The sequence below is a fragment of the Ascaphus truei genome, chromosome 4 (genome assembly GCF_040206685.1).
Source record: "Ascaphus truei isolate aAscTru1 chromosome 4, aAscTru1.hap1, whole genome shotgun sequence".
In the NCBI taxonomy this organism is placed as follows: Eukaryota; Metazoa; Chordata; class Amphibia; order Anura; family Ascaphidae; genus Ascaphus; species Ascaphus truei.
Window position 1 is genome coordinate 342,987,647 of NC_134486.1, and position 72,089 is coordinate 343,059,735.

Here is a 72,089-nt window from a genome sequence, read left to right on the forward strand (position 1 = left end):
CTTGCAGGCTCCAGGTGTGCTGGAGGCAATCCCTGCAGGAGAACTCACTTCTGCTACCCCCCCCCCACCCCCCTGATTAATTGCACTCTCAGGTAGGGTATATAAAAGAACTGGAATAGCGTTATTCTTTACACACAGAATACAGACTTTAACTGATTTGATTATATTCCTTCCTCCGGATGGTTCCTGGAATCAACCCAGGACACTTGAGGCCTCCAGAGCCTATCCTCTGCTCTTCCCTCACCCCCTGGTGGGATGACGGGTAGCTGTCCCACTCCCCTAAGGGAGGGGATGGAATGTAGTCAGAGCCCTGACTCCACACTCCCAGCAACCACTCTCTCTCATGGGAGAGAACCCTCTAAATTTGGCTGTTTAGCCCTTTAATTACCTTAGAGGAGGGTCCAAGGTCTGAGCCCTTGATTGGACAGTACACAGGCCTTAGCCCGCCTCCCTTGTCACTCAACGGAGCTGCTTACTGCAGGTGAAAGCCCGGATTGATCCTAACACTGCCTGTGTTGGTACCAGGGCTTATGTGTTAGGAAGGGCAGATTAGTAGCCAAAGAGAATACATGGCAACACAAGCTTTTATTATTATTGTGTATAGCTTTGCAGGATACCAATTGGTGCAAGTTTCTGCTTCAGTTAGTGCCACTTCCCCTACTGTATCTTGGGCATTGACATTTCCCCCAGGAAGAAAGGCACTGCAGACCATACCTTTTACTTCCTCCTTATCATCGCTCTGAGACATCTCAAGAAGGGGAAGATTCCCCTGCAACAAATTTGTATGACCCGTTGTGGCACACGCCTTGGGATCCATCTAAGGAAGGGTGTAGGCTAACTTTAAAGCCAAGCTGTAATTCAACAATTTACAATTGATCAAGAAAGAATCTCTCTGAACAAGGTTGATCCAGGGAGTATGAAGCGTTTCATAAAGCAAACAGCCTGTATAAGTGTTATTTGATCTCGAGGCAATGCACCTGCTTTGTACTAAACAGGGTACCTTAGCAACCAGCTTTTACAGTTTCACTTTATTTATAAACATAAACAAAAATGCAAAAATCAGTGTTTTGTATTGTTATGTAAAATGCTCAGAATACACTATTACTGTATATTACAGTTATAATCACCCTTGCAAACATCTGCTAAGATCAGTGTGATACTGTAGGTTTACCGTTGCTTTCTATTTTACAGCTATACCCTAATCCTTCACGTTTAAACAGGGGAGAGGAATGATTTAGAGGTATGAACATTATCTTTGAAGTGGGACAACTTGTTTGCGACCCAAGTTGCTGCTGCCTGTGAGCCGGGGCCAACTCATGTGCCTCCATGCACTTTTAGAACAATTATAGGGTGAGCTATTTAGGGCAGGAGTTATTTCTGTACATTATACATACAGACACCAGCGAAATAGAGGCCGGGCGGCTTATCTCTATATACGCCGAAGCACCCGATTGGGCCTTGAGTTCCAGTCGGGATTGCCTTCAATGAGGACATTTGGGTGAAAACAGCCTGATCGTCCGTTTCGGCAGATAAACAATAAGACCCCTCGGCGTAATCGCATGCTTTCGGGAGGTTTTTGAATAACAAAAGGTTCGAGTGAACGTTAGCAGATTTTGTAAAGATATAGAAATGTTCGCGGGCCGAACTTTGACACATTTGCCCATCACTACACACTTGTCCAGGGTTAGGAGTAAATATAAGGAGCTCTGTTTTCGACATATTAAGTGCAGGGCGGTGTGGTGGAACACCATCTACTTGGATATAGCCAGAGGCAATCCTAGATTTGGGATTAGACTACAGGTGTGAGGTTAGGAATGGATGGATATAGCTGAGTATTATCTGTGTGGACGTCATACCTGAAGTCAAGGGACTTGAGACAAAGATTTTCAGCGAGTCTCACTGATTTTGTTTAGCATCAGCGGTCTCACAAACTACAGAGGCGTTCCACACAATGCAGATTATAGTACTGTAACACCTTTCCCCCCCCCCCAATCGCAGATAGGGACCATGTGGGGAAATCTACACTTGTGTTACCGGGTGTGGTGCATCACCTGATAGGCTCACAGAAGGCCTGAACCTCCGCCACTGGGAGCCTAGGGTTACCTGATCCGTTGTCGAACACAGCGCCTCCACCTCTAAGGGTTCCCACCTGAGTGGGATGGTCCTCTTACAGGAACCACAATAATAAAACACGCACACAGTGTATGCTAATAACTGTTTACTATTGTAACTACTAATAATAACTCCGGTACCTGTACCACACAGAATAATGTGTATACAGCGCTATCCCTGGAAGTGTTGGTGCACTCTTTATAGATACCTGCCCGGGCTCCAGCCACGGGTGCCGCTATACACTGAAGTGTATCCGCCTGATCTGACGTGATGTCCTCCTACGCGTGGGGTGACTTACAGCGTGGATAATATCACCGCAGCTCCGCACCGTCTGTACTTTGACGGGGATCCGTCTGCAACCGGCCGGCCGCAGTCACTGCTTGGCAGGGCCTCCGAGAAGATAGTCTCTATATAACTCTGGGGGGTCTGAACCCAGACCCAATAATCAGGCTGCGCACTACTGAGTGGCTTCTAACTTAACCAAATAGCTAAAGGGGCAGAACTCCTCAAGTAGGGCCTGTCCCTGAAGCAACCACAAACTGGGGCAATGGTAACTTATCTGGGGCCTCTGGGGGTAACTAGGCCTAGTGCCAGGGGCTACTGCTCCCTGCACACACACCCTAACTCACCCAGCTCCCAGCTCCAACTGACACTCTTTTTAAAAGCTGTCTAAACTGTCATCTCTCACAGCTTCACTGGTTGCCTAGCAACATGTAACTGCAGCCTGTCTTAACTGTCTCTATTCAGAACTGCCAGCGCAGGCTCCCTTGCACTGAAAAGGCCTTAATTGCAAATGCAGCCGCCCTATTGACTAAGCCGCAGCATGTGACAATCCCCTGAGGGATACGGGGGCTATAGTACTTTTCCATTATAATGCCATTTTGGGTTCTTGCTATTGAGATAGAAATGAATACTGTAGATATGAATGCTTATCCAGCCTCTAATGCAAGTAATAGTAATTGTTTAGCCTATGATACAGTATATTTTATTGTGCTTTTTCACAGTTGGTCTTTGGGCCTACATTTATAAAGCTATGAAATTTAGCTGAAATTATGAAACCACAAAAAAATGGCACAGAAGCTTGTGTCTCCAATATGTATCTTGCTAAATTAGTGGCTTTAAAAGGTGCCACACATTAGTGCAGGGATGGGCAACTCCTGTCCTCAAGGGCCACCATCAGGTTAGGTTTTAAGGATATCCCTGTTTCAGCACAGCACTGTTTCAGTGGCTCAATCTTCTGTGCTGAAGCAGGGACATCCTTAAAACCTGACCTGTTGGTGGCCCTTGAGGACTGGAGTTGCCCACCCCTGCGTGTCTATGTATAATGTTCAGAAATAACTCCTGCCCTAAAAAGCTCACCCTATAATTGTTCTAAAAGTGCAAGGAGGCACATGAGTTGGCCCCGGCTCACAGGCAGCAGCAACTTGGGTCGCAAACAAGTTGTCCCACTTCAAAGATAATGCTCATATCTCTAAATCATTCCTCTCCCCTGTTTAAACGTGAAGGATTCGGGTATAGCTGTAAAATGGAAAGCCACGGTAAACCTACAGTATCACACTGATCTTAGCAGGTGTTTGCAAGGGTGATTATAACTGTAATATACTGTAACTTTTATTGTTTGGGCTAGACAAGGATTAGGAAGGATGTGACTGTGCTCCGTAAATATAAATACAGGGAGTATTCGGGAAAAATAAAAGGAAGCAGTGCAAAGCTAGAGGAAAGATTCGGATTGAATACAAGCACTGTCTGCTGTAGCTGCAGTAACCAGACTTTGTGATGTTGGGGACTGCACTTCAGCAAGAGAATTTGCATGAAAATGTAACACATTGTGTGTTCTAAAGGGCTGTGGGGTCTACTTACTGACGCCTTCCAATGTCAAAATTGGTGTGCAGAACCAGTGCGAAAAAATAAAAAATACCACCAGATTTATCTAAGGAAAGAATTCCCCCATTGAAAGCAATTTGAGTTTTTCATTTGATAAATCTGAAGCAATCATTTTGCAGCTACTGTAGGAAACCTTGGTAAATAACCCCCGAGATACCTGCTATTCTGCGGTCTACGGCTGCTTGCCTGGTAACAACCGCTGGGAAAATAATTGCGCGGTGTCAGCGCCGGACCTTGACCTACTGAAGCCCTAAGCAGGGGTTCTCAACTCCAGTCCTCAAGATCCCCCAACATGTCAGGTTTTAAGGATATCCCAGCTTCAGCACAGGTGGTTCAATTAGTGGCTCAGTCGAAGAGCCTGCTTCAAAGACTGAGCCTCTGATTGAGCCACCTGTGCTGAAGCAGGGATATCCTGAAAACCTGACCTGTTGGGGGGGGGTCTTGAGGACTGGAGTTGAGCACCCCTGCCCTAAGCTATGTCAAGTTTAAAAGGCCTGCAAAAAATAATAAATAGATTTATTATTCTGACTGAAGGGACCATTGAAAATATAAACATGAAACTGAAATGAATGAAAGCATTATACTAGCATTGTTATATATATATATATATATATATATATATATATATATATATATATAGATGACGACGTAATGCTAAAATGAACAGTGTTTGCACATCACATTCATTTTAATACTAAAACCTTTTCTTTCGTGGTTTTTAGAGAGCTACAAAGTTTGCCACTTTCGATGCACATGGTGCTTAGTGTCATACTGTACGTGAATGAAAATGTCCATAGAGAATCTTCTTTATCGACCGATTTTAGAACTTGAAATGCGTACGTTTTTTTCTATTTTTGAGGCTGCTCATATTGTGAGGCCCTAAACCAGGGGTGCACAAAGTTTTTTCCCTGCGCCCCCCCCCCCCCTGCTCGGCTCCAGTGTCAAATGACGCCGCAGGGTCATGTGATATCACATTGTCACGTGACCCCGCCGCATCATTTGCCGCCGGGTTACCATGATGACGCGTCGCCGAAAACCAGGTAGAAGTTATAGAGGCGTCGCGCGGTCCCCCGGCATTTAATTTTTTAATTTAAATGCCTTGGGGGAAAGTGCTAGACCTCTGTAACCGCCGTGCACCCCCTGTTAAATTTTTGGGGCGTGCCCCTGCCCTGAGCTATATCTTAGTTAGCTTATGCAGAAGTCCGGCAGTGCACGGTGTACAGCCTTACCCCAAATTACAAATAAAGCTTAACCACCTTACCCCCTTCATAAACCAAACCCTACAACTCTGGTTCTCTCCAAATTGAGAGAAGAGCATCAATTGTACTTTTCTTTTTGGGATCCTGGTTCTCGCTTTATTGATGAGTAATGCTTTCACTCTTGGGCCTTATTTAATATGCTGTAAAGCGCTTCTCCATGCTAGGGAATATTTTAGCCCCATTCCTTCGAATGAACGAATGAACCTGATCTCTTCTCCAGCACAGGGGCCCAAGAGAAAAAAACATTACTAAGGGTAAAAAACGTATCCATTGGTTGTTACCAGACACCACCAGGCAGCAGTAAAAAGCAGCACAGCTGTCCCACTAAGGGAGATGAAGTGGGATAAGTAACTGAAAATAACGGAGAGACGCAACAATATTTGGATATGACTTCCTGACTCCCTTTGTCTGCCCTCTTTATTCCATCAAGTTCTCCCTTTCTATTCCTTTCCCTCTATTTTTGATTCACTCTCCATTTCTGCTTCTCATTTCCCCCCTATTTTATTTGTATTACTCTTGTCTCTCTGACCTTCTGCTGGCTTGGTCCCTTTTTTCATCTTTTCCCTCCATTCCACCTCTTTCTTGCCTTGTCTAACGCCCATCTTCCGCGCCCCCCCCCCTCCTCTTCTTTTTGGGCTACCACCTCCCCCCCAGTACAGTACCTTTTGTCCCAATCAATTCTTTAACTACAAACCTCTTCCATCAATTTTATTAGATTTTCCTCAATCTCTTCATTCCTTCTCCTCCGCTCTCCCATCATTTTGTCCTGCATTCATTCCCTCCACTTCTCTTTCTCTCCCCCTTATCCTCACTTCTCTCCCCTGTCCCTTTCTCTCTAATTAATTACTCCACTTCTCTAACTCTCTCTCTACCTGAGCTGAGTTAATTCTCTCCTTCATTATTCACCCTTCTCTATTTCTCCCTCATTCCCTCTCTAGTCTCCTGTTTCTCTTGTTATATCTCCCTCTAATTATCATTCTCTACTCACCTTTCTTATTTTCTCCCTCTCTATAATTTCAAGTTCCCCATCGGTCTCATTCATTCTCTTCTTTATTTCTCTACCCCCAATCTCTCCTCCCCTTGTCTCTCTATACATCTCTCTCCTCTTCCCACATCACTCCTCTCACCCTCTCTACACACATCTCCCCCCTCAACACATCTCTGTCCCACTCTCTGTACACACCTCCCCCCCTCTCGTTACACATCTTTCTCTCCCCCCCCCCTTCACACAACTCTACCCTCTTTCTCTCTCCTCTCTAAACATATCTCCCCTGCCCCACGCTTCAAAAAACTCTCTCCTCCCCGTCTCTCCACACAACTCTCACCCCCCCTTTCTCTAGACCTCTCTTTCCCTCTTTTCACGTCTCTCTCCTCTCTCCCTCTACACACATCTCTCCTTCTGTCTACCTCTCCTTCTGTCTCTAGTACCACCCATATTTCTCCCCTCCCCTTACACAACTCCCCCCCTCTCCTTACACATCCCCCCCCTCTCCTTACACATCCCCCCTCTCCTTACACATCTCCCCCCCCTCTCCTTACACACAACCCCCTCTCCTTACAACCCCCCCTCTCCTTACACATCCCCCCCCTCTCCTTACACATCCCCCCCCTCTCCTTACACATCCCCCCCTCCTTATACATCTCCCCCCCTCTCCTTACACATCCCCCCCTCCTTACACATCCCCCCTCTCCTTACACCCCCCCTCTCCTTACACCCCCCCTCTCTCTCTTTACACATCTCCCCCCTCTCCTTACACATCTCCCCCCTCTCCTTACACATCTCCCCCCCCTCTCCTTACACATCTCCCCCCCCCCTCTCCTTACACATCTCCCCCCCCCTCTCCTTACACATCTCCCCCCCTCTCCTTACACATCTCCCCCCCTCCTCCCTCCCTCTCATCAGGCGAGCCTCCTCACGCGTCCCCTGTCCCCGGCTGTGTGTGGCTGGGAGCGGCCGGGGCTCCTCCCCTGGGCGGGGGGGACACACACAGACACCCTGACACTCCGGGCTGGAGAGGACAAGAGGAAGGACCCTGCTCACAGGAAGCTCCACCTGCCGCTGCTGCTGCCGCCGCCACTGCGAGACCTAACGGAGCCCGGCTACTGCACTGTAACTGCCCCTTATACCGCTTGTACCGGGGGAGGGGTTGCACGGGACAGGCATATATACATCTCCATCTCTTTCTCTTTTTCTCTTTCCTTCGTGGTGTTGTGTCGGGCATCATCCACTTGGAAAACCACTAGTTGCGAAGGAGGGGAGGAGGAGGGGGGGTGTAGTGTTGCCATGTGCTGGGCATCACTCGGAGATGATGTTACCCATCACAGTGTGCCCAGGAAAGACTACATCTCGGTGTCAGAGTGCTGCTGATCAGGAGAGAGAGGGGGGGTGGGGTCACTGTAGGATTATGTCACCGGGACACATGCAAGGTGATGTAACCTAAAGGGTCACCCAACTCCCCAGTGCCTGTTGCCTGTGCACTAGTAGAGCCGTGCTGCGTGCAGTGGAGTTGTGTCAGGGAGTTGCGTGGAAGGGAGTGTGTCAGGAGGACACACTGAGGGGTGCTGTAGGTGCGGGAGTGAGGCGGGTTGCTGGGTGGGATGTGTGCGGTGATGTCAGTAACATGGTCTCATCTCTATATATGGCCAGCAGCACTCTGTCATTTCCTTTGTATTTTTTTTTGTTACGGGGAGAGCTCCCCCCTTTCTTGTCCCTCCCTCTCATTTCTTCTCTTCTCCTTTCATTCAGATGTCCGCTCTGTTTCATACAGGTTGTTTGTCTCTTTTCTCTGTTCCTCTTTTACCTTCTCTCCTCTCACATGTCCTGTATTCATATCACTTGTAGGTACCTCTCCCCAGGAGTGCAGGGATTGTTTTATTGGGTGGAGGTTATGAACATACAAATTCAGTTATATGTCTACATTACCATAATGTATAAACCCGGGGGGGGAATGGGGGAGAACACTACAACACCCCTAATTCCTGTCTGTCTCCACTCCCCCCGCACCCCTAATTCCTCTGTCTTCATCCCCCACACCCCTAATTCCTGTCTGTCTTCACCCCCCCCCGCACCCCTAATTCATGTCTGTCTCCACCCCGCACCCCTAATTCATGTCTGTCTTCACCCCCCGCACCCCTAATTCCTGTCTGTCTCACCCTGCTGCACCCCTAATTCCTGTCTGTCTTCACCCCCCCCCCCCCGCACCCCTAATTCCTGTCTGTCTCCACCCCCGCACCCCTAATTCATGTCTGTCTTCACCCCCCCGCACCCGTAATTCCTGTCTGTCTCACCCTGCTGCACCCCTATTTCCTGTCTGTCCACCCCCAGTCCTAGTTCCTCCCCCACCCCCTCCCAAGTTTCTCTCCCTGTTATATTTCTAACCTGTCAGTGAGTTTAACCTCTCCCTCCTCCCTCCTTTTTCTTTCCCTCTCAGCAGGGATGTCACCTCTCTCTTTCTATATCAGTGTCACATGAGGCAACGTGTCTTGCACCTCTATTCATCTGAGCGCACTCCTTCCTCCTATTTTTTGCTCTCTTGTCGAATACTCCCACATTATTGTATTTCTTTCACAAAGCTGTCCTATAATCCTTTTCTCCTTCCTTCTTCCTTTCTCCCCCTATATTGCTCTTCAAACTTTCTAATTCACCACAAACCAGCCATCTCTCTCCCTCCACTGTGTCCATCCACACTGCCGAGGGGTCCAGGCGTGCTCAATAAATTGCATTTTCGAAGTGGTTCAGTGTGATCAAAGCAACAATTTGCTAACACTAAGGGGCCTACAGAATGTACTAAGATCATTAATATCTTAATTTTTATTGTGCATCAACATTTTAGTCCAAAAAGTACTACGAAGACATATAACGCATCATTCGTGGTTTGAAATGATTTTTGACACATTCCATCATGTTGCGGACATGAAATGAAACAAAATGATGTCGTTTTTGTTTATATCAAGTGTTGGTAAATGTAAATTATTTGTAATATTATTTATTTATAAAAATGTTTTACCAGGAAGTAATACATTGAGATTTACCTCTCGTTTTCAAGTATGTCCTGGGCACAGAGTTATGTTGATATTTATTTATAATACTACATACAGCTCAACCCCGTTATAACGCGATCCGACACAACGCGAATCCGCTTATAACGCGATGCAAGTGTGGCTCCCAGTTTTTGTATTGATGAATACTTTACAACACGATTATTGGTGTCTTAAATACTTTATTGTACAATGCATACAATTGTACATTATTTCTAACGCGACCCGCTTATAACGCCATGTGATTCTTTGGCACGGAACAGCGTTATAAGAGGGTTGAGCTGTACTTCAAACTGAAAATATTAAATCTTGTTTATCTGTATAATGAAACATCCGTGCTGCGCTAAATACATTTTGCTTGATGCATAGCAACTTAATTCTGCCCCGACACTATTATGAGACTTTTAGTGTTTACGCCAAAATGAACGTTGCAGGTGATTTTGATGCACTTCTTCCTTCTTTTTTTTTTTAGCGCACTGAAACATTATTTTAGTATGTCTTCTGGGTGCTTAAGCCCCCCTCCCAACAGGTCAGGTTTTCAGGATATCCCGGCTTCATCACAGGTGGCTCAATCAGAGGCTCTTGAGCCACGTGTGCTGAGGCTGGGATATCCTGAAAACCTGATCTGTTGTTGGGTGGGGGGGGGGGGTTACTGGAGTTGAGCACCCTGCCTTCTTATTACACCCATTTCTGTGTGACCAAAAAAAAAAACGTAATTGTTGACGCTGTTGGTGCAGATTGGAAGATTTCAAGTTAATATATAGGCTCACACAAGCACAATTTCAAATGAGTTTTCCGTGAGCCAATTTTGCTCCAAAAGAACGGTATACAGTAGGCCCCTAAGCTTTTGATGCTGTGACATCATTTTCCTTCTAATTTGCTTGAGTCCAGACGGCTCCTACTTTCCCCTTCCTTTCCCCCTATTACTTTCCTTTTATTTTCTCCATATTTCTTTTCTCTCATTCTTTCCCTTCGCCTCCAAAGCTCTGAAACACCCGCTGACAGATTTACATGGAAACACCTTCTGCTTCCCCGTGTTCCAGTCACTGCAATGAGACACTCGGGAGTAATATTGGCATCATGTAATGTAATCCTATGGGAGGGGACACTAAATGATAACCTAGCTCCTGAGTACAACAGTGCATTGCATTGTAGGCGTGGAAGCATTAGGATAGAAGTATTTTTTTATTAACAACGAGTTTAACATTGCATATAGTTGTTAACAAGCGTATTTATTTCTATATTCTAATTCATATAATCAAAAGGTAAAGTCAGTAATATTTCTTGTGTTTAAATTTGACATTTGTATACCATAAAATGTTATACGTTGGATATATGTTAAGATTGTCCAAAATCTTATTGTTTTCCTTGATATGTAGTATTCTCGTGTACTTTTTGTAGCACTTAATTTTTAAGTGTGCACAAAAAAAATATGACGGTAAATTATAAAGTAGTCTGGGGTAAACGTGGACTTCTTTTTGTAGACAAATCTCTATAGCAGGAGAATTACATCACGAGAACAAGAAATTCAATTCCATATTCAGATTACAATGAGCGTATATAGTATTATTATAGTATTATTTTGGGGAAAAGGTCATGAATGAACTGCAGAGACAGAAACACTGATTGAGCCACCTGTGCTGAAGCAGGGATATCCTGAAAACCTGTCCTGTTGGTGGCCCTGAGGACTGGAGTTTGCCACCCCTTCCCTAAAACATAGCTATGATCAACGAAAAGATTCTGCTTCATATACATTTTCATACCGTAGCCAGGGGTGCGCAAACTTTTCCCCCTGCGCCCCCCTATCTGCACTCCCCCTTTGCTCGCGCCCACTCCAAGATAAGGGAAGTCACAGAGGCCTCACGATCGCGGGGCCTCTGTAACCACCGTGCCCCCCTGCCGTAGGCTATGCAGATTAGTGTATTTGTTTTGAAGTTGATGGAACTGTTTAGGCTAAATAAATATTTTTGTCATTTCTCTTTTAGGATTTAAAAATGGAGGCTTTGGATAAAGCAGTAAATGGATATTTAGATGATCTGCTTGGACCAAGAGGTGAGTTACAGTAAATATTTGGTGGGTGTGTTTAAAAAAAAAAAAATATATATATATTTATATATATATACATATACACACATTGTGTGTGTAATTAGATATTTTATAAAACAATTCAAATATACTGTATAATGGAATGGAAATCCAGTTATTCAAATAAGATGCATTGAAATGAGGTGAAAGGGACGCATACTGTATCATATGCCTGTGTAATTCTTGTGCTCTTTAACTATGACAACCCCATCTGCCAAACAAACCTTTACATACAAAGCTGCAAACTGTTGCGTTAATATCCACGATGAATGCATATTCAAATATTTATATTTATGTACTCTCAGAGAAGATGACTGTTTTAAAAGTGCAATCTTTCCCAAAAAGTGTTATTACCCTCCTATGGGCTCATTTTATGTGCACTTACAGTACTAATTGGGCAGCAAAGCTGCTATTTCCTGTAGAAAATGGCAGATGTGTTATTTCCTGTAGAAAATGGCAGATGTGTTGCATGCTTTCTATTTTCATAAATCTGTGACTTACAAGTAGGTATCTGTATAGGGCTGCAGGGAAAAAAATGTTTCAATTAGTGGACAGAGTTTAAAGGAGCAGTGATCCCAAGAATCATATAATCTCCATTGTTTTACCACCAGAAGACCTAAGATCAACAACTCATGTCAATTACAGTACACTGCAATGCAGAATTGTCATAGAAAATGGGAAGCTTTGGGTCAACGTAGTTAATAATAGACACGAATGTTGTACATGACATTTAAAGATCTGAAGAAGAAACTTGATTTGAAGATCTTTCCGAAATCTTGCGCACAATATAATGAATGTATTCTACCTAACGAGGCTGTGCATGAGATGACCACCAATCACATAAGAATGGCTGTGCCATACATGACTACAGCATGCAGTGTTTCACTCACTTCTGAATATCAGAATATCTTCTAAATCGGAGTAGGGGGTTCCGGAATAGTGATGGGTACAATGTTCGCACGCCTAAGCAAAATGTGATCGTTTTTTGTTGCGCTAAAAAGTTTGCTTCAATCCAAATGTTTGCATAATGCTAAAAAGCACGGCATGTTCGATTTTAATTTAGCTTTTGAATAAATTCAGTCAAACATATATTTAAAAAAAAAAAACAACTATATCCGTGGGTTACTATGTTGCAACTTTTAAAGCACATTTTGAACAATTTTGGCCATTTCACTAGAACTTTTGGCTTCAAAATATTTGCACGTTCTGCTCCGAACTGAGTAGAATTGAATCTGGGGAGACTTGCAAATCTCTACTGATGATAAAATATATGTGCTGCTGCAGCACTGGTTTACGTAATATAGTTAAAAAAAACGCGGTGGCCAAATTATTAGCAGTGCCATGCTGTAGGAAGTTACATCTTTAGGGATTCATCTAAAATAAATTTTCACCTAGCATTTCTATTTTTAATGTGGATATTCTCAAACAAATGGAAATCAAGCTTCAGAACAAGACACCGCACTGGGACCAGTATACCTGGAAAGTTCCTGGTTAAATGTCAATACATTCATACATTTACGTGAATATCATTCATAACCCCATGTGTATATTCCTATTCTGGTAAATACATATTCCCTGCAGGCACAGTTAGAAGTGTGTGGTCCTGCTCAGGGTGACATTACTTCACAGTGAGACCAGGATTGTATTAGTTCAGTGTTATAAGGGAACTGCTAAGCATACACATTCTATCCCCAAACATTCATTTTTCCAAGGCCTGCTTGCTTAGTAATATTATGACGTTCCATTTTTTGTATGCCTTTATTTCTTTTTTAAATCTGACCCATCATGAGGAATTGGGGCATGCATTATTTATTTATTACTACATCATTACCAATAAATACCTAATTTATTCTCTCTGCTTACATTTTATTTATTTATATAAAAATAAAAAATAATATATATCTTTCTTATCAGGAAACATATATATATATATATTTGCGTTTGAAATCTAGTTTTTATTTTGAAGTATAAAAAAAAATATGACCTTCAAATGTGAAACATTGACCTGTACACGAAATGGTCTATATGAAGATATGCTTATTTATTTTCTCCTGTGGAGCACAGAGACGGACATCTTTGATTTGTGATGTCACTTGCACAGAAAATATCAGTGTGATTCAAATCTTGTGGAGCAACACAAACCAGTCCACTTGCTGATGTTGGGTTAAACATTGGGTGAAGAAGAGTGGTATTGACAGGTTTGTGCTGTTCCAAAGCAAGTAGGACAAGAGATGAAGGAAAGTATTTGCAGACATGCGTCTGCGCATGAATGTGGCATTTCTTCACGTGGATATTTGTGGCTCAGTCTCCGATCGGTACATTTGTCGCCTTTCTTTTAAAATGATTGTGTGCGCATGGCCCGAAACTCCCCCCCCCCATTAACGTCTGCACATTTGCAAATAAATTGAATATTTCTTTAGTTTTGGCATTCGCTTTCGGGAGGAGTATAAATAGGGGTGCAGTCTCCGGTCTAAGTGTTCCTGGGTTTGGCTCGGTGTGGGTGGCGAATATATAAACATTCGCAGGAAGGGAGGGGGAAGGGGAAATGACGGGCGGTTTAGGTGCAGCCGTCCACATTTCTAACTGACAAATTTGAGGGTGAAGATTAAAACCGCAAATCGAGTTGTGTTGTAAACACCACAAAGAATTTGGGGTGGCAAATTTTCACACCATCTCTAAGTAGGACTCCGAGAGAAGTTTAAAAAAAACACAAAAAAAAAACGTAATTTGGCCTCTCCAGTAAAATACATGATATCAGAAAAATAAAGTTACTCATTCCTGATGAGAAAGTAAGAATATTGCAGTAATTGTGTTTTGAAAATGTTTATAGCATTTATAGTACACCCGTGCAAATTATTTAAAAGGTGCAGTCTGCCTTAAAGTATAACATTCATGTCTTGTTTATCTTCGGTCCTTAAATCACTGTTATTCGCAACTCACATCGTTTCCCAATGTTTGAAAATGTACATTCTTAACCCATTGAATGCCAAAGGGCGTAGTGATTACATCACGCTCAAAGGTCGTGTGTTTTCTGGGTTAGATCGCGTCCTATGTTCCCATAGAGCGCAGGACACGATCTAACCAGGAGGAAACGGAGAACGACGATCCCTCCTCTTCCAGTTCCTCAAAAATGGCCACCACAGTCACATGATTGCACTGTGCCAGAGGGGCCGTGGCACTGAGAGCCCATGACTCCAGAAGCACTGAAAGGGATAAGATGTAAGTGATTTGGCAGTTTTTAAAGATGGCTGCCCTCCTATTCAACATTGTGCAATAGACGTTGTCATGATATTGTTATTAGTAGTTGTTTTGAACCTTCATTTACGTGTGTATTTTTAAAGTCAAAAATAATAGATCACTAATAAATTGGTCTGTAAAGAATACTAAGGAGCACTGGTTTTGGGGCAGTCTGTGGACATGTGAGTTTCTGCACTTGGCGTTGTGTGGTAATGCAGAGTATCTGTATGCTTCGGACCCCCAGGTCTCCTCCTTAAGCCCATATTCCATTAGGTGCGAAGCCGCTTTCCAGTGTTGGGGAAAAGTTCAGCTCTACTCAAATTAATGGGACTATAATCTTCTCTAGCATGGGGGAGCAGCTTTAAACTGTAGGAAGCTGTGTCACTTAGGCCTTAGGCTAGGGGTGCGCAAACTTGCCCCCTGTTTGCACTCTCCCACCTGCTGCTCACGGCCCCCTCCTTACCATGTCTCTGACGTCAAATGACGCCGCGGGGTAAGGTGACGTCACGTTGCCATGGCGTTGTGTTGCCGGAGATAAGGCAAGTGAAGTTGCAGAGGCCTTGCGGTCCCCCAGCATTTCATTTAAATGCCTTGGGGAAGAGCGCGGGGCCTCTGCAGCCGCTATGCCCCCTCTGAAAAAACTTGTGTCCCCCAGTTTGCACACCCCCCTGCCTTCTTCGGGGCGTATAGTCTAAGGCTTAATTTATAGTTTGCACGTGACGTCACGCACCCCTATCGCTCCCGCGATTTCTGGGTATAGTGGTTGCGGCGAGGCGTGGCACGAGACGTCACGTCCGCGGTTGGCCCTCATTGGCAGAACCGCGCACGTGACCCGGCCGTCATGCGGCAAATAGAAAATTGAAAGTCTGATGAAGAGTCGCTCAGTCGGCTTCAGCGCGCAAGCTCTGTGGCCTGCCTCATAGAGGTAATGCCTGTAGTTCGCGGCGCACGTGCACCAACTATAAACGTGGCCCAAGGTTCTTAGCCTGTGGATACCCAGGTTCTTAACCTGCTGTGCTTGCAGACTGTTGTAGGAATCCAATCTTTTCAGTAAAGTCATGTTTTCCCTGAGCCTACAACACTGCAGCTACAGCACATGGCTGCTCTAGAACATTATTTTTGTGTGGTGCCTGCTTCTTTGCACTTTGGTTATAAGGGATTACAAGCAATGGGGAGCAGAGTAATTGGAAAAAAGAGAGAGAGATGTAGGACAGGGCACACAGATTTGTAAATAGAAAATATTTGTTTAAGCTAACACTTAGCTTAAATAAAGATTTTCTATTTTAAAATCCGTGTGCCCTGTCCTCCATCTCTTTGTGTACCGTGGATTGGATGCAGCCTTTCGTTCATGGATGGCAGCACCGGTAACTGTATCATCTCTTATTACGTTACTTGGTGTGCAGCATTTATCCTCTTTCGCATTGAACAGCGTAATTGGTCATAATTCTTGGATAGATCCAGTGACGTGGTCTGTCTGTATGATGTGTTGGGAGAAAAATCACACTCTATGTACTTGAAGTAGGTGGTGTTAAGGTGAAAAATTATTAATTAAGATAAGTAAAGGGTACCATGAAAATGTTTGACATTAGTGGTACAATAAATGGTTAAGTGTTTTCTATTATGTAGAAGTACTGCTGCTCATAAGTGTTCTTGTGGTGACGTGGCGTTTTTCTTCCTAGAAGATAACAGCGCAAAATGCTTATATGGTGCAATAAGAGATTTATTCAGTACAAGTATAAAGGGATAAAAAAAATGCCAACTCACAATCTTCTGTATTGTAAAATGTATAAAGGTCCTTTCAGCCTGGTCCAAATGTAAACGAAAAGCAAACAATCACTCCTGCCGCGGAAGGCGGTGCTTGGTGTTCCGCGTCCCCGCTGTTAGGGTAAACTCCCCCGTCCATCCCTGGGAGTCGCAAGGTGCTGGCGTCACGGCTCCGTCGTCCTCTCATTCAAACTTGCTTGCTAGTGGCACACCCTTGGCATTTTGTGAGCGCTCTGCCCACTTCAGGGTTTAGTAGATGGAGGTACTACTACAGATACTAACACCTGAAGAAGTGTGCGGGAGCGCCCACGAAACTCGTAGGGTGCATCGCAAGCAAGCTTGAGAGAACGACGGCGCTGCGACGCCAGCACCTTGTGACTTACGGGACCGGATGGAGGGTGTGTCCCCCAACAGCGACAGCGCTGAACGCCAAGCGCTGCCTTCCATGGTATGAGTGATTGACGCTCTTGAATGCGTTTACATTTGGACCAGGCTGAAAGGACCTTTTTTTACCTCTTACAATACAGAAGATTGTGAGTTTGAATCCTTTAACCCTTTTTACTTGTACTGTTTAAATCTCTTCTTGTGCCATGGAAGTGTGTGTGTGTGTGTGTGTCTCACAGTTTCGCCTGCCACCAGCTTTTGTTTTTTGATCTTCCAAATTTAAATCTTAAATATTTCTCCTACCGTAATTGTGCTCGGGTATTTAATTTGCCTACTAAAGCATAATGACCAGGCATCAGTACTAGGCTAAGTGAGTCAGCTTAGCCTGCAAGTGACTGCAGCTGGTTTGCCATTGGCAGACGCTGTGGTAACATTTAGGATCTCTGTTCTGTAAGTAAGAGCAGGCTGGTTGGAAGTCTGTGTGCTACTTCTTCAGTATTGCAGCTGCACATTTTCTGGGATAGAGAGGTTCCAAAGTGCACCTTACATTTGAGGGTCCATATTTAATAAGCAGTGATCTGGCATAAGACACCTTGCAGCCCCTTCTGACATAGCGCCACTTAGTCAGTATGGGCCTTCATTTCTGTTTCAGGTGAAATAAAAAATAAAACAAAACCGGGTTCAGAGTCACTGAGCAATGAAGCTGCAAAATAGGATTGATAACATACTATTTTACTCCATATGGCAATCTTTAGATCAGGTGTGGCCAACTCCAGTCCTCATAGCTACCAGCAGGTCAGGTTTTACTGATTTCCCTGCGTCAGCACAGGTGGCTCAGTGGAAGACTGTGCGACCTGTGCTTAAGCAGAGAGATCCTGAAAACCTGACCTGTTGGTAGCTCTTGAGGACTGGAGTTGGCTACCTCTGCTTTAGATAGTCCTTGTTTCCTGGCTTTATTACACCTTAGAATTCTACTCTTCTGCCAGCAAAACACCTTGTTCCTTGCTTGCTGTAATCCGTTTTCTAATCTCATTGTATGTGTTTGCATTATGTTTCAGATCCCAGGGTAAAAGGATGGCTCTTTATGGATAACTATGTGCCCACGTTTCTCTTCACTGTCCTGTATTTATTTATCGTATGGATAGGACCGAAGTACATGCAGGACAGAAAACCTGTTTCATCCAGGGGCATTCTAGTGGTTTATAACCTGGGGCTGACATTGCTCTCACTTTACATGTTCTACGAGGTAAGACTTCAAGCCTGTTTTACCCCGTGGAGTGAAAGGGACCCATGATATCCCATGTGTCATAAAATATACACAGCCCTGCTGCAGAGAAGAGCAGATTTCGGAGGAAGTGGGTTACTTCTTGTGAGGAAACGCTCTCAATGTGTCATTATAACTGCATTGCTAGGTCTATTTTTTTTTCTTTTTTCAACACAGCTAATTGGCAGGTGGAACAACCACTTCACCTTATTACATATTTTTCTATTGTGTAGGGAAACCCCCAGGATATCTTCTAACCGTAAAAAGGGAACCACTCTAGAAGGTGGGTTACCCGGGCAGGGGAGAGTACGTGGCTCTCTGGCGTGTCTCCTTAAAAGGTCACGCTCATTATTGTAATGATGCTGGTTATCCTTAAAGGCTCCATAATGCTTACCTGCTCATGTTGGGGTCTGGTAGTCTCTATCCTGGGTCACTGGAGCTCCGCACAGTGCTTATAGGGAGCCCACAGGCATTAAGGATGGAGCTTATGTGGAAGGGGGTGTGGGAGGTGGGCTTAGGGTAGTCTGCAATGGCGGTGGATGAGTTGCCTTATGCGGTCACACGTTGCTCTCGGCCAAGCAAAAGTAGCGTTCGTTGGAGTGAATTTGGCATTTTAAAGTGTACAACAGGAGTGGCCAGCTAGAGTCCTCAAGTGCCCCCAATGGGTCAGGTTTTAAGGATATCCCTGCTTCAGCACAAATTTTACCCTGTCAGAATGTCAGTCAGAATGACCGAGCCACCTGTGCTGAAGCAGGGATATCCATAATACAGGTAAACCCCGTTATAGCGCGACCCGGTATAACGCGAATTCGGTTATAACACGGTTTTCACGTGGCTCCCGTTTTAAAAAAAAAAATTTTTTTTGGGGTGGTCGGGCAAAATTGGGACAAAACATCCCCCCCCTGCTCACAGCCCCCCCCTTGCTCAAAGTACACCCTGCTCACACAGTACCCCCCCCTGCTTACAGTACCCCCCCCCTCTCTCACAGTATCCCCCCCCCCCCGCTCACAGTACCCTCCTGCTAAAAATATCCCCCCTGCTCAAACAGTAACCCCCTCCCTACTCACAGTAACCACCTTCTCAAACACGGTGTTCACACAGTGTTCTGTGGGCGCTCTGTGCACTCGCTGCACTCGGTGCGGCTTGTGAGATGTGGGCTGCCTGCTCCTCTGCAGTTCCGTTCCAGCGGGGTCATGTGACGTCACGGCACATGGCTCATGTAAACAAAGCAGGGACGCCACAGTCTCTTATTTGAAAGCCGATCCCATGCGCAGTGCGATCGTAACACAGCAGTGATATGCTGGGCATTCCTAACACTAACAGAGACGGGGAGCAGAGCTGCCAGATGCCAGGTAAGAGCTGTGTGTGGTTGCCGCTGCCCCACCGGGTCTGGGAACGCTTGGAGAGTTCTCAGCTTTCCTTCCGGCAGACGCAGTAGCAGTGATGCAGCGGCCATTTTTTTTTGCGGCGACCATTTTGTTTTTCGCGACCCCGTTACTAACGCGGTTGTCTCGGGTGGACCCCGAGGACCGCGCTATAACGGGGTTCACCTGTACCTGGCTTGTTGGTGGCACTTTAGATCTCGAGCTGCCCACCCTTGGTGTATAATGTCGTACCGCATTTAAGGGTTGTCAGTTTGTAGATTAAAGCAGAAATTTGGATTAGCTTTAAAAAAAAAAATTATATATATATATATATATATATATATATACGCTATTATTGTTATTAATAATATAAATATATTTTATTTAAAGCTAATCCAAATTTTTATGTATGTGTGTGTGTGTGTGTGTGTGTGTGTTCCTCACAGCAGTTGTGCAGCCTCAGCAACGCAGTAGGAACGAGACAGCACTCAGAGGTAATTTTGAAAAAGATTGAATCTTTTTGAAAATTACCTCTGAGTGTGTTCCCTTAGTATAGCAGACCTAAATATGTGCCTTTATAGCTCTAGTTCTACACTTTCTGCAAGGTTTTCTTAAAGAATTAAACCCAACATCCTCAAAGTTCAGACAACCGCTCAGGGCCCACCCAATTGCAGAATATCTGCTTATTAGATTTGTAAAAGCAATACAAAATACAGTATAGGGCCAAGAATCAGTATGAAACCTGAACCTAGTGTTGAAGGCTCTCTATCATAAACCATTTGAAAGAAACAGAAATTGAGACACTTCATCTTAAAAAATAAATAAGTGTGTGTGTGTGTGCTGAGCACGCACATTTTAAGTGAAACTTCTTTGTCTTTTGTCACTGTTTTGTCACAGAAATTGTATTTGTGATGGTGATGTTTTTCATTACAAATCAAAACACAATTTCAGTGCCAAAATGCAAAAAAGTTTGACCTGGAACACGTGTTTTTAGATATTTGCACTTCTATATTTATAATAACTGACTTCCTTGTGTGTCAGTCTGTGTGCCAGTCAGTGTGTGTGTCTCTGTGGGTGGGTGGTCTCTGTGTCCTACTGCTGGTGTCTGAGTGTAGGAGGCCTCTGCGCATGCGCGCCGAAGGCCGAGATCCGAAAATATTGTTTTTTTTGTACACGACGGCGCGCGCCTATTTCTACCGTGACATCACTCGCGTTGCGGTTTTTCGTTACAACGCAAGGATTTTTTCCCATGAAAACCCTGTAGGCGCCAGCAAAGAAGTTTCACTTCAAAAACATTCCTAGTTGCAATTACGTTTACTGAACATGTGAGTGAATTGCAACTCTCTTAATTAAAGACGAGCAGACGAGAGCACCTCGTAAATGCTGCACACTAATTGATGGAATTAAATTGCATGATAAATAAATTGATCATAAAAATGAACTTTAAATTATGTTATAATAAAATAGGGGAACATGACACTTGTACATATACAGCACACGTGTGTTTTTGCCATCTCGTATTGATATGGAAACTCACTATATACAGTATATGCCAAAAATTGAACATTTTTAATGTAATCCCGACAATTGTTGGCAAAGTGGCTAAATAGCACGATGAATATGAGCATGGTTTAGACACACCAAGGACATAATTAAAAATAGCAATAGGTGTTATAGAAGAGAAAACCCCAGTCCAGAGCCAGAAGTTAAAGGGCTCTCCTAGGGGCACTTATTATTTTGTTTCACTAAAAGATAGTTTTTCTTGAGGACAAAGTAGTTCTTAGGATGATTCTGTCCCATAGTTTCATCGTTCCTATAAGTGAATCAAGAAACTGTTCTACATATGTAATGTCTTCATCCAAGCTGTGCGAAAGATAATTACCGTCATTGATGTTACGAGATGCTTGAAATGGTATCTGAAACAGATGGAGGAATTCGGAAGATCAGACAGACTGCTAGCTCTGTTTGCAGGAAAAAAGAAGGGATTCTTTGCTCAAGTAGATCAGTTGTGAGATAGACAAAAGGAAGCAATTTCCATAGCAGATCACCTGTCCAAGCATCCACTTCCTCAGGGACTAAACATGAATTCAACAAGGGCGGTAGCTACATCCTGGGGGCCCGTAAGGTGCAGGCATAGCAGAACAGCTCTGTAACGCAGTTACATGGAATAAGATCCATGCATTTACAGAGCATTACAAACCTCTCATGATACATCATTTGGCAGGAAAGTCCTACAAGCTTCTGTTCTGTGTCTTTCTCTCCCTTTTGGTAATTGCTGTAACAATTCCCTATGTGCTGCCTGATGGATCGGGAAGAAAGAAAACATTTGGCTAAGCAAAAATGTATTTTCTTTCATTACATCATGGCAGCACACATCACTTCCCTCCTTTCATTTAATAAATACTTCTGTAGTGGTCATTTTTTTTTATCATTGTTAACAACAATTCTGATCTGAAATGGGGAATAGATACCTTTATGTACTCACCCTCTCACCCCCCCCCCCCATTTTTTTTCTCTTCCCTACCTCAGTAGGCCGAGTATAACTACCCGTTGTAATTAGGACTGAAGGAAAAACCTTTTCTGTAAGCCAAATTTTCCATTTTCTTAATGTTTTTGATGTGGGAATAATGTACCTTGTATGACACAGGCCTTGGCACGGCAGTGGCCAGTGGCTGTTTAAAGTGGTAAGTCCGATCAAAATAGAAGTGGAGGCCTCGCCGCTTCTGTTTACGTCACCCCGGTGACGGTTTTTCAACATTATAATAGACATCGGACTTGCGCACGTCAAAAAGTTATGTTGTTGGCATGACAACAATTGTTAGTGTTTTTGTGTTGCCAATTTATTTGTAAACATTACACTTGTTTTACTAATTTCAAGGCTTTTGAACTGGCGACCCACGGATGGCCTCAATATGGTCCTTGGACTATCTGCCCATGCTAATTTCAAACTGCAGTTTTTAACACTGAAACACACTTCTAAGTTAAATGTTTAACTACTAATTACATTACAATAAGCTTGTGGTTCTTCTGTTTTTAAATGTTTTCTTATCTGGCCCTTGTGGAGAGTGTAAGAGTCCTGAAATACACCGTTAATATTTCGAAGAGCAGTAGTTAAATAAAATAAAAAATGCCCCCACAAACGTAACACTGGAAGAGTTAATAATTCTGACCCTAAATACCATTGGTATGCACACCCTCCACAACGGCAAATATATTTGAAATTCTTCTCTCAGATACATAATGTACGGTACTTTGTTTCTGAAAGCCTGAGGATCACAACACTTAATCTTCTTAGCGGGTTCAGTGTGGATTCTTGCACTCTGGTTCACAAAGGCATTACAACATTTCAGCACTCACACATTTTCTAAAAATTCACAGGTAACAACAGAACAGCTTGGTATCTTATTACAGCGTGGAATTAGGCAAGGAAATGTTTTGCGGGCAGTGATACGTCTCAGTGTAAGGCAGTAGGGTTAGTATCTCCAGTATAATATAAGACGCCCCCTTGTCCTATATAGATTCTAATTTTAATACTAATACTTGCTAATTGCATGAAGACCATCAGTGGTTTTAAATAAAATAAAAATGTCAGTTGAACTTAGAACAGAGATACCCAGTAAGCTCCTATTAAACCCCCAAAGTAACCACAATTTATATGTATATAGGTGTCAAAGCGGAGTGCTACTGGGCATGGCAATATATACTTAAATAAAGGACAAAACATAGAACACAGACAGAGCCCAGTGCTACATCCAATGACACAAATACACAGTAAAGTACCTTAATATATATATATATATATATCTAAAATAAAAACATTTGGTCATTTAGTTTGATTCTTTGGCCAACTTGCACAGACTTGGTCTACCTTGACGTTTGGTGTGCAAGCTTATGATGCTTTGGCCAAAGAATCAAACTAAATGACCAAATGTTTTTATTTTAGATATATATATATATAAAAGGTACTTTACTGTGTATTTGTGTCATTGGATGTAGCACTGGGCTCTGTCTGTGTTCTATGTTTTGTCCTTATTTTAAATCAGTTGAACTTATCCACAAATTGTGTCTCTTGAAAAGTGAGGAAGGAAGGGGAAAATGTATCATCTTAATGGCCGCTGACCGTACCGAACACCTTGTTCAGTGTATGAGAGCCGTGCAGAAGCCACGTCTTGTACTGAGACGGCAATGTCTCTGGACATAGAAGAATGGGAAATTTTGACTGGTTAGAGTTACAATCCTGATGTGTAACGCACCAATGTCTTGACAATGATTCAGCCCTTAACTGTATTACATAGCAATTACTTGCCCATTTTGGGTGCAAAGGGGTTAAAATACACATTTGCAGAACATTACTAGTTAATTTTAACATTAAAAGGTAACATTAATCAATAATGATGTACTGCTGCTAAGAGATTCTGTTTTTTATATGTTGTTGAGCTACTTTTTATTACTGTGAATGTGGGTGCAGTCCCATAAATATGGACAAAAGTGCATTTGGCTGAGCTTATATCATGGTGTGATTTCAGACTAAAGTACACTTGATCCGCATGAGTAAATATGAACGGGGTCAGTTAGTTAGTCTGGCCTTTCCAGCAAATGCACCAGGCCACATTAGTCCATGAATAACACAAGATAGAGTAAATTGACAAAAGGATTATGTAGCCACAATTCTAAGCGGTGATCCTGAAATAATAAGATACACTGTGCCCTAAAGAGACTGAACTCATACTGTAAAGATTTTTGAAGTGAAAGTTTTTTGCTGGCACCTACAGAGTTTTGATAGGAAAAATCCCTTGTGTTGTAACAAAATTCCATGATGGAAGTGACGTCACTGCTCGCAGAAGAGGCCATCAGTGACGTCAGGGGAGGGAGAGGAAAGACACTGACTGAAAGACACACATACACTGACTGACAGACACACACTGACACACACTGACTGACTGACTCACACACACATTGACTGATTCACACATACACTGACTGACTCACAAACACCGACTGACTGACACACACACGCACTGACTTGACACACACACACACACACACACACTGACTGACACACACACTGACTGACACACACACTGACTGACTGACTGACACACACGGAATTCACACTCACTATAAATATAGACGTGAAAATAGCTAAAACACGCATTCTAAGTCAAACTTCTTTGTGTTTTGGCACTAAAATTGTGCTTTTGATTTGTAATTAAAAACATCACCATCACAAATACGATTTCTGTGACAAAACAGTGACAAAAGACAAAGAAGTTTCACTTAAAATGAAGTGTGCTCGGCACACACCATTTTATTTTCTTCTCTGTGGTATTTAACTAAATAAGTTTCACAATGAAGTGTGCTTCGTATACTGGTTAGTGTAGTATGTATGTATGTATATATATAAATAATGTATACACACACACGCCAAACTAACCAGCATGCAAAGTGCACACATACCAACCTAACCAGCCATCAAAACACACGCTCCAAATTAACTGGTATGCGAAACGCACACACGCCAAACTAACCAGTATACGAAGCACTCACACCAAATTAACCAGTATACAAAGCACACACCAAACCAGTATACGAAGCACACACACAATTATCAGTCTTAAATTACTTACTGTAGCCTACATGCGGTGTTTGAAGGTTAAAGGCATGTTTTCATTATTCATTATGTTTACCATTGTTGCTATTGTCTGTTCAGTATAGAAGATGGAAACATACTCTTTAAATCAAATTGCATCTATTGTGGGATTACTATGATTTACACGGAGTGACAAGATTGTAATTATGACCCTGCAATTAAGTGTATGGCTGCACCTGGTGGTTTTCTGCTAAATACAGCTTTGCAGCATTGCTTTTTTCATGCATCAGCCTGTTTCCACGCTGGGTTTCTCTGTTAGAAACATGAACTGTGTGTTATGTATGTAGCCTTTTTGCAAGGATTTTCATGCTCTATACCAGGGCTCTTTAGCTATTTCTTTTTCTTTTCAAAGGGGCCGGGAGAGAAAATAATTAGAAGGCGGTTCAGAACAGCATTGTCATATAATTTGGGATATATTTAAAAACACGTAAAAAATATTATACTTTAATAAAAAAAGATAACCGCGTCAACATGTTACAAACGTTCACATCACACACTTTTTGGCTCAAACATGAGTTTGACTGTAAATAAGTTCACTTGGCTGCTTGAGCATCTGTAATGAAACTGTCAGAGGCAGACAGGCCAGGGGTCATTCACATGCCCTTTGCGGTTGGATTATAGTTGTCAGAAGTTTTTAACCAGATTGGAAATGAGAAACGTGTAATGATATGAACGTGTGACTCTTTATGCAATATGCCCTGAATCCGTCTTTGAATGAAGCTTCTTTTGGAAGGGTAGGGCCGGCTGCACAGCATATTGAAAGGGGCCTACTAGTGAATAACTACAATAGGAGACCCTGTACGTCAGAACTAGAGATGTGGGAAACTGGCAAATATTGGACATTCGTAAAAAAGGGGTTATTTAGGTAGCAGTTTCTTTTGCTCTTTGCAAATCCATGTGAGACGCATATTTAGTATATAAGCGATTAGAATAAGTAAACTCATATTGATGTTCAACAAAGCCCCTAAATATCCTTTCACCCCTCCCATCCCTCGATCAGGAGAGATACCCCGACCTGCTCAACAAATCCCTTAACCCTTTGGGCGCCCAAGGGCATAGCTACAACGTCATGAGGTCTGACACCCCATGAGTACAATGACGTAGCAGCTACGTCCAAAGATCCCTGGCTGTTTGGCACTGATCAGGAACGGAAGGGGATGACTTCTTCCGTTCCATGATCGGAGGGGCCTCCCGCGTTCTCAAATGTTTAAACGACCCCTAAACACCCACTCTCTGCTCAACAGCAAAAGATGCCGCATTGTTGCTTGATGATGTTACTCACCGAGCAGATTATTTACAGTCTTTCACAGCCAGGTGACTAGCTCTTCTCCTGTCACAGGTTGGCAAAGAATATATATATTACCCGGCTGGCTGATGTTACATTAGTTAATTGACACACTCCAGTTCCCTGTGGGCACATGTTTGCAAATGATAACTGACTGGTGCCAATTGGCAGTCTCAGGCCCAGAACCACCAAGCACCAGTACAGGAAGTCACTTAACATGACTTTAACTTAACGTGACCGTAAGGCACAGTAACTGTATCTTTAAAGCACACTGTACCATAAAGTCCATGTTTTGCTCAGTTGAAGAGCATAGTGTTAAGTGTAACAGCTGGTAGTGTTAATGACATGCTAATTAGGTGTTCTAACATATCCACTAAAGTTCATTAAGGTGCCAGGGACTTCATGCTATACTAGTTAGGTCATACCTAAACTTGCGTTACTCACATCCAGGCCCTGAGTACTGTTACAGGGCCGGATGAGTTGAACACCACAGTTAAGTATAAGTTCCCTAATATTGCATTATTTCCCTCTCTTTAGACCTGTTTCAGAGACTGTATATGAGTAATGCAAGATATGCATAATGTTGCGTTAATGGAAGACAATGCAATGTTATGCTACAATTATGTGACTTTAAGCCTATGCAAATGTGATGTAAGCTATTGTTTTTGCATGTACTTACTTTGAGGATACGCGTTAACCTCAGGCAATGTAACATTTATTCCTGTTTTAGGTAATGTTATGAGCCCTGATTTAACGCAGCTCTGTTCAGAGAATTGAGACAGACCTTGGCCCTTATTCTGTAAGGCGTGAAGCGCGCAGATGACGTTCTATCTCTGGAAAAGCCCCATTAAAGTCAATGGGGCTTTCCATGCGATCACACGTCATCGGCACTTATCTCAGCCTTACAGAATAAGGGACAAGGTTTCTTAGCCAACTGCCCAACATCATATTCATATGTAAATTAGGTTTGTTCACCTCCCTAGCTGGGGTTCCCTGAGGAGCGGTTTGGGAAATCGTTATCCTAAGTCTTCTCGATTTAAAGCAGAGAATGCAGATTGCTCATTTTATTGAATGTACAGTATCTGCATATATAACACATATTTACAGAACATCAATGCTCTTTTTGTGTCTGTGAGGAAATAGAATGTTCTGCCTTAACCCCAACTAGGTGGTGCATGAAAGTGGAGCATCCAAAAGAATTGGTTAAAATCACTGTCGAATTAAACATGTGTTTGACAGAGGTATTGGGGATTTGCACTATTATAGTTTCATAAAAATAAAACACCATTGTACAGTTCCTAGAAATATTTTATAGGCCTAATTAAATCCACAACCCTGTGTGTGATTTATAAACCTTCTTTTACAATCTTCAAACTGGGGTATTAACAGGATAGTGATCGGTTTAGTTGCGGGTGTTTCAGCAAACTTTTAAGGAAATCAAAATAGCTGCCAGATCTTGCGGGTTCCACGGGCCAGTAGCAAGTCACAAGCTTCCTATTGGATAACTGCGGCTGTCTTTTAATGACCAGAAAAGGACACCGGTATGGATCTCGGGGCCTAGGGGTCACTGGAGCTAAAAATAGTGAGTTTCAGCTCCAACCAAGACCCCTGATTCAAATGCTGAAAAAATAAATAGTTAAAATGGGCAGGATGTCACCAAGTTACACTGGCGACACACTTTATTCGAGCTCGGCTAGTCCCACGAATTCGGGTATACCCGGGTGTATTGAGGTTTGTGACTGTTTTCTGCCCGAGTGCATTGAGGTATTTTCCAAGCAGGGATTGAAGCATTTTATTCCCGCTGGCTGCAATACTGCACAGTATATATATATATACTGCATTACAATTCATGAATTTATGCCATCTGGTAGACACGCGAAGCATTGCAGCCTATTAAATCCTAATCATTATCATTTAACAGATTAGCCGCCCGTCAGCCAGGCATGAACCCAGGCTGGGAAGGCAAACGCAACGGGGCTTGTTAGAGGTGAGCAGCGGCGCATTCCAGGTATCTGCCAGGTACATACTGGGTATTTGCTCGAATAAAGTGTGTCGGTGCAGTAGGTGCATTTTCATGGGGGCTATCGCGATCTGGCCATGATCTGCACGTAAGTTGAGGACCTTCCCCTCCAGCTGCGTCACCAGAAGGATGCTGCGATGTAGATCAAGGGTGCACAAACTTTTTGCCAAACTTTCTGCCCCTGTCTACTCTCCCCCACTACTCCCCCCCCCCCCATTACCTTGTCTCAAGCGTCAAATCCCGCTGGGGGGGGGGGAGAGTCACGTGACCCCGGGGCATCATTCAATGCCGCGTTGCTATGGCGTCGCCCCAAGCCGCCTGAGTCAAGGTAAGGGAATTTACAAAGGTCATGTGCGGTTCCCCAATGTCTTGGGGAAGAGCAAAGGGCCTCTATAAGCATCCCCCCCCAAAAAAAACAAATCCAGCCCCCAAGTTTGCGCACCCATGATTTAGATGATTGCAACTTTCTGGAGATGCAATGTCCTTCCGCCTAGAAAACCGCATGGCGCTTAAGGGGCAAATCACTGCAATATTCTTACTTCGTTTACAGCAAATAAAAGTACCACTTGTGAGCACATTCACATGTCTCAACCAGGTCTGCAACCCTGCCCTTCCCCATTATCTCCTAGCATACAATGCTTCCACTGCAGCCAGGGATTCTGGGAAATTGCATTCAAATGAGCACACGTGTCACTTTTTGCTTCAAATCCCTTTTAACATCGACCCCTGTAAGCTTATGCCTGCCGCATTACACAGCTTTTCAGCACAGCCTTAGGTTAAAGAAGTGCATAGACAGTTAACAAAAGTGCATCTCTTAACAAAAGTAGTCTGTGTTCTTTATAGCTTGGCATGTAAAATGCTGGTGCACGGGGAGCCTCCCACCAGGAGTGGCGCACCCAATAAGGTTTTAGAAATGCTTGGGATTAAACACAGGGGTCCCACAGTTTGCAAAGTACAAAGTAAAAAAACAAACAAAATGAATGGTCTTCTAGTATTGTCATCATCTTTTGAAGAGGGTGTAAAATGTTCAGACCTCAGGGTAAGCTTCTCATGACTTTGAACTAGTCACTTTGTTGTATCTCAGTGTGCCTCCGGCACTGTAAAAACATACAGTTTCCACTGTACTTTGTGTTGTACATTGAAAGTCAACATCAGGAAAAATAATTATAATTCCTATGATGAGGGGAAATAAAGGGCGTAATAGGTGGGCCAAAATACTGTAGATACAAATAAGGCTCTTGTCATGCTTATATTTAACCTAATGTAAGAACTGTAAATGTTGCCAGAAATAACACTGATTACTCTAACTCTAATCTCATGATAACAGTAGGACATTGTTCTTTTCCAGCTGGTGACAGGCGTATGGGAAGGAGGCTACAACTTTTTCTGTCAAGATACTCACAGCGCAGGTGAAGCAGACATGAAGGTACAGTAAGCATTACATCACATTTGCTTGGTTTTTTTTTTATATTGTTTATTATACTGTATGACATTCTATAATACAGTATGATATAAGAAATTATGTGCGTATATTTATTTTTGCAACGTGAATAGAAATACTACCACTCGCCTATATAATAGGATCTGATTGGTTAGTACATAGGGTGTATACGAGAGCGATATAATACAACGAAGGGGGAGGTTGAAAGGTACAAACCAATAGAACCTATTTGCACTCACTACGGACCAATTGAGGGCTGGAAAAATTCAATCCAAGGATCTGGGATCCCTATATAGTCACTCACTTATATTACTGACTATAAAATATTTTATCTTATACTATATTAGTGAAAGCACTGTATGCCTGCCTGCCTGCCTGCCTGGATGTCCGGTGTCCCTAGGGGAAATCTCATTGGTCCCTTGGTCCGCCCCCGCACACCTCTCATTGGCCTGAGGCGGAGTGACGGGCCAAAGGACACACAGGGACACACACACACAGGGACACACACACACACAGGGACACACACTCTCCCCCGTCAGTTGGACCGCAGCTCACCTTCCACCCCCCCCCCCCCCCCCTCCTCTCCCGGTGCCCCTCCTCTCCCGGTGCCCCTCACTCTCTCCACCCTCCCCACCTCACCCAAATCCCCATCACCCTCGCCGTGCGCCGCGGAGGAAGGGCGGGCCTCCTGCTCAGCAGCAAACTCCAGGCTCCTCCCCCCTCGTGGCGCGGCCCTCCTGCTCTCCCCCTCACGTGCGCCGCTACCGGAGAGGGGAAGCGCGGCCCGGGCCTCCTGCTCTCCCCCTCACGTGCGCCGCTACCGGAGAGGGGAAGCGGCGCGGGACTCCCCATCACGTGCGCCGCTACCGGAGAGGGGAAGCGCGGCGCGGGACTCCCCATCACGTGCGCCGCTACCGGAGAGGGGAAGCGCGGCGTGAGACTCCTGCCACTCTTGCCCCCCCCAGCTTCCCGAACTCACCTCCTGCCCCAGCCAGATGCCACGGGGTCAAGGTAAGTCACACACCATCTCCCACGCACTGTCACCCAGTCACCCACACACTCACCCACCCAGTCACTTTCACCCACCCAGTCACCCACCCACTCACTCAGTCACCCACTCACCCACCCAGTCAGTCACCCACTCACCCAGTCAGTCACCCACTCACCCACCCAGTCAGTCACCCAGTCAGTCACCCACCCACCCATTCACCCACCCAGTCAGTCTCCCACTCACCCACCCAGTCAGTCTCCCACTCACCCACCCAGTCAGTCACCCACCGACCCAACTCACCCACCCAACCACCGACCCAGTCACCCACCGACCCAAAGTCACCCACCCACCGACCCAAAGTCACACACTCACCGACCCAAAGTCAAACCGACCCAAAGTCACCCACCCACCGACCCAAAGTCACCCACCCACCGACCCAAGTCACCCACCCACCGACCCAAGTCACCCACCCACCGACCCAAAGTCACCCACCCACCGACCCAAAGTCAAACCGACTCAAATTCACCCACCCACTCAGTTAAGTGTCACCCACCCACCCAGTCACCCACACACTCAGTCAACTCAGTCACCCACCTAGCTGTCAAGGGGGGGGTAGCCTAACCCTGTCGTACGCCCCCCCAAAATTACATCCCGGGCAACGCCGGGTCTCTCAGCTAGTTAAACATATATGCAAAGAAAGACATAATGCATGTTTTAGCATAAACAACCCTAGAATCCCAATGTATGTGGGTATAGGGAATAGATCAGCATCTAAAGGTAATTCAACTTAAAGATGTCCTAGATGCCCCCAGTAGTTGGCGTAACATGTTGCAGACACAGTGCTGTAATATGCAAACAAGCACTGCGTGTGGCCTTTTGGTATATGTATCTATTGCACAGTACTACCCGTAAGTTTGTATCTCTGTAGAACAATTGCCGCTGTCGCAGTAACATGCATACAACCAGTCTTCTGCCTAACGCGTGTGTGCAACTGTGTTGCGATCGTAAAAAGACACGGTAACCAAATATGAACTGGGTAATACTATAAGCCAAAAATGAGCAAAGTAAACCAACATACAACCTGATAGGTGTGAGCGAGCTGTGTGCACTCAGGCAATAACCTTTCAACTCCCCAGCTGTCGCGTTCCCCGCTGACGTCACCGTGGTGACGTCGTAAAAGCCGACGCACATTTCGCCTTGCTTAGTACTTTGTCATGGTTGTGCACGCCCCATACCGGGGCTGGACCGCGTGGCTGCAGGTCGGGAACGGGGTTTGCGCGAGTGGCGCCCATGGCGCCGGTCTAGGAGAGGGAAGGCTGACCGAAGTGGGCACACTGCCAAGCAGCACTGGTAGCCCCGTGCTTCTGCGCAAAAGTTCAAGCAGGCCTCTGCGAAGGAAGAGAGGAACAGCAGGCCTCCGGGAACCAGGAACTCGGGCCTCAGCATAGCAGCAGCAAGCCTGGAGGAAACTGGAACGAGTACAATGAACTAGAACAAAAACAGATCAGTAATGAGAGATAACAAGCCAGGAGGCTTGTGGCAAAACACAGGTAACATCCAAGAAGGATTATGCTCGGCAGAGAAGCATTGTGGGAATGCAGTATTTAAAGGTCAGCGAACCAATAGCAGAAGGGGCGTGTGACAGCATTGCTCTAATGACTGAGCCCAGGCTGGGACTGCAATCATAGCTTGCACAGCTGCTGTAGATACCAGGGGGAGTGTTCCCGGACTGCACGGGTCTGCAAGGCAAGGTAAGCAGTAAACTGAGGTGTGGATTCCTTACAAAAATATATATGTTTCCAATGAATTTTAATCTAATAAAAAACAATAATAATCAAAAAATATATATACTCATGAAGTATATCCCAGCTGGCTACAAGCTAGACCAGCGGTGCGCAAACTGGGGGGCGCAACCCCCGGGGGGGGGGGCGGAGTTTACAGGGGCCCCGCGCGCTTCCCAAAGGCATTTAAATTAAGTGACAGGGAAGCGGCGAAGGCCTCTGCAAACAGCACTTGCCTTGAGTCAGCCGGCATCTGGAGATGCGTCGCCATGACAACGCGGCGTCAAATTAAAAGTTTGCGCCCCCCTGAGCTAGACCAAACAATATGTATCAAGAATAATAAAAACAATAAAGAAAACCTAGCATGAGTTTTGAACAGCAGTAGCTCCCTTGTAATATTAAACAAGGTTCTACAGGGAAGACGCTGTAATATAAATATTATTCTTTAGGAAATCGTTGGTAGTGTGTTTCTTAGGAATGGTAGCCACACTGTGTGTGTCCCTGACGCATACAGTCTTGTACTGGCTGGGTAAGGGGAAAGGGGAGAAAATAGAAATAAATGGATCTTCCTCTTCGCTTACCTCTTCCTTCGTACTCACTGTCATTGAAGAAAGGGCCGATGCCCAAACATTTTAAACACCAGTAACCCCTTAAGTACCCTCAACGGGGGCACAGATAGCCACATTGGCAATCAATGAGCACCCTACTCCCCATCCCCTCTACCAGCTCCCCTCACCCCCCTCCCCCTCCCACCACCACACATAGTAAGATGTTTTTGAATAGGCAAAAGTCCTATTAGCCATTAGCGCTTTTGCCTATTCAAAAACTATCAATAGCCAGCAGCCCTATAGTAAATAAATGTTGTATTTACCCCAGCCAAGATGAAGGTCATCCTCATCTTCGTCCTCATCTTCAGTGGTACCAAGATTTAAATAAAATCACTAGCTACTGGCCAGTAACCCATTAACTGCCTTAGCCGGTAGTAACCACTATGGTAATTAAGGGGATACCCCTTCCACTACCCACCTGGGAGGCATATAACCACCCCGAGGCAACAACCCCCATGACCCAACCCCCGTACCCCCATCACCACACGCTCAAATTGACAAAAACACTAGTAGCCAAATATGGCTAATAGTGCTTTTGCCCATTTGTGATGCCTAAAATTAAAAAAAAAAAACCAATTAAATAAGCATTACAATATAATGAAAACAAACCATAGCAAATAAATCCATTGATTGTCACTATAATTATCTAATCTACACAATCATCTAAATAGAAACATATTGCATTACGTATATTGCGTGTGTTCATTTTTGATGATTAATCTGCGCTCCCAATATCCTAAAGTTCTACAGACTTGGGAGAGCGATCGGAACAGTTCTCCATAGGGTTCAGAGTTACATTATTTACACATTTCTGCACAATTTAAACCTTTATTCGTTCACGTGTGATAAGTCTGTTTTAACCTTTATCCTGCGAATTTAGAGTGGCTAGCACTAATTATTATTCACGAAAGTTAGCACTATATTCGCTTGGCTTATCTGGCATTTTGATATATTGATGTTAATTAGGAGTGCCCTTCACATTTTTTCTTTTTGTATCAACTCTTAAAAGCAGAATATTTTTTTTAAAGTACCAAACAGCAGCAGAGACGTGCAAGACTGTCACACCTCACTTTGTATAAAGTTTATCAATTCTTCAGTGATAACATATATAAATTGTCATTAGTTTTTTTCTAAAATAGTCAATAAGATTTTACCCTGTACATTGGTGCTTTGTTGTCTCACATGATCTTGTGACCTGTGTTTAAGGTCAATAATGAGATACATGAAGTCCTTCATGAATCAACCCACTTATGAAATATATGAACGCTCTGCACCTGGAGAGTTCTCTACAAACCGTGTACAGAATGAATGTAATTGATTAAAAAGCATAATCTTTAGGTGTTTCTGAAGATATTTAATTGATGTAAAATGAATTAGAAAAGCAATTATGTAAAGTCATTTTTATGGGTTGTAATCGTAGAAGCAGAAATTAAAGCTCGGAAGGGTAACGTTGCGAGTTGTAATCGCAGCATCAGCAATTACATTAATATGATTAGGTTAGAGGGAGAGTTAGAAATGTCTTTCCTCTGCCTTTTCCCATTGTGTGTAGGATTGGTTCGCTGCATGTCATTGCTACAGAGATTGTCTGTCTGATTTCTGTTAGGGGGGTGCCCATATTTATTAAACAGTGCTATGCCATAAGACTGCAAACAGTCCTAGAAGATCCCTTGTAGACCATTCAAATTAATCGTCCAGCTCTGAAAGGTGTCTTGTAGCATGGCATAGTAAATATGGCCCTTAATGTGTTATTTAGATCTGCATTTTTCATAGGTGCAAAGGAAAGATTAGATGATTTGCTCTGCCGGCTCATCTGGCATTGAAACGCTCAACTACAGCAATAATAAAATTTAAAAAAAGAGGAAAGAAAACAATTGTACACATAGCATTTACTTTCCTTTTTGGAAATATTGATACTGTCACGGCCCCTTTTATTCTCCAACATCTCCGATTTTGTTTGGGTATTTTTTCCGAATGCCACGCACTTCACCGCGTTCATGCCGCATTCATGCCGAGACAGCGCTAATACAATACAGGCGGCCGCGGCTAAAAATACCGGAACATACCGCATCAAATACTGCATCTGCCCGCGGTTTTCAGAGTTGCGCCGATACGGCCGCACGAGGATAAAGGCGGCCGCCACTGTATATGAAAATAATTTGGCCCTGATTACTGAAATGTTGCTGCATTACGTATTCTGTGATATTGGTTTGCAGTTTCAGTAATACTGTTTCAAAGTTAATAATTCGGATTAGAGTATAAAAAAAAACAAATTGATGAAAACAAAAATGTGTTTTATTGCTGAGGGCTTTGAATTTGTTTTCCATTTTAGTTTGTGGCCCTCTCAGGCCATCCCCGCAGTGCAAGGCATTGCGTGTTCCCCTCACACGGCTGGGTTTCGGAATGGGACGTTTGGCCCCAGCCATTTGGTAGTGACCAAATCGCCAATGGCGCTTCGCCGCCAGGACAACTCGCCTCCGGTCGCCTCGCCACCAGTCACCTCGCTGCCTTCATTCGCCATTTTTAAATGTCCTTGGAGGATCTCCCCAGCCGCAGGGCACATCTCCCCAGCCGCTGCCACCCTGCCGGCATTTGTGAGCGCGCCCGAGCTTACGCCCAGCCAGAACACATATTTTTTTCATTTCCCGCACACCTGCGGGAAATGTAAAAATGTGTCCTGACTGGGCGCGCTCACAAATGCCGGCGGAGGCTTGGGAGATGTGCCCTGCGGCTGGGCAGATCCTCCGAGGACATTTAAAAATGGCGAATGAAGGCAGCGAGGGGGGTTGTCTGGCAGTGGAGCGCCGGTGGCGATTTGGTCACGGCCAAACGTCTTAGATTGACCTGGGTTTTTCCTTCCTGAGCTGTGCATTTCTTACCCCTACACAGTAACTGTGAGCCAGCATCGGAGACGTGACACCCCTTTGCTAATTCTCTTCTATAGTTTGTCAACTTTTTAGCTACACAGTTAAAGTGAAACGGGCCCTCTTGAGAGTTCATTTGCCAGTTATGTCGTTGTCCTTTGTCCCACTGCGGATGTGTCTCTGTGACACAATGTAATAGCAAGATAACCTGCATGTCATTTTAAGCAAACCGTAAACAAAGGTCAGAGAAATATCAGGAGATTGCTCTTATCTTTGCTGCGGGTCAGGCATTCTCCGATGTAACCTTTCCAAAAGTAAATAAAACTTGCATGTACTGGTATGTACAATTGAGTTAATTTTTACTTGTAATCAAACGTTAAAAACGTATTTAACAAAGTAATAGTTCTAATATAAGAGACGTCTCACATAAAGCTCACATAAAGCTCACATAAAGCTCACATAAGCTCACTGCACTGTAAGCATGCCAGACCTAACCTGGTATATTCCATGTAGAAGCAAAACAAGATCTGAGCCAAACGAAAGGGATTTATTACATGTCAACGTGTGACCACCTTCAGGATAAACGGAAACGAACCAACACTATATATAAAAGACGCCCTGCCAAGAAACAAATGAGTGGCTCAGTGAGTAAAGACACTGACTGGCAAGGGGAACCTGGTTCAATTCCTGGTGTCGGCTCCTTGTGACCTTGGGCAAGTCACTTTATGTCCCTGTGCTTCAGGCACCAAAAACATAGATTGTAAGCTCCACGGGGCAGGGACTGTGTCTGCAAAAATGTCTCTGTAAAGCGCTACGTAAAACTAACAGCGCTATACAAGAACTATTATTATTATATTACCTTGTCGAGCAACCCTCATAATGACATCACAAACAATAATGCAATGTAAATACACCTAGTAAAAAAAAAAAACACCTACCGTATTGGATGCGAAAAATAATCACAAATCTAAGAAGTCACAAATAACTTTCTATACTGCCTCATTCCCTCATCTTCTCTGCCAAATGATAATTGCGCTTTCACATTCGAGCCAGGTCACCCCACAATTCTGCTCATGTTCTCACACTCAAAAAGTTAGACATGAAGTAGACGGACCTTGCCAGCTACATGTACACTGGCGACACACTTTATTCGAGCTCGGCTAGTCCCACGAATTCGGGTATACCCGGGTGTATTGAGGTTTGTGACTGTTTTCTGCCCGAGTGCATTGAGTTATTTTCCAGGCAGGGATTGAAGCATTTTATTCCCGCTGGCTGCAATACTGCACAGTATATATATATACTGCATTACAATTCATGAATTTATGCCATCTGGTAGACACGCGAAGCATTGCAGCCTATTAAATCCTAATCATTATCATTTAACAGATCAGCCGCCCATCAGCCAGGCATGAACCCAGGCTGGGAAGGCAAACGCAACGGGGCTTGTCAGAGGTGAGGAGCGGTGCATTCCAGGTATCTGCCAGGTACATACCGGGTATTTGCTCGAATAAAGTGTGTCGGTGCAGTATACGCCGTTTCTGACCAACTTGAGTAGCCGTCATCAGACATTCAAACTTAGTGGGTCCACTCAAGTACCATAACCAGTGCAGAAAGACAGCACCATATTCTTTCACCAAGCAAGAGCTATTGCACCACCTATTCCACTACACCGCCATTTTATGCCTTCACCATTGGGCTGTTGTACTACATTGTATACAACTCGTGAGCATCACATTCTGGCATCTAGCAGAGGCAGTAAGTGCACACGTGTTAAACCACCATGTGTCCTCCCCATTCCGCCGCCAAAATGATTTCCAGTCTGACGTGGCCGTGCCTCGTATGTCCAACACACCTTCATCCCTGGAGGCTTTGCCATTTACTGCACTCTATTTTGGGAACTTCAATAATAATCTACCTGTTGCAGAAGCATTAAAGTAGCAGGAAATGACCTTGCCCCTCACAAAGCTCACTTGCCATCTTTGCCACCCTAATGCAGTTGTCTTTCTCCCTGATATCCCACTGTACATCTCCCGCCATACTACGTGCATGGTAAGGACTTCAGGGAAGTAATTCCCATCTTTCATTGTATACAGATGTACCAGGTGCTTTTTATTCCTGTTATTACACGGTCATGTGTAAAATAACAATGTTGTCACAGCTCTCTGTTTGGATGGCGTGATATATTGTGCAATAAAACTCACAACAGCAGTAACAGGATATTGTGGGTTAACAGGCGTTATAACGCCTGTTACATCTGTACTTCTGCTCCCAATCTGAACTTGTATATGCAGTCCTCTGTATCCGCCGGTTTGTTTCTTCTGCATGTGGGGTTGGTAGTGTACAGAAATGACATAATTACAGAGGTGGGTTCCTATTGTGCTCATGATCTTATGAACTCGGTAGGAGTAGACCACAGAAAAAAATGAACATTTCAGGCTTCACAATAGTATAGTGTGGTTTCCTGTGTTGCAGTCAGTATTTCTACAAAAGACTTTGATTGTACAAAAATTAAAAGAAGTTAATGTTATGGAAAGTCTCACAAGTCTGTTAAATGGATCTTTTGATAAATTGTGAGATTTGGCTCCCCTGGGAATCTTTACAAGATATCAGCATTTGATCATGTTAATTTGTACATGTATGAGATCTGAATTATAAATGTATGATCACATAGAAATGTAAACAGTATTTTTTGTATTTTTGTTTCCTCCCCCCATTTACTTTTATAATTGCTTAAAATGTTCAAAATAAACAGTTGAAAAAAAAAACTAAAAAAATTCTCCTGTAACCATGAAGCACACCTTTACAGGTCAATTCCCTCTCTATTATTTTTTAGTAATAAGAAAGAAAACAATAGATACATAAATAAGTTAAAATAAACCTTTTCAAACAGGCATGTTTCATTGGGCATTTCCTCTTGCCCCATGTGTTTTCTATTTTAATAAATACACTAGTCCCTTGTCTTTACACAATGCAATTATCTAAGCTGACGATCTGTTCTCCCATAACCAATTTGGTGAAGATCCGGCTTCCCAGTGCATGCAATATTACTGCCTATTTCAAACGCGGGAGTGGTGTAGCGTCCTAAATAGTTGCTGTAGCAACCCAAGGATGCTTGATATTATATTTATTTTTAATCATTAAAAAGGGCATAAAGAGAAGGACGGAAAATCATTAAGTATTATCTAATACTACAAGCTGAACGAAGGATACTAGGGCGCAAACTCAAAATAAGGCGTGACTAAAATGAGCTAAAATGCAGCTGATACTACCTGTGCCCAATCCCATATATGTTCCCCACTGTTGAAGGTACACAGGGGTAGACAGGCTCCTGCCGCTCAACCCCAGTAGGATCAATCCAGGATCCTTAAAAACAAGTATAAAATGACCATCTAATACTACAAAACAGTTTTATTTAAAAATAATAAAAGGGGGGATTTTGAATTAAAGGCTGCTTTAAATAGTTATATATAAAAAGCATTGAAACTATTCAGGATCAAAATGTAGAAGATGCAAGTGCTATTAATATCTCTGATATTTTCCTTCTCCGTAACTTTTACTAGCTAGAGCACCTTCATGTTCCTCCCTGTGCTCTGGTCGAGTTTGAGTATGAACGTCTTAAATCTGCAGACCAAGCAATATCCTACGTGTGTGCTTTTTTTTTTTTTTTAAATCAATTCTGTACTCTGAGAAAATACTTGTAGAATGTTGTTTTGTTTTTTTTGCTAAACAACTCTGAATTAAAAATGTCATGTATTTTAATGTAAGAAGCATTTGTTTCTATAGCAACCATTTACAAAGTCCTATTCCCTTCCTCTTCTGAAACACGCTCTGGCACACCCCTTTTTGAGCTCTGTCCTCTCTCTAGCAGTGCACCACTTATATCTAGTGACTGCCTGGTCACATGCTCTACACAACAGAACTTTGCATCTTGGGTCCTCTTCTGCACTGACAGCCTTTTAGTGAACCCCCGAGCAAAGTCTTTGCCGATCGATCACAGGAGAACGTAACGATTGGCAACGTAGCTAATTACTTATCATTGTGTGGATGGTATTGATCCACATATTAAAGGGAAAAATTAAATAAAATTCAAAAAAGAAAAAATAGCATCTTGGGCTGCTGCTTTAGAGAAGCCCTCTGCACTTCTTGTTTTTTTGTTTTTTTAAATCTGTACTGGGATCGAACCACGGTCCCCTAACCTCACACATCTATTTGGGGGGGGAGGGGGGTAGAGGGTCCCGAGCCCCATAAAGTTGGGGATTACTCTCTGGGACATCCCGTTTCTGGTAATATTTAATGGGGAAAGAGCCATTTTGGTAAGATTGCTGCTTTAAGGGTAGTTGCAGCAATGGCATTTCAGAATGTAATTTTCATCTTCCGTCTGTTAGTCAGTATATCAACGTACCGCGCTATTGTCGCCTTTTTTTGGAGTGTCCATACGAAGAGTAGGGGAAAAGTTACATGGCAAATTAAAATGGAATGTATCACAAATACCTGTCCAGTCTACGGTGCATCAAACATATAGAGGTTGATTTTTTATTTCTCTACATTAATGTTGGACCGGGTCCTACTTTAAAAAAAAAAAAAACTGGGTAACTGGTACCCAGCCAAAATGAAATGATCTACCCGGCCGGTTACCCGGTTGGCACTTACTTGGGGGTGGAGGAAGACGGCGGGGACATCTAAGCAGGTCAGCAGAGGTCCTCTGGCGGTGGCAGCATCAGCAGTGTGTGTTCAGCTGGCGCGGGAGCTGTAGGACTCCATAGCAGTGTGAGCTGGGGAACCATGTAACCAGAGTAGGACCAGAAGCGTTCCTATTGGACAGCCTCCTGTCACGTGGTTCACCAGCTCTCACTTCTGTGGAGTCCTACAGCTCCCGCGCCAGCTGAGCACACACTGCTGATGCTGCCACCGCCACAGGACCTCTGCTGACCTGCCTAGATGTCGCCGCCTTCTTCCTCGCCTTCCGTCGCTGACAGCAGGTAAGTGAAGATGTATTTTTCAGCTACCCTGACATTACCCCCGGCCCGCCGGGCCCACTTCTCAGTTGTCGGGTCCGGGTAATGTCCGGGTAGCTGAAAACCTACCGGGTAATTTCGGGTACTCTGTACATCAATACTCTACAGTTTGAGAATAATGGTAAAAGATAACCAAGCAAAACAAAGAGACAAGGCCTTGATAAGCATGGTAATGGTATCCTTCTTTTTTTGTAGTAGAAAGATGCTCACCAATATTATTTATAAAATGTTTTACCAGGAAGTAATACATTGAGAGTTACCTCTCGTTTTCAAGTATGTCCTGGGCATAGAGTTAAGACAAATAATACATGGTTACAAATACATAGTTACATAAGTGAACAGGGTATACGTTATATACAAGACATTGCGTGCACAGTTAGAGATAATATATATTATAGGCGTAGGTAACAGTTACAGACCAGATTAAAATGTGAGACAGCTTTAGTTTTGAAAGAACTTAAACTGTTTGTAAGACCCTGGCTCCACACTTAGAGTGGAACCATATCAGTATTTTCTCCTTATTATAACTTGTTTTCATTCTTCCCTTTCTTTTAGGTGTGAGCTGGTTCTCCTTACCCGTAGTGCCAGAATATGTTAATGATGTAATAATAATATTGTTATTGTCTTTTACACCATCACCGTACTGCTCTGTAAAATAAGTTATAAAAGAAATAGGTCAGGCAGCACCCCCTGTGCTTTGTTGCCCAGGGGAAAAAGCACCCCCACAGTTCCTCAGGAGCATAGAATATTTTAGATATCCCCAACACTCGTTAGAAAAACCCACATAAGTCTAATTTTTAATTAAGGTTAAAAAAAATGTATTTTAAAGAGTAGTGAGCAATGGTCGTGCTCATGAGTCCCTTTGTACATGGATAATCAAGATTGAATGTTCTAACATAACTATTTCGATGTTTCTTCCTCTCACAGATCACTCGTGTCCTGTGGTGGTACTACGTCTCTAAACTCATCGAATTCATGGACACGTTATTCTTCATTCTGCGGAAGAACAACCACCAGATGACTGTTTTGCATGTCTACCATCATGCGTCTATGCTGAACATTTGGTGGTTCGTCATGAACTGGGTTCCTTGCGGACACTGTAAGTCGAGAAAATTAACTGTAGGACTACTGTGGAACTACTATACACTGCTATGTATATTAGTGTTACTCTGCCTGGTTTCGAGATTCTAAACACTTGAAACAATACACCACAGCTATCTGAACTAACTTTAGAAAGGTTTTTCAGGGTTCCACACTGGTTACATTTTTATTTTGAAGGCTGCCACCCTTTTGGTCCTCCCACCATTCTATCTGGCCTGCCTTCTCAGGCTAATGACGTCACAGGACATGCCCCCAACGTCAACCGACATGTCCCCATTCTGCCACTTTATGGGCTATGGGGAACACAGGGAAAATGGGGGAAAAAGGCAGAGGGCCTTATAAAAAAATCTCATTTACTCTCAATGGGAAGTGGAGGTGTACGTATAAATAGTAGGGATACTTTCCTAGGGTCATCCAGATGTGATGTTACAGTAAATACATCGGCAAAATAAAAGTTATTTTTAATGTGTTTAATCTACTATTATAGGAAAATATTTAGACTCCGTACATGATTTGAAAGTTCTTTTATTCTTGTTTTGGGTGGGTTTACAAGTATAGTATATAGGTAGCATAAATCAGTCTTGCATTGCAAATATGGGACTCTGGGATACATACTTTTTTTAGTTTTCAAAAATCTGTGTTAGCAATGCAAGGAATATAAATTGGACACCTCCTCCAGAAAAAAATATTGCTAAATCCATTGCTAAAAAGTACCTTCAATATCATATTTTTATTACAGTATTAATTAACAGAAAATGTTGATAAATGGAATGCCGTCTAAAAGGCTGCTCTTTTTGTACACATTTATCGTGCATTTGCTGCTTCTTAGCTCATTCATTCTTCAAATAATAATTAAGTCTTTATTAACTGTTTAGTACCAATTCAAAACGTACGTTATGTATGTATGTATCAAAGGGATAGGCACAACAAAATTTGTGCAAATAATTAAATTTTATTGGCACACGGTTTTGACTACCCTCTGCCTCTATCAATGCTCCAGAGTGTAGCCTAAACCTTGGCCAATAAAATAAATGTTTAGTAAACTTTTGGTGTGCCTATCTCATTATTTTTATACAGTACCTTTTTATAGGAACTTTGATAGCGACACCCTCTCCAGCATCTGGGGCACATACGTAACTAGTATACAAAGGGATAGGCACACCATAACTAGGCACACACAAGTCTGTCATTGACCCAATAAAAGCCATTATATTCCATATTTATGGTGTGCCTATCCCTTTGTTTTTGTGTGTTTGTGTTATGCAACTCAAATACACTTTCCATTAGCCCTTCAATGGATGGCAGGCCCATCCAGCATCGAAGAGGTTAAATGGTGGTTGACATTGGTACTGTTGCTACGCCTTTAGAAAACTGCAATGCATATTTTTGTTCTTTCAGCCTACTTTGGTGCCACTCTTAATAGCTTTATTCATGTGCTGATGTATTCCTACTACGGACTCTCAGCTATTCCAGCCATGCGCCCGTATCTGTGGTGGAAGAAATACATCACTCAGTGCCAGCTGGTAAGCCTTTCATTCATCCCTCCCTTGGCAGGCATTTCGACAGACTGTGAAGACTGCCATTCATATCTGCCATTTAGGCAAGACTATTCTGCATCCGCCCCAGTTCTCACTGATAATCGGTCCGAGGACAGATTGTCCGTGGCCTGGAAAGCAGGTATTCATTTACAATTGCGTTTTTCAACACCGACCATCCTTAAGTAAGAGCTTAATCTTCTTGTTTTGAATACTGTAATGTTTTTATCTTTTTATATTACCCCTATAATACATTTAAAGGAGTGTCGCTTGTTTTGGGGTGTGGAATTTAATCACACCAGAAAAGGAACATGATACATAATGGTATCATACTATTTGCTACTGTAGAGCAATACCTCTGTAAAGAACATAGAATAACATGCATTAATACCCTACAGAGCTTAGGCATGCATTACATTTAACTCATTGGGGCCTGTTTGTTATAGTCTCCTGAGCTGCAGAATTGGAGCACAAACACCAGATTTCTCAAAGAACATGATTCCCATTGAAAGTCATGGGGTTTAAGCCTTTAATTAATCTGGTGCAGCTTTTTGGTGCCGGTTTTGCCCTAGTTTTGCAGCTGGAAGACTTTGATAAATGGACCTCGCTGTATTAACGGACAGGTAACTTTATTGGAAGTACATCTATTGCGGGTTGGAGAAGGGTAGGGGGAATTTATGGGCATGTAGCGTGGTAAGTTGCAGAGCAGGGTGCCACGTAATTTTGGGGAGAGGTAGGCCACCAACCCGTACTAATGCTACTTCTGAAATATTACAAATCTGTCCTGTGCATTAAGTTGGTTAAGAGCAAAGGATGAAGAGGGGAGGCTTGTGCCGTTCCTCGAGAAACCATCTCTGAAATGTATGTGGTTCAGCAATGGAGATACCCTGAAGGGCAATTAGTCTGGCCACGGGGGGGAATCCACGAGCAGGCCGTGGTCAGGCAGCTGCTATTTGCGGTTTCCTGGCCTGCTAAGCGGAAATAGGTCTGGCTGCATCTGTATATTGACAGGTTCATGTTTTATTAAAATAAATGGTGTGATTGCAGATTTAGGCCTTAATTATACCAGAAACTGCAGAGCGATCCGGTGACGTCATCGCAGCGACATAGCGGCGCTACATGTGCACATGCAGAAGCGATTTGTAGCACTGATGCTGGGAGACATGGCCAGATCTTTTCTCTCTCTATCTCTCTTTATTTATATATATATGTGTGTGTGTGTGTGATTGGTTTGTTTAAGATGCACTGTGATTGGCCGTGCAAATCACATGATGCGGCCGTCGCCCGTGAAAAACAAAATCTGAAATCTCTTCATGAGACATAAGCTTTGCAGCACGTTGCGGCGCTACCGTCGTGATTGGTATGTGCGCGATGTCGCATGCGATTTCTGGTATAATCACGGCCTTTGAGGGTAGTTCTTTGTATATCCTGCTGTGCACCTCATGATTTCAAGGTGTACATTCTTGTCCTAAGGTGTTCACTGCTAATGAGCCCTTTTGTGAGAGAGAATGTGATAATTTAGCAGACGTGTGCAGTATACAATACATTAGTGTGAAAAACAATAGAATAGACAGCTTCTCTCAATAAGGCAGGTCAAAGAATCCGTGCTATTTCAAGCAGACAATTAATAGGCACTTTTGATTTCCAGCACATTATACACCCAGGGGGTTTAGGGCAATGTATTTTGCAGAAGTCTTTAGTGATTTAGAGATGAAACACCCTCATTGTGCTGAGCAGAAGTACTGCTCTGTTACAGTTGTTTTGCTCTTCTTGAGCTGTGTTTTTCTCTTGCACACATGGATAGAGTACTAGACAAAAGCAGAGTGGGACTAGCTGGCTAGTATTTACTCCAAATCAAAATGGCTCAGGTTCCATTGAGTTGTATGGAACTTACTTTAATAAATCTGCTGCTGTTATTTATAACCACTTCCTCACTAACTTAGTCTGGTATTTTGATAGCCTTCTCATTACATTTGCTAGGCAAACCATTGAACAGTCGAGTGTCTTAAGTACCTGGCTTTTCACCATTATACCTGGTAGAACGTTTTCACTTCAAAAGTGTTGCATGTATTTTTGAAAACCTGTATTTTTTTAATGTTATAAAGAACAGATCATGGGGAAAGTAAGCTGGAGTGGGGTCCTCTGCATGATGGCAAATAAAGTAGCTATTTACAGATCAATTGGTGAAGTCCGTGTGGTGGCCTTCCTCTGTAAATATAATTGTTCAGATGAGAATGTCTTTTTGCAAAGACATATCCACAGGCTCTTTGAAATCACTCCACTTGTATCTGTGCATAGGCACATTGTCCCTAAAGCCACCATGAGTACAATGTTATTTGAAGAACTCGCTCAAAGCATACATTATTATGTTGTATGGTCTATGGTGCACGGTAAATGATATGTACGTTGTATGTTTTCTGCACCTAATTCTGTTATTTCTTCTTCCAGACTCAGTTTGCCCTGACAATGACTCAAACTAGCTGTGCAATCGTTTGGCCCTGTGCTTTCCCTATGGGCTGGTTGTATTTCCAGAATTCTTACATGGTCTCCCTCATCATCCTCTTTAGCAATTTCTACATTCAGGTAAAAAAAAAAAAAATGGTATTTTTTTTTTTTATTGAATCGTTTTATCACTATATGGGTGTGATTCATTCATCTGCGATAGTGCCGATCAGGGCACTATCGTATGCATGCTGACATTGACTTTAATGGGGATTTTCCATGCGCTAGTGCCCCCACTATTGCAGCTTATATAAACTACACAAGGGCTTATTCATCAAACAAAATAATGCAGGCTGAAGAGTTTAGTCACATTAAATGTAATCACTGAAGAGGTGAGTGTCAGATGAAGCAGGGTTTGTTTTAAACCAGGGCCTCCCACTACAAACACTAGGCTACCAGCTTTTTTATTTGGTAGAGGTATGGAAAGAATGTCATTGCTTGTACACAGCTTCACCTTTCCTGGTGGCGGGAGAGAGCAATGCTTTTTCTCAGGACCTTTGCAAGGCATAGTATTGGGTCTGCTGGTGCTTGGCAAATTGTACTTGGAATTCTTAACACCAGATCAGATTAGCAGAGTTCCTAAGTAGCGTGTGTGTGTGTGTGTGTGTGTGTGTGTGTGTGTGTGTGTGTGTGTGTGTGTGTGTGTGTGTGTGTGTGTGTGTGTGTGTGTTTTCTTCTTCCTGCAATAGCAAAAATATGCAAAGCTCTTTAGATTACCGAATACTATAAATAACCCTTTTTGCATAGCCAAGTACTTGGCAATGACAGGGAGACAGCGGGGTTAATTATAAAGGATTATTAACAACCCCAGTATTACTTTGCTGGAGAGGTTGGAGATTACTTTTTTTTTATAAAGCAGCAATACCTCTTGCACTATTTCCTCCGCCCTCCCCCCCCCCCCCTAGGGTTGGAACAGGGGGTCTGCAGAGCTGAATCCTATTCATTTCAGCTCTGGGGACACCCTGCTTCGAGAGCTACCTCCATAGTGGGTGCTGGTATCTCGGCATCCATGGAGCTTGTGTGCCTAACAAAATGGTGGCGTTTAAATGTCACGCGGGCCAATAGGAAGCCCTGACGTCATCCATTCTGACTTCCTACTGGCACGCACGACCTAGACATTTAAACTCCACGGAAGTAAATATCTCTGGAGCAGGAGCCCCCGGAGCTGAAATTAATGGGGTTCAGCTCTCTAGTCCCCTGCTTCAAGCCTAGGGGGAAAAAAGATGTAGTGCATTGTGTTTTGCTGCTTTTAAATGCCATCAACAATTTGTTTGTTACCCAGTAAAATCATGTCCTGGGTTTCAAATCCCCAAATTTCTCATCTACACGTTCTGAAGCACTTTTTCCGTTTCCCCACATGGCAGTGGGTACTAACTGGGATTAACTCCTCCCTCAACATCGGTAGGACAGGAAACTCTTCTGCAGGGTCCTGGTATATAAGCCCCTCCCTTTCCCTGCAGAGGCAGTCTTTTTCCTGTCCTACAGCATCACAGAAGTGTTTCTTTTGTTAAATTGGAACTCGCCAGGACTGTATATTCAGTTCAATCTGGGGGGGGGGGGTTGTCAGCCTCTCTCCCTTTGAAGCGCCCGCAGAAGCGCTGTCTGGCACAGCCAGCCGGAGACCCTGTGACCGGGCAGACCACTGCAGAAACGGCTGGGAAAGCATGGCTGGGGTAAAACACACTGGATCCCTCTGTGAGCAGGAAGCAGAGAAACAGCGCGCGTGCGCGCGCCCCTGCTCATCCCCTTAAAGCGACAATGACACACTGACGTCACGTGCGCGATGGTGCCATGCGGACCCCACCATAGTCTTAACGGGACAATACCATCTAATGGTGCCTGATCTTTCTGAAGCGTTTCTGAGGACTAAGGAGATGGCTGGTTCGCACAGAATGATTATAGAAGCTGAATAAAGCAAAGGGTCGCTGCATAAAACTTTTAGGTGAGTCCCTAGATAGTAAAATGATTTTAATACAAAAGACTGTGACTAACAATGGTATGAATGTTGTTTTCTGTATGCTCTAGCTATGATGCAGTACCTCTGGGGTCAGTGAGAGGAAGGTGGCTAAGAAATCCAGGATATGTGCGGCTTGCAATAAGCCCGGATATGTGCGGCTTCCAATAGGCCAGGATATGTGTAGCTTGCAGTAGGCCTGGATATGTGGGGCTTCTAGTAAACCAGTGCTCGAAGCAAAGAAATTGTGCGGAGTACTTAAGTCTGTGGACAGGGGCCCAATGGCCACATTAATACTCTCCGATCCTGGGTGAAGGTATGGTCTCTCACATTATGGCTAAACGGACAGTGAAGACATCAAGGTCCCAAACAAGCCTGGATAAGGGAGGACTATCTTCATGAGAGGAGTCCGATTGCGCTAAAGCATTACCTGAAAGGAGAGTTCTGTGATTCATATTATGATAAGGACTGAATGGAATCAGCCTGATGAGAAATTGGTCACGAGGGAAATTCCTTGAAGGTGGATACTGCAATCATCCACATTGCAGGAAAGATTACATTACCAGTAGAAGATGCAGTGGTGTTTCGTGACACATCGGATTGAAGGTGGCCTGAAGCAATCCTTTCTGGTAGCGGGTCTCGCATGCCTATAGTAGCAACAGCCTCATTTTTCAGAGCCATAACAATGTTGCTAGGCAATCTGGAAGAGGCTTTGGAAAGCGATGTCAAGAGAACCTCGATTTTATCGGCATTTTCAGAAATCAATAGGACGACAGACCTTTATAGCAGAAGTAGTGCGCCTCTCTGCAAGAAGCATGGCCCTGTCAGTGGCAGCAAGAAGAGTGCTGTTAGACTTGCAAGAATAATTTGTTCTCTTCCCTTCTAAGGTGAGTTTCAGTTTGGGAAGAAACTAGACCCCGTAATAGCTAAGGTAACAGGGGGAAAGTGCCTTTTTTCCCCAGGAAAGAAGAAAGTAAGCATTCTTTATGCCTCAGCAAAATAGAATGCCTTATAGAAATGCAAAATCCTATTGACTGGGAAGGCCTTTGGCTCAACAACGAATATACTGTAGAGGGGGGACAAAGTAGCCTTTTTTGTAGCTCCAAAGGAGGAGGATTTTTTTACGAGAGGCAAGTTCGCATTAAACAATTTGAGCCCTGCAGTATGCGGTCGGAGGAAGAGCACCTCAATTCACTACTGTATGGGCATAACCCATAAAGGACAACTGAAATTTGTACAAGAGCCTCGACAGAATCGGTTTTGGAGATCCTTAAATCCAATTTCCTCTGAGAAGCAAAAGCCTTGAACAACGTAATTCAAGAAATCAAGCCCGAGGATTGGTTATTTTCAATAGATTAAAAGGATGCATACCTGCACATACCAAGTGCACCAGAGCACCAAAAATATTTGAGATTTTCGGTAAACGGAAGGCATTAACAATATACAGCATTCCGTTCAGCTTGGCGATCTCTCCCAGAATCTTCACCACGGTTTCGGTTACTTTAGTCGCCAAATTCAGATCTATCCTTATATACGAGTGGCTGATAAATCTCAGCAAAGATATTCTGCTACAGCATATGCAGATAGTGATTGTATTCCTGGAGTGGCATGCATGGATAACAAACTCCCATAAGAGTTGCTTAATTCCATCTCGGTCCCTAACGTTCCCGGGAGTAGTAATCCAAATGGAACAAGGAAGGGTGTGTTTAACCCACAGCAGAATTAAGCAATTGGCAATACAAGACACAACGCTAAGAAGGTCAAGTCAGGTCCTGGCAAAAGACTGCATGACCTTGCTGGGGAAATTTGCTTCAACGCTAAGTGTTTTAGAGTGGGCCAGACTCCACATAAAGCCACTTCAGTGAAATTTGCTGGGTCAATGGAATAAAAATTCGAGGTACTTACATCAAGGAGTATGTCTCTATCCCTCAACAAAGTGGGATTTAAAATGGTGGGAGAATCAGCAGAAACTAGAGAACACATTTTCTTGCCAGGAAGAAACCTGGATGAGGAGCACAGACGGGACTTCAGCGGCACAAGGAATTTTGCCAAAATCCTGCAACAACTTCTCAGCAGATATGCGTTTAAAAAAAAAAAAGCGAGAACCTCTGTTACTTCAAGACAAAGTTCAAGGGATAAATATAAGGATAGAATCCGAGAACCGCATGCCAGTAAAATACGTTGTTAGGCAACGTGAAACCCAGAAGTGCAAAGCTTCTACTTCTGGTAGTGTTCATTCTTTCTTGGGTCGAACGCCACTTCATCTATTTTTTTGTCAGGTCACAGTCCTGGACCCCATAGTGCAATGGGAGAATTGAAGCTGGACTTGCAAGTATTCCAACAGCTCATACTTCAGTAGGGACAACGCCAAACAGATCTGATAGCAACACATCAAAACAAGACGGGGGGACATTTCTGCTCAAGGTACTCCCACCACCTCGCCAGCCAGGTAGATGCTTTAAGTACCGATACCTCTTATAGTGAAGATCCTAAGAAAGATAAGAGAATGTGTGGGTAGTAGCAATAATACATTCCTGGCCAAAGATGAGCGAGTATGGCACTAGACCTACCTTGGCATCTCCCACTGTCTCAGAAACATCTGAAACAAGGATCAGTACAGCATCTAGAACCGTAGAAATTGGCCCTAGCGGCATGGAGGTTGAGCAGTAAGCATTAAAGTGAAAGGGCTGTTCCAACAGAGCAAAATCCATGCTAAGCCAGAGAATAGTCAACCTCATCTGGTGCTGTTTTTAGGAATGAGGTAGGAATATGAGCGTCGACTGTTTAAAGCCTTCCTCTGTCACCTTGGTTGCATTTCTACAAGTTGGGTTTAAGGAAAGACTTGTTGGCTTTATTAAGAAATGATATAGCATCATTAGTGCTGAGATTTCTACAGGCTGTCAGGCACCTGAGACCTTGAATTAAATATATAGTACCAACATGGGATCTCTCACTAGTGTTGGGCTCTAGTAGATCTTTACCCGTTTGGACCTTTGCAGCAAATAACGTTAACACTATCAACGTAGAACTCCTTATAGTAGCAAATGCATCTGCAAGAAGAGTGGAAGAATTGCAGGCTCTGTCAGAGAACGTTATCTCGTTTTTCAGCACGATAAGACATGCATCCTGTTTCACTTCCAAAAGTCGTGTCCTCATTTCACCTCAATCAAGAGATACATCTATCATGCGGCCCAAATCCTGCGAATCCTAATGAGGTGAGACTACATAACTTAAAAATGTAGTAAGATGTTTGAAGGTAAGCATACTCAAATTCTAAAATACAGAAAATCATCAGATTGTTTCTAATCGGATGGTCCTGGGAGAGGGCAGCAAACCTCATGGGCAACCATATTACGGCTGGATTACTTCATGCATCAAACCTGCAAATGGGTCCCAAAGGGAATAAAGGCACATTCGATCAGTACAGTTTCTACCTCATGGGAATTCAAAGCCCATGCATTTCCCAGGCAAATTTGTAAAGCTGCAGTCTGGTCCTTGTTCACACCTTTGTGAAATACTCCCAGCTGGACGTACAAGCCTTAGGCTGAGTCTATGGTCGGCGCTGACCCGTGCTGAGGCGCGCTGACGCTTGTCAGTGAGCCCCTGCAGCCGCAATGAGAGCGGCTTTAGCAGGGGCTCGCGCAGGCGTACCACTTAAAAATGTTTTCGTTTTGGCGCTCATGGGAGCGCAGGGCCGGTCACGTGAGCAGTTCGCCCCCCGACACACCTCAGCACGGCTGCAGTTACCATGGACTCAGCCTTAATCGAAGCAAGCTTTGGCAGGAGAATTCTGCAAGCGATTGTAGAGTGATTGAACCAATAACTAAATTGTGTATCATTGTTTCCCTCCCAATGGGTGAGCTTTGGTATATCCCAATTAGTACCCACTGCCATGTGGGGAACAGGAAAATAGAACATGTATTCAGTATTCGACGTTTTCTTTTCCTGTACTCCACTAACGGCAGTGGGTACATCATACCCTCCCTGTAATTAACATAGATCAGTTATGTTTATAGCTATGGGAGAACCGAAGACTGCCTCTGCAGGGAAAGGGAGGGTCTTATATACCAGGTCCCTGCAGAAGTGTTTCCTGTCCTACCTATGCTTAGGGAGGAGCTAATCCCAAATAGTGCCCACTGCATTAGTGGAGTACAGGAAAAGTATATGACGGTAAACTGAATACATTTTATATTTTCTTTTGCTGTCTACATAGTTGCTTTTGATGGCGTTTGCCCAGGCAAGGTTTGGACTTTTCTTTAAACCCTTTGATTATTGAAGAACTCTTCAATGCCTCGCCCTGCAGTTGAACTGCTATCCACTCCAGGTGCATGTTATTCTGTAATCCGATACTCCTGCCAAAGTCTAATCAGAAGCATGTCATTAGTCATGATGCAATTTAGGAATTTTTCTCGCTGCAATTTGCATCAAATGTGGAAAGGCAAACATATGCATGTCACGTACCTGATCTTGTAAGTGAAGAAGGTAACACCATCTCAGAATTTGTAATGAACGCAAACTAGAAGGAGAACAGCGTTGATTAAAGGGAGAAAAGTAGTATTAAATGTATCATTTTGCACTCTGTCTCCTATGAACACTCCTCAAATAGCTTATAGGCAAGTGGTACATATTTTACACAAAGTACCTTGGTATTATTACATATATATTAACACGAAGAGGTGTGTATGATAACGAAAAGAGGGAGGTTCCCCCGCTCTGCCAAATAAATGTATGTACAGGGACGCACAGAGGTTATAGTAAACACATAGACAAACAGATTGGGAGTTGTGATACAAAACACAGGAACCCCTAGAGTGCACTCTCCTATTGATTATGTGGGTACTATTATAAGCAGACTGTGTGACTGGTTCTTAATATATATTGTTGGGAACATTAATGTAAAACCCCTTTAGTAAACAGTGGCGGATTTTGGGAACTTAAAATACTTTTAATGATATTAAATGTTAAAAAATGTGGGGTATGTGGCACAAAATAGACCTAGACACTGGACATAAACACATTATCAGGTGGAATTTCCTCCGCTAAAAGATATATAGTAGGTCCTTTTGCAATGGTGTCTATGATAGGACTCTTAGCATAGCGAACCTGGACTCTGTACAGTGGCTTGTATTGTATTGTATTGTATGTCTTTATTTATATAGCGCCATTAATGTACATAGCGCTTCACAGTAGTAATACATGTGGTAATCAAATAAATAACAGATAATATAAATAACAGGTCATGGGGATAAGTGCTTTAGACATAAAAGTAACATTAAGGAAGAGGAGTCCCTGCCCCGAGGAGCTTACAGTCTAATTGGTAGGTAGGGAGAACGTACAGAGACAGTAGGAGGGAGTTCTGGTAAGTGCGTCTGCAGGGGGCCAAGCTTTATGGATCATGTGTTCAGAATATCCACAGTGCTATTCGTATGCTTCTTTAAGCAAGCTTCTTTAAGTATTGGTGAATCTTCCTTATAGTAAAAGCACCCTCATTCTAGCTTAATGGCTAGATAGTATCTATACATAACTCTTGGGTACATGTACCATTGTACCTATTCTGATGCAGTTCTAATCAAATACTGCTTATTATTGAAAAATTAGTGTATTTAGATACTAGCTAAGGGGGCACTGGTGTTCACTCCTATAAAGAGTATGCAGCAAACTCATCACAGAGTGTGTGTTGTCACCATGTCTCCCCAGAAATGTTATCATTACATTCTATTTAGTGAATGTTTGCGTGTCAGAATGTACTAACTTTAGTTAGTTGAATAAATCACAGTGGATTGTGACTGAGGGAGCTCTGGCAATTACTCCCGTATAGAGTGTTCGCTTCACTCGCACCAGAGTATGTGCTCAATTATTATGCCCCCCCCCCCCTCTGTTAGCTATGCAAGCTCTCCGCTGATCGGCGCTGGGTTCTGCACGATTTTATCATTGGCATTCAGTTTTGACAGACACTCGCTATGTTATAAAGTATATTATGCTATAGTAGGTCCTTACTTAGATAAAAGGAGGATTATACGTTCAGGGAGCACTGATGATCACTCCTGCATTGAGTGTATATTTCACTCATCACGGAGTATGTGTATTGTCACCATGCCTCCCCAAACACTTTTTCATAGTTCCCAATATACTCCACTGTTTACTAAAGGGGTTTTACATTAATGTTCCCAACAATATATATTAAGAACCAGTCACACAGTCTGCTTATAATAGTACCCAGACAAGAGTGCACTCGAGGGGGTTTCTAGGGGGTTCCTGTGTTTTGTATCACAACCCCTAATCGGTTTATCCACAAAGAGTTGTGACTTGAATGGTCTGATTCCTCATCCGCTTTGTAAAAAGCAGCCATCTGTAATTCTTGATAATTACTCCATATAAATGACTGGTAATTCCTGCTTAACGTGTTTGCATCAAAGTGATCATGTGGCTGCTATACAGCAATTAAACAACTTTCAACTATTTAAACGGAGTATATACATTTAAATAAAGTGGGGGACGCTACCATTAGCCGGGCGTCACTCAAATATAGTGAATACAAATAAAATAAGTGCAAAGCACTTTGTCCAATAACACCTTATGCAGCACTACTATTGACCACACCAATGTATAGTGTACATCTTATAGGTGTAATGAATCCTTGTTCCACAGAACTTGCAGTGCTATAAAAGAATGGTTTTAAAAAGGAGTCATACGTGTGAGACTCTCTTTCACCATCAGGACAATGAATAACTTGGTATAAGTCATCTACTGTATATTACGGCCCAAATGCATTAAGCAGCAATGAGCATTAAGGCACATTGAATGTAAAGTATCTTGAGACATATCACAGGTAGTAGTAAATAAATCCCTAAATGATAGAGTTGCTGTAGTGGCAAATCGGCTTTTTCCATTTCAGCAATTCCTTCTTCATTTCCTCATCAAAGATGTAGGCGTTGCTAATGAATATAACCTCTCAAACAAAATGCATACCATATATCACTCTTAACACCTGATAACTTCTAAGATGCTTTGTTTGCTGTCTTCTTCTAGTGTTCATTTGGTTAGATCTATTAACGTCACAAATTTGTTCCAACCCATTTTTTGTTTACATTGAATACTGTATATACGAATGCTAAAGCATTTTAAAGCTAAGAACCTAAACCACTACTAATTAAGACGACGAAAGGTCGGTTTTAGAATTCAGCTACCTGAAGCAGCCATGCAAACGGGGCACTTCCTTGTCTATTGGGATCCAACCTTCGTTGGATAAATTATAACTATAAATTATAGTTTAATGTATTTAAAAACATGTTTAAAGTAGAATACAGTGTGGAGTTGAACAGGGAGTTCAACAGGAGTGAAACAAGTGGATAACCCCTACTGGCCCTGATTCCTGGATTTTGAACGGCGCTGGAAAGGAGGATATTATCTATCCCAGACTGTGTTTCTCGGCACTAAACTATTGCTGCCATGCCGCCACTACTGTTTTTATTTGCTTTGGCCTCACTTCTTTTCAAAATACGCACCTCCTTCTTATACCAGCCTCATTAATGTCTCTAACTCTATTCATATATCTCCATCTCTCCTTCCTTCGCCACTTCTCAGTTCACATGAACTCCTTTCTTACCTGTGCCCTCTAACACCGCACAGCTATATCCACTGCACTAAAACGCATCCCTACAAATCAGCCTCACACATTCTCTTTCTATCCATGCTTCTCCTCGCTTCTGGGGATATCTCTCCCAATCCTGGTCCCTGCCTTATTTCTGTATGCTCCCGTCCTCGCCTTCCACATACAACTTCTACTCCTTCGGGTGTTAACCCCTCTAACCTCATACCCATCCCCTACCATCCTCTCTCCCTTTCTCCTGTGCCCCTTGGAATGCACGCTCCCTTTCCAACAAGTCCCTTTCTGTGCATGACTTCTTTTTCTCTCACTCTCTGCTCCTATTTGCAATAACTGAGCCCTGGCTCACTCAGTCTGACTCTGCACTGGAAGCTGCCTTCTCTCATGGTGGCCTTTCTTTCTCCCACACTTCGCGCCCTTATGGTAGGGGTGGAGGCGTGGGGCTCCTGCTCTCCTCTATCTGCCGCTACCGAACCCTCCCTATTCCACCCTCTCTTGCTTTCCCCTCCTTTGAGGCTCACACTGTCCAGTTCTTCTCTCCTCTCCCTGTCCATGTGATCAATCGCCCACTTACCTCTACTCATCCCCCTTCTGCCTTTCTCTGTCACTTTGAATCCTGGCTCTCTTTCTTTCTTTCTCTCCTTTCTGTTCTTCTCCTGGGTACTTCAATTGCCACATTGATGACCCCCTCTCTCCCTTGGGCTTCCCGCTTCCCCTCTCTAACCTCTTATTTTGGCCTTCAACAGTGGACTGCAGCCAGCACCCACAAAGATGGCCACAACCTAGACCTGGTTTCACTAAAATCTCTCCGATTTCTCCATTTCCCTTTTTCCTCTCTCTGACCATCGCCTCATCTCTTTCTCTCTTCTCCCTTCTCCACCTCGCTTCTGCAGAAACCTGCGCTCTATTAACCTAGAATAGAGAAAAACAAGAAAAAAGCGCACACCTCATAGTGTAGTAAGTTAGTTTACTTGGCAAGTAAAGATAAAAGTTGCACTTACAAAATGTCAGTGCAATGAGAGCACTGAATGTGAACACTCTGGGGATATCTCGGCATAGATAGCGTCTGTGTACTCCTGTCCACCTCCACTGACGCGTCCGTCAGGTCTGCCCTGCTGGTGTAGGTTCCTCCAAGTGCAAAGTGCTTCCACACCACATGGGGCGCCGCGTCAATGTGTTAATGCGTCACAACGTTCCCACATAGTGACGTCACTGGCCTCAGAGCTCCGGCAGCACGAGCAGAGCAGGGGGAATGGTGTTGCTCGATCAGCGTCTCCTCGAGTTCTCCTTCCACAGAATCAGCCATCAGCATATGTGTTTGTATATAAATTTGTTGTTTTCACACCACTGACCTGATTTTTGTTGCACATAGATAACTAGAGCACCACTGTTGATATATTCACTTTGCACTTACCAGAATGCCTTCCTACCGTCTCTGTATGTTCTTCCTTACTTACCAATTAGATTGTAAGCTCTTCAGAGCAGGGACTACTTCCAAAATGTTACTTTTATGTCTGAAGCACTTATTCCCATGATGTTATCTGTATTATCTGTTATTTATATGATTGTCACGTGTGTTACTGCTGTGAGGCGCTACGTACATTAATGGCGCTATATAAATAAAGACATACAATACATATTTCTGCTTATGGATAATTGCCAGCAAGCCCACTGATCCATAATCTTTTGCTTCTCCTTTTAAGACTTACAACAAGAAAGCCTCCTCCCGAAGGAAAGATTACCAAAACGGGTCGGCTAGTGCAGTCAACGGGTACACAAACAGCTTTTCTTCCCTGGAGAACAATGTGAAGCAAAGGAAACAAAGAAGAGATTGAAGACGAAACGATGACGCCATTTCAATACGCCAGATGATACAACATCAGAATTCAAGCACAATGAGAATTGTGCACTGACACCCTTACAGCTACTGTAACTATTCCTAGTTAAAATAATGTAGGCCTTAAACCGTTCCAGCTAGTTTAGAAATGTTGTAGAGAACATTGAAGAAGTAGGTTATCCAACTTGCAGCAGTTAATGTTCAGGACAAACCGCCCCTCTTGACTGAGATTCATTGTGTAATGATGCTGAGTGTCTCTATACATTTCTACGCCCCCCCGCCCCCCCAACACAGAAATTTACATTTGAGAAAATGTAAATTAATTGTTCAATTGTCCAGACCGCTTAATTGAGATAACATGCTCATACTGTCATACTGTACTGGGCTATAATAGGCAGGTATATTAACTTTCATATGTGTGAAAGATGCTATCCTCTCTGCTCTTAACAAAAAAAAATAGTCCCCAGCATCCAAAGGGACACCCCCTTCCCCCCCCCCGCCCCTACATTGCTGCAGACCCTTCCTAAAATGTGCAACTTAAGTGGGTGAGGACGAAAGCTTCTACCTGAGATATAGGAACATGTTAGATTGAATCAAATGGCACTTTAATTTTAGTCTGAGGTTGTCACTGACATCACTTGTCAGCAAAGCCATCATATAGCGAGGCTGAAACGAGTTGATTCTTGGAGAGGAAATAGCAACCGTGGTCTCCCTGATACAGTGGCAAGCTTATAACTAAATATGATAGCACTTACAAGGTCAGTCTTTCATACGATGTGTTTAGGTCAGTTGGATTTGGGTGGGAGTGCACTTTTAATACTCCTATTGTACTAGATAGACAAGTTTGGGAACTACTGCTCTTTCCAGTTCTAGATTTCTTTAATGCAGAGTAATAACCAATATGGGATACTGTCCCCACAGGTGGGTTGGTATTATGGAAAGCATGTATGTTCAGGGGATAAGCATCGGTATTGGCTGCCAAAAAATGCTTTAATAGACGAGTTTTCGGATGGCTGCAAGTGCCTGGTTATGCTCTATTTAACTTGATACTGTAGCATACTGTATTTATTATTAGAGGGTCCCAAACATTAACTGCTGCTGAAACCCCCTTAATGCCAGAATGGCCGGCAACGCATCACACCGCAGGCCCCTCTGCCACTTTTTGGGTTAACGCAGGGGTGGCCAACTCCAGTCCTCAAAGGCCACCAACAGGGATACCCTGCAAACCTGGCCTGTTGGAGGCCCTTGAGGACTGGAGTTGGCCACTGCTGGGTTAATGATTCAGTAATTCTTGGTTCACATAGACCTTACTATAGACTGTGGATACAAAGTATTATTGTAGTATATAACACTGCTGTTGCCTTACTAGTTAATATTTATAGGTGCTGAATAGCAAGTCATGATTTCCAAAAACTGTAACTCCATTTTTTTTTTTTAACTCAGAATATCCACACATTTGTAGGTGTCATTTGTATAATATAGTTTCAATCGTTAAATAAACATGCCTTAATAAGACATTTAAGAAAAAAGCAGGGCTTAAAGCTTCCTACAGGTTAGATAACACATTTGACAATTTAGCTTCTTAGTAGATTTTACAACAATAAACATAAATGGTTTATTTATGTTTACACAAATGTCCATTGGAGAGTGACTGCAAAAGAAAGTTCTAATTTACAGTAGATAAAAGCTTTAGTTTTTTAATATTTAATTCCAATTGAGAATCGTTTTGCAACCCTTAAGAGTAACTTTATAACTCTTTTTATAACAGAATATCCTAGTTGTTGTGTTGTATTTTATTTGTGGTTCAGCGACTTGTCTGCACAAGTGATTGCAAAGTAATTCCCCTTGAGGAACACTTAGGACGGAAAAAAAATTGCAGGTAAATCCTTAGGTGCTCAGATTAATGTGGGTCACTGTGGCTTAGCGACATAACCCAAAAATGAGCCCGTCAGTCCCATTGGGGTTAATTAACCCTATCTGTGCTGGATGGACCTGTCGCACAATGATCTGCAAAAGATTTACAGGCACCCCCAGCACTGAAGAGGTTGAAGATCCCACTAGCACTGCTGCCTCCTTAAGGCTATGGAAGGAACTGCATAATTTACTAGGCAGACATTAGTATTTCAACTCTGGCAAACCTGTCATGTGCATTTCACTAAAACCCCATCCCATAGTCCTATGCTGTTGTATTTTACCACCAAGCAATTGTCTTTGCACAATAACAGTATATTTGGACCTTGTTTTTTTGTTACCCATCCATTGCAGGACGAGACGTCAACCCGTTTCAAAGCAACGTGTCGCAGACCCCTCTTGCAATGAATGAGTTAGTTATAATGAAGCCAAGGAAGTTGTGTGGATGTGTAGTTTTGTATGTTTCTTCTTGAGTTGCCTAACGTCCACCACTGGCAAAATCGTTTATAAAACACATGTGAAATGTGCCTGTTAATATATTAAAAAAACAAAAGAATACATTTTTTTGAAAGCTATGTTCATTTTACCTTCGTGTCTCTGGAGGAGCCTGCAACACGCTGATCCCCTGCAGCAGTGAAAGAAGGGGAGAACCATGCCGGTATTGGTTCAGATGTGAGTGTATAGATCTAGTGCACCCAAGTCATTGCCTTCTTGAAAATAAAGCCGATTGTGGTTCTACTTAAACATCTATGTTTGAAATAGCCCCAACCGTTGACCGTGGTTAATGTATGCCCCCTCTGTATATGACTAACCTGTGGTAATATCCATGAAGATGGTCACCATATAATCGGTTTCCTGTTGGGTGTTTTAAAGTCCCTCTTTAAGATGCCACCCTAAGTTTAAAGATGCATCTCTATAGCTACAATGAAATGTAAAAGAAAATTATTCGGATACCATATATTCTTCCCCAGAAGGAGCTACAGTACATTTGATTTGTGATACCAATATACTTCCAGTGTAATGATATCATTACCCAGTCCCTTCCTTTCCAATCACTGTTTCAGAAGAAGCCGCAGTGATTAGCAATATATTTTAATGCACTTTTGCTCTTCAGCATGTCATGCACAACCTCACTTATTAAATATGGTAACCTCTTGAGTCCCTTATCTTCCTCCGGCACCGGAGGCGTTATTTGACGTCACGACAGCATGTGATGTTGCGTTGCCATTTGACTGCACGTTGACATGGCGACTCTTTGCCAGAAGCCGTTGGAGAGAAGGTAAGAGACATACAGGGGCCTTGTGGGGAAGAGTGCAGGGCCTCTGTAAGCAAGCGCTCTATATAAATATATATTCATAAAATATATATTGTACGGATGGTATCATTTCTTGCTAAATGAAAATGTAAAAATAATATATTAAAATACGTTTTACTAGAAGTCTTCAAAAGTGTCTAAAGGTACAGTATATTGCAATAACCTTGTGGCCCTTCTATTCCTAAATGTTTTCAGATCTCGCCCCATTGGATAACTAGTTGAGGAGCCTTGGTGTAGCCTGTCTGTTAAGGAGCATACTGATCCAAAGAGGTCTGTTAACTCTGCGCTCATAACGTTGCATTACCTAAATCAGGAACGGGCGTGATTTTTCCTGAGGTTACTGCGTATCCTACAAAGCTAATTATACAGTATGCAAAAACAAGCGCTGTTATCTCTTGCACATAGGCCTAACTTCACTTTGGCCCTACGTTGCATTAGGTTAAAATAATGTGACCTTAGTTGTCATACCTAAAGTGTGCCGTTACTCCCTTCCAGACCCTGAAGTTCGGAGAGAAATGTTACGTTATTGGGTGTGCCTATTAAGGTGTAACGTGATGTCAGCTCGCTTAATGGAGCTCTGTTGATCTAGTTTAGGGTTGGTCAACTTCAGTCCTCAAAGGCCACAAACAGGACCGGTTTTCAGGATATCCCTGCTTCAGCACAGTTGCCTGTACTGAAGCAGGAATTTCCTGAAAACTGGACCTGCTTGTAACTCTTGGGGACAGCAGTTGCCCATCCCTGATCTAGACCTTAATGCGGGGACAGTGTAGGGGGTTCAGCAGCATTAAGAATGACAGACCCACTAATGGTCATTAGTTAGAGCATTGTAAGATCATACATTTCTGTATGTTCGTTTGAAAAAAAGCAGCAGAAAGACTCGTCCAATTCAAATGCCACACAAAGGTGTTCCTAATTAGCATTCCTAAATGTGTGGTGAATTAAAAACGAATCACTGTAACCAGTGTTCAAGAGCCAATATAGTAAAGTGCATACTTCAAACGTAATCGAAATGTACCAACTAAGAGAATAACGTGAATGTAAATGTGACAGGAGTGCATAATGTCTCAAGTGACTTGGCAAAGACAAAGAGGATTATTGCAGCTCAGTCCCTGGTGAGGAACGGTTTCTCCAGTTCCAAAAATGCAAATTCTTCTCCAAAGCATGGGAGAGCAGATAATCACCTGAGAATAAAAGAAAATAATCACAATAGTGCAATATGTTCCCACAGTTGTTAAGGGATTACGGGGTCACTCAATGGTTCTACTCACATATTCCAACTCTTTAAAGCATATAGTGGCTGCGGGGGTCCCGGCTGCCGGTTCTCTCGTTGCCGCTGGGCCCCAGCTGTGGGTCTCCCTTACTGACTCCCACGATGAGCTTCTGATGCTGGCATGCACCGGGCCTCTGACATCGGCACGCACCGGAAGCAAGTCGAGCTTGACTTCCGGCATGCACCGGCATGAGAGCGGCCTGGTGTGGGACAGTCGGCAAGGGAGAACCGGGGCCGACGGCAATTAGAGGACCGGCAGCCACCGGGCCCGACCAGATGCCTGAGACCATCCCCAAGGTAAGTCTATTTTATATGTATTTGGGAGGTGGGTTTTTTTTATATATGTATTTGTGGGGCAGGGTGGAGTTTGGTATGTATTTGGGGGTGGGGTGTTTATATGTATTTGGGGGGGGTAGGGTTTTTTCACATATTTGGAGGGTCAGTTTATATATTTGGGCATTGTTTTTTTTTTTTTTTAAATATTTTGGGGTGGGCTTTTTGTCTACTTGGGGGTGAAGATTTTTTTTTAACAAGTTGGAGTTTTTTGGTATGTATTTTGTGGGGGGGGGGTTGTGTGAGGGGGTTAGGGAATGAGTGAGTGTGTAATTGACTGAGGGAGGAAAGGGAGTGAGGAAAAGGGTGTAAGAGTGAGACGCAGGGGAGAGAAATACATGCAGGGAGGGATTGAGTGAGCGTGGGATAATTGATGGAGAGAGGGAGAGAAATACATGGGAAGAGGGGGAGAAATAGAGGGGGCTCACAAAGCTGCTGATGGGGGGCAGGCGGGTTACAGGTCGTAACTTTTAGTCCTGGGCCCTGGGAAATCTGTCAGCGGCCTGCGTGAGTCAGGCAATCTCAAGGGAACAGAGATAAGGTTGAAATTGCAGACTGACAACTTTCTATATTATTCAAATAAAACGATAAAATGCACACTCATAGTGTGAATGATCTTTAAAGCACTTAGCTGCAAAATATGGGGTGGGGAGAGAATTTCGGTTCAAGTGATTAAAATTTCCCCTCCCCACCCCTCACCCCCCCCCCCCATTGTAAGATCTGCAGTTTAACTAAAGAACTGTTCTTGTAGCATCCTCCTGCATCGTTTTCGTAAGTCATATGTACCCTGATCAAACACCATCCCACCACATATATCGTATAGAAATGATTGTAATAAACAAAGTCTCATTTGTGTCTGCCAGAGAACGGGTTAATTATTAAGGCCGTTAACACCTATTCACCGTCTTCACTAGTGTGCATTGACTACACTGCAATGGAAGCTATCAGACAGGAGGATGCTATAGCAATTTACAAAAATCATGATGATCCGTAAGTGATACACGGTGGGACTCTGTTGCATCTAAACTACTTTTTATTTGCCCGTATTACCTGCCAATCAAGCTTGAACCATAGGTAAATATTCTATACGATTAGGATGCCCATAGTTGTCCTGGCAAGAACCAGGACAAATGTTGCGCATGCGCAGTTGGTGAGCGTCGACTGCGCGTATGGGAAGAGCGCTTGCCGACCGCTCATGCACGATCAGCACTTGCCGACTGCCTGTGCGCATGCGCAAACTGCATTTGCCGGTCACACGTGCATGAGCAGCCAGCAAATGCAGCCGGCAAGTGCTGGTCGTGCATGAGTGGTCGGCAAGCACTCTTCATGCATGCGCATTCGGCGCTGGCCAGGGGCACCAAAAAAACGGGACAGTACCCAGAAAAGTTGAGACACAGCCCTAAAAAGTGGGACATCTGGTCACCCTCCATATGACGCCTTCTCTTTTTTTCGTTATGCATGAAAATTACCTCTTCCAGATATATTTGCTCAGTGTATTTATCCTTTATGCCTGTGAAGTCTTAGATGTACGGACAATTATTTCTACTGCAAAAAAAATGTTGTTATAAAATTGGTGTATGTATATATGCATGTACAGTGCTATAAGCTGTATATTTGCAACAAATCCTGCCTACGCAGCAGTTACCGTTTGCACTGAAGAAGGGACTTACTGTAACTTATGCAGTATACTAACATCATTAACCCTTTGGTTGCCAGACTGGTTGTGGCACCAGAAAACTTCGTTATGATTAAAATGTAATGTGTTTAGAGTATACTTTGGAAAGGGCTAGACATTTGCCAATTATACTGTTTTGGTATACCTGAAGATCATTTACAACAGATTAAATGCTTCAGGAAAAGCTGAGCTCGGAAACTGCTAAACACAGCAAACTGCATGTTATGCCAAGCGAATGTAACTAACCGAGTTAGATTCATAGTGCATGTGGCACAAAAAGCATACAGGACTCACACAATGTGAAAAAAACACTAGATGGCGCTCTACTGTACCACAAGCAGTGAAAATAAAATCTTATACAAAAATTGTGCAGTGTAACAAAATACAAATAATAAACAGTGAAATATATTAATAACAGTGAAATAAAGGCAAAAACAACTTATCACTTGACCCTGACAAAAGACTGTTCCAGAAGTCTTGCAGCAATGGTGTAGAGGAAGTTCCAGGGGAGCGTCGCCGTATGCACATAAAAAGAAAAAAACAGTGGATAGTGTAATATTGTAAAAAACAATAAAAAGTGAAAGTGAATAACAAGTTCCTACTCACAAAAGTAGCAGGAATATAAGCATGTGAGTGACTGATACTCTGTGATGCAGCTCGTTCCGGAGGTTTGGTATATGGGTCAGCACATCTTGGAAAAATAGAAAACAGCCATAGTGTAGATGGAAATAAACTTTATCTAATAAGTAAGACAATTGGCACCAGAAAACTTCGTTATGATTAAAATGTAATGTGTTGAGAGTATACTTTGGAAAGGGCTAGACATTTGCCAATTATACTGTTTTGGTATACCTGAAGATCATTTACAACAGATTAAATGCTTCAGGAAAAGCTGAGCTCGGAAACTGCTAAACACAGCAAACTGCATGTTATGCCAAGCGAATGTAACTAACCGAGTTAGATTCATAGTGCATGTGGCACAAAACGCATACAGGACTCACACAATACCTGGGATCGTATAGTCACTGGCAGGACATATGGGCTAATAAACGTAAAAGTTTATAAGAACAGGTAACTGCAGAATAACTGTGCATGAACAGAAATCAATAAACATAAGGGGGATAGAACACGTACCCATAGCAACTTAGGAGCGGGGTGCCGCGAAAGCTGGCTTACCCAGCAGGTACGTGTCCAGTACTGACCACACAGGTCTTCAGAGGATATAGAGTATCCACGACCGCAACAAGGTCTGAGAGTTAGTCCACAGATCCAACTGATCTGTTCCATCGGGAGGCTCAAGTCATGAGACCTCACAAGAAACTCCAAATGACTCCTGTAGACACAGACTATCCACACACGTCTAGAACCCTGTCTCGGCTAGCTTAGTTATAGTAACCAGCTCCCATAAAACATGGAGGAAGGGGAGCTGGCCAATCAGGGTGGTCCATTTAAAAGGCCAGAGAGATGGGTAGTGGAGTGTCCAATCCGAATAGGGTGAAACTGCTCTTAGGTACGGCCCGCAGCGGAGGGATTAGGAGTGGTGGGGAAAATGAACCAACCAATCCGTGTAGCACCTGCAAGGCAATTATCCTGTATTATGAAGCCGTTTAGAGTCCCAGGCCCCTCGCAGTGCTGGGCGCCGTGCTGCCGGGTCAAGAACACTGTTTCGGCTTCATGATCCACAGTTTCCCGTCTTCCCACATACATACAATGGGGAAATAAACTTGCTTTTTACAAACAATGATTAACATGCTTTGTGTCAGGGGCCACAACTACTCTTGACAACCGCCATTTTGATGGTTTAGGGGCGGCATGCCATCTTCATAATAAAGGTAAAGCCCACTTGCTGCTAAACCGTCAAAATGGCATCACACCTAACCCCCTAAAGATGGGACCCAGTGGCTCCGATCTCTCCTGGGCTCCGGCAGGTTCAGCAGTGCGTTGCCACATCACCTCTTAGCTCCGGTCGGAAAACAGGCTCCTGGAAGGCATGGTTCTACTCCGTCCCTTCATCCAGAGTCACACAGTCCGTGGTCTGGGTGTCAGTCAAGTCAGGCTCCCCCTCGACTTCACTGCTTTCCACAAATGTGTCTGGCGTGGGATCGGCGGATGCGATTGGGATTTCACTGATCACAAGAGCGGGTCCGCTGTAGCATCATGACTGGTGGCTGCCAGAGTTTGCCTTTGGATTACCAGGGTGGTGTAATCTCACACTAATCACCTAACAAGACAACATTTCGGAGACCATCCATGACACCCATATCACAGTAAAATGCCAGCTATATGGTTGGTTAGCTGTGCTCCATCGACCTCTATGCCATTTGCGTGCCAACCGGGCAGTACTTGTGGGTGTGGATCATCCGGTTGTCTCGTTTTGCAATGCCCACAGGGCGATGGGTGCTTCATGACATTGCTCTCTGGAGTCGAGTGTGCTTTCTTGTTCGTCTCCGTCAGGTATACTTTACAGCCTCTCGCCATATATGCGAACGGGCATTGGCGGACTGGGGTGGCACCGGGAAGGTTGATTCAGCACGGGTCGACTCCACAGGATGCATACCTCAGGGTTTCGGGTCCCTGATTTGGGTGAGCAGTGACATAATCATCGTCCATCTCTGTTGCTCACTGGGCAGTGCTTGGCTACAGAGCTAAGACTCACTCTTCCACCCCCAGAGTGCATTGTTGCAGGAATTGTTCCTGAAGGAACAGATCCTGTAGCTCCTGTACAGTAGTTACTTGGCTGCTGGCAATCCATCGCTTCAAGAAGTAAGTGAGCTGGGTTACAAACACCCCATGGCAATCCCAGGGATTGGAACTGCACCGTTACGACTTGGATGTGATTGCGTACTGGGCTTATAGTAAGTACCTGATTCATGACTTCGGAAACTCGCCTCTTCCACATTGACACCCTGGTTGGCTTCAGCAGCTTCCCACTCAGCTGAGTGGACAAGAACTTCATCACAGTCCGCCTCTGGCAATTGGTGGAGATAGCCTATTTTGGCAAAGGAGCAGAGGTAGCCATTAATAACAACAAAGTCTCGAGTTTTAAAGAGTCCCTCTTTAGCCAGATTCACTCATTGACTGCAGCTTCTCTCCTGGATTCCCTGGAGTTGCATGGCTGTCGCCCTTCTGTGGGGTTCTCTTCTGTGGGGTCCAAATCGACATACAACTTCTGGAACAGGGTCAGGCATTCCAGAGATCCTGATCCACCACTGGTCCAGTTCTCTGAGCTGGGGGATCTGCTCGCCTCTCTTCTGTGCGATTCTGGTGCTTGAGGGGCAACTGTACCAAAATCCACTGCATCATCCGGAATCGTGCTGGAGCAAATTCCAGAATATGTTCGCCTTGGACAATCCCTCAGAGGGTAGCCCCTGGCATTGAGCTACCAGCTCAACCCTGGTCCATCCCTGAAATCATTCAGCCATCATGCTTCAGTCATTGGACCATGTACAGGCATACCCTGGTTTAAGGACACTCACTTTAAGTACACTCGCGAGTAAGGACATATCACCCAATAGGCAAACGGCAGCTCATGCATGCGCCTGTCAGCACATCCTGAACAGCAATAACGGCTCCCTACCTGTACCGAAGATGTGCACAAGCGGGGAGACTATATAGCCTGTTACAAATGCGTTATTTACATCAGCTATTCACGTATATGACAATTGCAGTACAGTACATGCATCAATAAGTGGAAAAAAGGCAGTGCTTCACTTTAAGTATATTTTCATTTTACATACATGCTCTGGACCTATTGCGTACGTTAATGCGGGGTATGCCTGTAACAGGGACTTATCACTGGTGGAGAGAAACTGCCCCTAAACCCAGCAGTGTGCTGGTTAATTGCACAGACAATCAACCAGACTCCACCTGGCCGATTAGGACTGTTAGAAAAAGCCTGGTCTGAATAACAGGAAGGAGATTCCTTAGCTCACAAGGGAGCTGACAGAAGGAAAAGGTGTCTGAGAGAAAGACACAAGGTGACCAGACCTCTATGCCTGGACCCTCCAGCACACACCTACCCAGACACCACTGACCTGAAGGGCCACATGTGTTAAGGTACTGCTGAGACTTTGGGGTGATAAGTGGGCAAGGGGCTTTCCCCCCCCCCCAGCCTTGCAAAGAGGGACTGGGGGAAGTAAGTTAGCCTTTACACAGGGATAGGTGTTTATTGTTTTATGTACCTTTTTGTTTGATGTATTGTTTAGAGGAAAGTAAAGCCTTATTTTAATTTCACCTTAAAAATTGTCTCCATTGCATACTTCTGCACACATCTCTTGCAGACCACTAAGGAATAGCTAAGGGAACGAGGGAATTATTTGTTTACCAGGGTATGCCCTGTTATGTCTGTGTGTACCCCAGTCTGAAGGGCAGACCCTCTCCGTGCTGGGAGATCTGCAAAAATCCCTGGATGGAGCACTGGCTTCCCAGGGCACGGACAAGTCCCATACTGACCATACAGATCTCCGGAGGATAAAGGGTAGCCAATGCCGCAACAAAGTCAGAAAGTTAGTCCACAGGTCCAGCTGATCTGTTCCACTGCAAGTATCTAGTCACCAAGATCTCCCAAAACTCTCCAAATTACTCCTCTTGACACGGACTGTATCCACGCGCATTCATCTGTCCTCACCAGCATGGCCCATTTAACTCTGAGACCAAGGGAGGGGTGAGGAGTTGGGGGGGGGAAATGAACCAGCCAATCCGCCTAGCGGAATGATATTCCATATCATGTAGCCGATTAGAATTCCTGGGCCCTGCAGAGCTGGAGGCCATGCTTCCAGGATGAGAACAATGATCTGACTTCATGATCCAAGGCCTGCCCACACCGAACAATGGGCCTCCACTCTCTCCACATACATACAATGGGGAAATAAACTTGGGTTTTACACACAATAGTTACGATTAGTGCCAAGGGCCACAACTACTCGACATGAGTAGTGCCAGGTAACCGTTTCCATACTTCGGTGGTAGTCAACTTTGACAAGACAGCCATTTTGATGGTTATGGGGCAGCCGGCAGACTTCACCTTTATTATGGGGATGCCATGCTGCCCCTTTCATCACAGCATGTCTTAGCGCTTTTGTTTTTTTCTGAGCAACCAGTCTTACTGCAAGTCCGGTATCACATAATTTAACATTGCTATTAGATTCACCCTATAAATATACTGTATTACTTAATTTTGATTATCTTGCTGCATTATGTATTCTGTGTTGTGAAAAGTAGACCCCAAGTCCTCAATGCTTTATTTATGTCCTAGCTTTTGTGTGCAAGTAAAGGTTATTCTCTTGTTTGACAGAACCAACAAAACAATAAAAGAGAAGGACCATCTCTTACTTGGTGAAGCAGAAAGGTTTACTCTCATAAACGTATCAATACAACATTAAGTTATTTACCATTAAGAAAGGATAGGTTGGCATATTTTCTGTACACTCAAATGTATAAGCCCAGCTGCTACATTACAGATGCAGCCTTTTGTTTCGATCAGCCTCCACGGATGCTCCATTAGCACTGTATGAAGCAAGTAGCGCGGGTCTGCCGCATGCTGTACCTGCTCTGTCTGGCTTTATTTAGTGGTCAGACAGAAATATTATTTGTGTTGTTGCAGTTCAGTGCGTGTCCGCCAGATGGCGAACTGAATATCTTTGCCTTTTGGAACTCTGAATGCTACAGTACAGTGCAGTTAAATATCTGAAGCAGGTTTCTAAAAGCCCAGATAAAATGTATGTATGGTTCTTTGTTAAATGACCTTGTGCTGTCAATACTGTATCTAATTTCGATGTTTCACATTTTATTAAAAACCAGTATGTATTTAACATTAACTTCATTTCTGTATGTGGTATGGCACAGGATGGCAGCTCTGTGCAGTAAAAGACCCGCTTGTAGCTATGCATATATGATATATTCCGCCATTGACGTCAGGGCAGATAAGAAGGCAACTCTATCTGAGATCTGCGAGTATATCATTGACAAGTACGACTATTTCAAAAATTCACCAAACCAGCAAGGGTGGAAGAATTCTATGACACAACTTAAGTTTGATTGATTGCTTTATTTGGACAGCTCCGTGTCCCGGCATGAAAGGAGGTTGCTGGTTGCTACACCCATATTGGGCTGGTATGTTCGATCATGGCAACTTTCGAAGGAGAAAGATATCGATCAGGACCAAAATAACTTCCTGAGCCGGTCTGTCCAATGTGCCAGCACCCGCTTATCAGCTCCAGCCTTGGTGCCTGCCTCAATACCAATACCATTACCAGTACGGGCCAACCAACACTGAAAACCAGATGAACCTACATCCATACTACCTGCCCCAACCTGATTATATGCCTCCGCCTGGCTACCTGTCCCAATATCATTTATCAGCAAGGACCAAACAACTCCGCCATACGCACAGTACACCCCTGGCAGTGGGTCACTGGCACCCAGTTGGCAAGGTTTATAATCAAGGTAAATATACTGTAACTGTCATTCCCAATTACACGCATACTGTATGCGTGCCATAGCCCGTAGATGCATTAACACATGTGCACATTAGTACGCATTCACGCATGCGTATTGTACTTAAAACAGTTAATTATTGTTTATTCATACTGTAGAGCAGCGGTGCGCAAACTGGGGGGCGCGCCCCCTTGGGGGGGCACAAGATTATGTAGGGGGGGCGCGGGCTGCTTGCAGGGAAACCTGGGGGCGGGCAGAGCTGTGCACGGGCGGCCAGAAGCTCCGTGCTGCTGCTTCTATGTGTCTGTGTCTTGCAGAGGGGGCGGGGCTTCTCTCTGCACGCAGACAGCCCCTCCTTCTCTTCCTGTCTGCTTCCCGCACCAGTTTTCAGCAGCATGGGGGGTTGGGGGGTCAGAGTAAAAGGTGTGTTTATTCATAGTTAATATAGATATTTCTTATACTTTTTCTTTTAAATAGTATTTAGTTTCTAGTATTCATGTTTCATTATATCATTAATATATTTTTTTGTTCTTTTCTTTTTTATTTCTTTAAAAATTGTTTTTGTGTTGTTTTTTAATACGGATAAAGTTTTTCTTGCTTTGAAGTCTTGGCCTTTCACAGTGGCCTCTTTTGTCCTTCTAGGGCTTCCGTAGTTTTTGTTCTGATCGCCATCTTGGTTTTCGGAATAAAGCTCTGGGTGACAAGAGAGCGGCTGATAGGGCAGAGACTCAGTAAGTGGGTGGATATCTTTGATTTTAATATTGTTGTTCTCCTTTTGCATGCGCGATACTGGGGAGGTTGCTTGAGCCTTGAGGCACCCGTAGTTGTACCTGACCACGTGATCGGGGGGCATTTTTTGGCGCGAACATACTTCCACATTTCTGCATCCATAAATGAGTGATTCTTCTACACAATGGTTACTCTTTGACAAAGCGCTTTGACAGCGCGAAACACGTTAGAGAACCTCTCTTTCTGTAGCCCGGTCTACTCATGCAATAGATTAAAGCATTTTTAACCTGCCACAAGCCTCCAGCCCTTCATTTTTCTAGCAGTGCTCCACCATTCTTCTCTACTTGGATTGTAGTTTACCGGAAGGAGGCACGCTGTCCAGGACCTGATGATTCGTGAGTTAACCGATTGTGTTTCAACATTATGCAGTCAATATATTGTATGGTGTTATATTTGCTCATGCCTAGGGATTGAGGTGTGTTGTCCCATTAGTGGGTGTAGGGTGTGCTCTCTTCATTGAGTGCTCTTTTCACACACTCACTGTGGGGCTTCTTTACCATTTCTTAGATATCCCACACTATGGCTACAGAGTGAGCATTCAAGCCCGTGGTGATTGGAGTCACTGGCGCCATCGCGCATGCGCGGCACGGCAGTAGGCGGGGAACGGCGGCCGTTATGAGCGACTCAGCGGCTGTGTGGTTTGTGGAGCGGGTGTGATGTCAGTGTTGGGGTCGGGCTGAGCCAGAACACAGCCCGGCCTCAACTGCCAGCACTGGCGTCACATCCGTTTCATTTCTGTCTCCACAATCCATTTTTGCCCCATCACGAATGAGGTGCCACTAA

The 72,089-nt window shown here is 43.6% G+C and overlaps 1 protein-coding gene across 1 annotated transcript; it reads left to right on the forward strand.

The window, feature by feature from the left end:
• The first annotated feature begins 7,234 nt into the window (after positions 1 to 7,234).
• Positions 7,235 to 60,049, forward strand: ELOVL5 (ELOVL fatty acid elongase 5). The gene is made up of 8 exons (XM_075598182.1): positions 7,235 to 7,365; positions 11,279 to 11,345; positions 17,822 to 18,009; positions 29,695 to 29,772; positions 41,971 to 42,142; positions 43,543 to 43,667; positions 46,128 to 46,262; positions 57,445 to 60,049. The coding sequence occupies exons 2-8, from the start codon at positions 11,288 to 11,290 to the stop codon at positions 57,574 to 57,576; spliced, it is 888 nt and encodes a 295-aa protein (XP_075454297.1). The 5' UTR covers positions 7,235 to 7,365; positions 11,279 to 11,287; the 3' UTR covers positions 57,577 to 60,049.
• Positions 60,050 to 72,089: the final 12,040 nt, after the last annotated feature.

Coding starts and splice junctions, on each gene's coding strand:
- ELOVL5 (XM_075598182.1), top strand. CDS start 11,288: ATGGAGGCTTTGGATAAAGCAGTAAATGGATATTTAGATGATCTGCTT. Junction 18,010..29,694: donor CACTTTACATGTTCTACGAG/GTAAGACTTCAA, acceptor GTTCTTTTCCAG/CTGGTGACAGGCGTATGGGA. Junction 29,773..41,970: donor CAGGTGAAGCAGACATGAAG/GTACAGTAAGCA, acceptor TTCCTCTCACAG/ATCACTCGTGTCCTGTGGTG.